Genomic DNA, 72,089 nt, shown 5'->3' with positions numbered 1-72,089 from the left:
TTAAACGAGGCCAGACGTCGGCCAAGCTCCTACCATCCGCCCTCTATTTACACGAGGCCAGACAGACAGCGGACAAGAATCGCACCCCTCCGCCGCTCCCCCATCTCCTCCTTCACAATTTTCTCCACCCTTCCGATGGCTTCCGATGAGCCGTTCTCCGGCATATTACCCGACTGGGTGGCCCGCCGAGCCCTCCAGATACGGGCGAGGCCGCTCGGTGCTTCACCAACCTCGCTTGGCCGGACGGAGCCAATTGCCGCCCCAAGCAGGCGCGTGGTTCAGCAACTCGCCGCTCTAGTTCAGCTCGATGAGGAGTGGCGAGTTGCTCCACGCCGGCACGGCGGCGAGCACGCCGGTACGGGCACCGTCGCTGCCACGTTGTACCATGCCACCAGTGTCTGCGGTGGCCGCGCCTCCCGTGTCTAAGGGCGCGCCTCCCGTGCCTGCAGCAGCACCATGCAGGCAGCGACAGAAGCCTGGGGCGGGGAGAGCGGCGAGTCGGTTGCCAGCTTCTCTATGTCCGCCGCCATCATCGAGGAGAAGTAGAACACGGGAGGCCGCCGCCACTTGGGACCCATGAAGGCCACTGTTGAGGCGACGACCACGGATTCAGGTGGTTTCTTTGCTGCTTCGTCTCTTCCGAGGACCTTCGTCGACCTTGCAAGTGTCTGACAGACATGAGGAAGACAAAGGGATCCGCGTGCGGCCATTTAGAACTAAAATAAGTCTAGATATATCCATTTCTAGGACAAGTATTTCCGGACGGAGGGAGTATTAATTATACAAGAGAGCCGGATTGGCACCTCTTAGTTCATGTAAATGTAATGAAATCCATCATGTTTATATGAAGATCCGGCTTTTTTATATGAAATCCTTCATGCTTATATGAAATCAGTCCGTGTTTGCACGAATTTCATCTGGTTGGTTAGAGTTGTAAAAATGTATGCCGCTGGCGTTTGATGTCGTCCTCCGCGGAAGGAAGCGGGAGGAAATTTGCCGGCTGCCGTTGGAGATGCTCTTTATGCTGGAAATAATAGAGTGACATCCAATCCATTTGAGTTAATTGCCTGTATGATTGTCCCTCTATAAAAAGTTAATTGCATGTACAGTGTACACGTGACTTGCAGGGTGGCTACAGCTTCGTACAGAAAGTTAAAAAGAAACAAGTCCATCCTTAATATTCTAAGTACTCTGTGGGTTCCACTGTCAGTACAGTAGCGAAAGAAGTATATATTAAATAAGTAGAGTAATATATAATATAAAAATCTAAAGTTAAAAGACAGAATTCGAACTCATGTCATCGCGTTGCGAGCATCCGGCGCTAACCAGCCCAGCACATTTTTGTTGTAGACCATGCTGGAGATATATCTCCATGTCTACTCTTATATATACTCCATTCGTTCCTAAATATTTGTCTTTTTCAGATTTCAAATGGACTACCACATACGGATGTGTATGTAGACATATTTTAGAGTGTAGATTCACTCATTTTGCTACGTATGTCTTTTCAGGAAGGGGTCAGATTTGTCCTTGATTTATTTATGAGGTATCCAGATGGCACTGCACCGCCAAGAAAAGAGGGTAACATCAAAATTATGGACTACTTTTTTGAGTATGTTGGTAAGGTCCGGTCATAGTCACTTGTTGAAATCTCTAAAAAGACAAATACTCCCTCCGTCCGGAAATACTTGTCATCAAAATGGATAAAAGGAAATGTATCTAGACGTATTTTAGTTTTAGATACATCTATTTTTATCCATTTTGATGACAAGTATTTTCGGACGGAGGGAGTAGAAAACAGAGTTGGTGATGATGGTGTGCGTGCCATCCTGCAATATAGGCCGTCGGATTTATATCTAACGGATAGGAAAGAAACTATGGCAATTTTGCAAAAATATACCCACACGTCTCTCCACGTTCGCAAATAAGGCCTTCCCTCGTTCAGCCTTTTCTCTCACAAGATAAACTACTCATACAAATGCATCTTGATGTTCCGTGCAACGCACGGGCAGCTAGCTAATTTCTTTTAAAATAGTTGCTGCGATAATTGGGTTGAAGTGATATATTTTATGTCTGCCCCGAATGATTTCAGATTCACTAGTAGTAACAAAGAAAAGGTTGCCTTGTTAATTAACAGAAAACAGGGTGAAAACTATCACATGAGGCCGGTAAAAACAAGGCACACTGGGTTCAGCGTCATCGTCACTACAGTTGTGCGCGCGCGAGAAGTCTACATATCGAGGGGGCTACCGAGCAAGGCACCGAGACACAATGTTTGAGAGAGAAACCAATTGACAGATTATGATCAGATCGAGTTGTCACCCTTCTGTTGTCATTGTTGGGGGGGAGGGAGAGAAAGACGTATTGAGAGTGTGCGCGGTAGGCACAGAGGCACAACTAGCGAGTGTGTGTGTGTGTGTGTGTGTGTTTGAAAGAGGAGTAGATAGATTATTATCAAGATCGATGTGCCACCCTACTCCTTTGGTGCCGGGTAGTGTGTGTGTGTGTGTTTGAGAGAGAATCCAGTTGATAGATTAGTATCAAGATCGAGGTGTCATCCTACTCCTTCGGTGCCGGTAGTGTGTGTGTATGTTTGAGAGAGAAGTCAGTCGATAGATTAGTATCAAGATCGAGGTGTCACCCTACTCCTTCGGTGTTGGGAAGTGTGGGTGTGTGTTGGGGGGGAGGGGCAGTGACACTCAGATATATCTACTCTTATAAAAAATAGAGTTGGTGATGATGGTGTTCCCGCAAATCCTACAATATAGGCCATCTGATTTATATCTGACGGTCAGGAAGGAAAATATGGCCATTTTGCAAAAAGATACCCACACCCATCTTCGCATTTGCAAATAAGGCATTCCCTCGTTCATCCTTTTCTCCCACGAGATAAACTTCTCATACAAATGCATCTTGATGTTCCGTGCAACGCATGGGCATCTTGCTAGTAGGGAGAAGGACTTTGTGTGACACATATCTAGTTATATTAAGGGATAGGTAGATAGCATATGTGTGAGAGACATTATTATACTTTGAGACATTAGTGGTTGCGGGTGGGCGGAACTAAAGGGGTGGGCGTGTTAGACATAGAGAGCGTGTGTGTTTCTATGTGAGAGACTTGTAGGACGGGGTAGAAAGATGAATCTAACCCTGACGGAGAGAGAGAAATACACAAAGTGCGCGTGTGTGATTCCGATGCCCACAGGGAAATGAGATATGTATGCGTGTGAGAGAGATTGCACAATTCATTCACGTATCACTATCTAGCAATCGTGGACGTGCATCGCTTGAACATAAGTCAATATCTACTTCGTATCGTGGCCAAAGGTTCAACGCTGTAAAGATTGGACACACACATATCACAATTTTTTCTATTTAAATAAACCTTTTTAGTTGTGCATGCCAAAGTTACAGTGATGTTTCTTCGAACAACCAATGTAGCTATCATGCACATGCACCATTGTTACTCTTGCATTCAAATTCATTAGTCTTGGATGATTTAAGTTTCTATTTTGAAGTAATATATGTAATATTCATATATGAATTCAACGGGTATGCAATTTATGAAATGGAGGCTATGTAATCATATGAGGTAACACTTTTAAGTAGCTAACTACAATATCCATTTCTTTTTGTGCGCCTCTACACTAACACGTCAATGCATTATGTTTAAAGTAAATAACTAATGTCAATAAATTTTCTATTTACACGAGAAATACAAAGGCTGAGCGTTTGATCCCTTTTTTGAGAACGCGCCACTACACCCGTACGATTGGCCGCGCCCGTGTGAACGTCCAAGTTATCGGCGCATCATCCCGAGTTATTGTCTTTTTTTCTGGGGTGGACTTCACACCAGTTATTAACTGCTGACGTGTGCCCCGTGTAGATAGTCTAGCATGACCTTCCCGCTAGCACGGTCCAAAATTAGTTGAAACTAGATACGAACGATCCCGCGGGCGGCAAAATCTCCCGCCTCCTTCTAAAATTTCCACCACCTTAGTATTTAGCATGCGAAATCCCCCTTTTGTCCTTGGTGCATGGAAATGAACAGTTACAATACTGCCCTCATCTACATGATAGGTCGGGGCTGCTTTGGTAACTTCCGGTTCCCCCGACTACACGACAACCCCATTTCCTCTACCCCTCCCGCAAAAACGACTAACTCCACGACACCAGAGCATCTTACATCACGCCGTCCGTACTTCATTGCCCTTTCTCCCCTCCCCTCTCGAAACCCTAGACTGCTCATCCACCGGCGTACCATAGCCCATTCACTACCAACGGCGTCCACCTCGCCAGATCTGCTTCTGCGGCCGCAACTACACCTCCCACCTCCCCTAGAAACAAGTAGACTACTCATCCACCACTATACCACTGCCCATTCAGTGTCGGCCTTGTCCACGAAGCCGGATCTGCTTCGCCGGTACTCTCGTCAACCGCCGCGCATCTGCAGTGGCTCATTCGTACTCCCCATCAGAGACGCTTCGTCCACACCCCCCGGAGATGCCCCACCGACGCCCCCGTTGATGGCCTCTGATCCTCTTGGCCGACACCTTCCTCAACCCTACCAGAGCCGCTTCGCCAACACCTTCCTCAACCCTATCGGAGCCGCTTCGCCGACACCATCGTCAACCCTACCGGAGTAGCTTCGCCTATACCATTCTCAATCCTACCGGGGCCGCTTTGCCAACTCACAAGTCCATGGCTTCAGATCCGCTTCCTCGCACCCTCATCCAACCTACTGGAGCAGCTTCTGACACCCCGTCCACGGCCGCAGATCCGCATCGTCGACACCACCCTTAACCCAACTACCGGAGCAGCTTCTGACGCCCATCCACGGCTGCAAATCCGCATCGTCGACACCATCCTTAACCCAACCACCGGAGCAGCTTCTGACGCCCCGTCCACAGCTGCAGATCCGCGTCGTCGACACCATCCTTAACCCAACCACCAGAGCAGCTTCACCTATGCCCTCGTCCACGGCCACAGATCTACTTCGCCCACACCGTAGTCCACCCTACCGGAGCCGCTCCACAAACACCCTACTCGACGGTCCTAGATCTCCTTACCGGACCCCGACAGCCAGCGCAGCGTCATCACCCTCGACGTTTCTAACCTGATTCCCACCATCTGGAGAGATGCCAAGCACCCGCCACGGCCTAGGTGCTTGTCACCTTTAAACCCGTCCAGCATCACCTGCCCGATGCACTTCGAATATACTAAGCAGTCACTGTTACCTATTATGTAGCTGGCAAAAACTACAAGGACGATGTTTCTTCCGGATCTAACAGCTTGGCCAACCAAGATCCTGGACTGAGGCATTGCTATGATCTTGTATTGTTCTGTGCCTGCCAGCGTGCTTTGCTAGGATTTTTGACCAGTAATCCCTTTGTGCAGACAATGATTTCTACTACTGGCTGCTAAATTAGATATGTAGATGTCATACATGATACTACCTCGTACCTCCATTCCAAAATATAAGTCTTTTAGAGATTCCACTATAGGCTACATACGGAGCAAAATGTGTGAATCTACACTCGAAAATGCATCTATATACATCTGTATGTGGCCCATACTGGAATCTCTACAAAGACATATATTTAGGAATAGGGGCAGTACATTACACAAAATCGTAGGTGGCATGTAGGAATTCCAGTGCACTACATTAGGCTCCCTTAGAGTGCCTACTAGTCCAGCATACAGAGTCATGGCTAGTTTATGGTACACACACAATCGTTAATTGGTAGTTTAAATATGCACAAGGGATATGCAATGTAGTATCATGTACAGATGTCTGAAATTAGCCGTGTCAACTTGCAGATAGGGTTACACAATGAAAAAGTACAAGATGTATGTGGCAATTTCATTGAACATCACAAAAAAGGAGAGGGAGCGGTGAGCCTATACAGTGTGCTATGGTACGTCACTCCTCCATTGCAATCATTGTGACATGTTATTTGTATGCCAGTTCTGTTATCCAAGTTTCTTAGGGACAGTTATTACGAGTTATCCTATGAAAATAAGCACCTGTGAATATAAGCTCCATGTAATACGCCAACCAGTTCTTTTCATTGCGTTTTCAGCTTATCTTTGGTATGATCAGTGGAAAGTCTAGATTGCATTATATATTTTTCATTTTGCTGCCCATATGGAAATTAATTTGACTTGCAAACATCACAAATTGAACCCAGTGTAGTAATTAATATGATAGGAAAACAGACCATCACTATTTGCTCAAAATGCAAATACAAAGATACCATCTACTTGGCACAATCTACTTTGGTCAATGTTTTCCATAGAGATCCCATTGCCTAATTTAAACGAAGAATGCATGACCCACATTTAAATGCAGAACAATTATTTATTGAAATTCGATGGTCCAAGTGGCTGGTTATTATCATATAGCAGCACCACCTGAAAGCATCATATAGCAGCAGCAGCAGCAGCTCATAGAAACTCATCATACAACAGCATCTGTCTGCTTTTCATCATATACCAGCAGAAGCTCATAGCAATTCATCATATAGTAGCAGCAGGAGCAGCTCATAGCAATTCATCATATAGCAGCAGCAGGAGAAGCTTGTAGCAACTCATCATATAGTAGCAGGAGTAGCTCATAGCAATTAATCATATAGCAGCAGCAGCAGCTCATAGCAACTCATCATACAGCAGCAGTATCTCATAGCAATTCATCATATAGCAGCAGCAGGAGCAGCTCATAGCAATGCATCATATAGCAGCAGCAGAAGTAGCTCATAGCAATTCATCGTATAGCGGATCAAAATGAAAATTTGGCAAAAAATCAGAGGAGATCCTCACCTTGTTGGATGAGCTCATCCTTCAACAGCACCTCAAGGCCATGGCCTGGGAGGAGGGCAGGGGGAACAAGGTGCCTTCTGCCGCAGTGTGGCATCAGCCATAGTTGTGCAGCGCCCGCCGGAGTAGTGCGTTGGATGAACCACAGTGGAGCAGCTGCTGGAGACCATGAGAATGAGGGGCGGCGCTAGAGGGAGGAGCAGCCAGGGAGATTTGCCCCTATCCGCCGGCCATGTAGCCTAGCTGGACATAGCATCATCGAGGACCAGGCCAGATGGGACCAGTGGCGATGGCTTGCTGGAGGAACCCTAGTGCTGCAGGCAGGGGATCAAGGTAGAGGGAAAGGGGAGAGGAGATGCAAGCGGGCAGGGCAATGAATGCTTGTGTGTTTGTTTTTACTTGAGGGTTAGGTGTGACACGGGCATCATTAGTTGCATTTTGGGTGTAATATAGGCAGACAATAGAGTCATTTCACTATTCCCCTTCCCTTCAATTTTTAGTGAGGTTCTACCCGAAACACCCCCCTCCAAAGTGAAATTAGTTAAGCCCAAGCCCATAACTAAAAAATGACTTCTTTACACCTTTATGGCTTATTTTGACAATATTGCCCTGAAAAGGCGGAATCGAACTGGCCCTTAACCTGCAATTCAATTGTGCGTGCAATGATGAATCACTCCTGCCTACTATCTATACATTTAGGCATCATCATACATGGCATAACCTAATACATGTGCATTCCATTGTAGAATCTAGAATATGCAATGTTTATGTTAGTTCATACGTTGCACATGATGTTTAAATGCCCCTTAAATCTGGTCACTACTAGAAAAAGGGCTATAGATGGGATTCACACTAATGGCGCACCAGACAAGCGGTGCTGCATTAGTATATACTAATGGCGCACCACCTTCTGATACACCATTAGAGTTGAAACTACTAATGGCGCACCTGGCCCAAGGTGCGCCATTAGTATCAAAAAAAATTTGAACTAGTGCGCCTGTCCAAACATACTAATGGCGCATCCAGACTCAGTGCGCCATTACTAGTTGTAACTAGTAATGGCGCACCTGTCGGAAAGTGCGCCACTAATGTTGTTTTTTATTATATTTTTTATTCCTTTTTTTGCAAAACTACTAATGGCGCACTGTTCCATCGTGCGCTATTACTAGTTTAAACTAGTAATGGCACACTGTGGAACAGTGCGCCATTAGTATGTTTTTTTTGCAAAACTACTAATGGCGCACCACTAGAAGGTGCGCCATTAGTAACCTGGATTACTAATGGCACATTTAGAGTTGGTGCGCCATTAGTAAGTGGGCAGCAACAAGATATTTTGGACAGCCTCTCCTACCCACGATCACTTTCTCCCCACTTCATTCTCTCCACCTCCTTGTCTCGGGTGCCTCCTCTTTTTCACCTCATTTCCACCATAGATTCATTCAAATTAAGTGGTTAAATTACCTTGTTTTGATAGGTAAGTAAGGGGGGAATATATATTTATGTTGTTCTCCCTACAACAATGTGCACATGCACTTTTTATGGCCTAGCTAGATCTATGTATGTTCGTGGTGTTGCATATGTTTATGGAGTTGCAAATGTGTTTGTGTTTGGAGGTGTACCGGTATTTGAAATGCGATAGTTGCCAATATTTTGCCGGAATGTTGATTCATTTCCGTTTCGGTGAGAATTTTGGCATTAAGCATTCTTTTTGGTCCTATTTTTAGGGAAAGTCATGCCAAAAAATTTCTTGGTTCTAAAATATCGTTTTGCTCTACCCCGCAGGCGACCATGGTCCGCACGATGACCGAAGGCATTGTGAATAGGTTTTTGAGGTCCGCGAAGGCCGAGATGCTTCAAAAGAACGATACGGAGATAAGATGTCCGTGTCGAAGATGCAAGCTGAAGAGCCTTATTGCGGACCCGGATTCCGGGCAGGTGCGGGACCACCTGCTCTTGCGTGGTTTCATTGATGGATATCGGTGGCAAGGTGATGAAGATGACTACGAAGTCGTCCATGGGGGCCGGGCAAGAAATGAGGAAGGGCAGCAAGACAACCACCATGGCTCGGGCGGGCGAGAAGACGAAGAATCCCCAGGAGATGATCACGACGGTGATGCTGTACACAGTCATCATGTAGAAGATGCAGGACATGATGATGAGGAAGATGCCAGAGCAGACGACGGGCATGATCATGAAGATGATGATGCCGGCGGAGCAGACGACGCTGGACCATCGACGGGCTGGGTGCAGGACCCTCATATTCAAGAGCCGCTTCTCAAGCAGACGGATAACGCAAGAGCTACCGCCCGAGAGAAAGCCAAGATGGATCAACTTGAGTTAGACGCGGTTACTCCATTGTATGAAGGATGCGGGCCCGAGGATACCCGCCTGAAAGTAACGCTCATGGCTCTGGAGATGAAGGTAAAACACAAAATGACCGACGCATGCTTCGACGAGAACATGTCATTCTGGCACGAACGTCTTCCCAAGGGGAACAAGTGCCCGACCAGTTTGGAGGAGGCGAAGAAAATCGTGTGTCCTCTGGATTTACCGCACGTGAAATACCATGTGTGCATGAACAATTGCATCATTTATCGGGACGAGCACGCGGAGTCTACCATATGTCCGGTGTGCGGCGTCACTCGATACAAGAAGAGGAAGAAAGCTCCTCGAAGAGTGGTGTGGTACTTTCCGATCACTCCTCGTCTACAGCGGTATTTCGCGGACCCTAAGGTAGCAAAGCTCCTGCGTTGGCACGCGGATAGGGAGGAGAAGAAGCGAGAAGATGACGCAAATGATCCGGAGATAGATAAAAAAGACAAGATGCTGAGTCACCCTAAGGATGTGAGCCAGTGGCAAGCGTTGACCTTCGAAGACCTAGAATTTGGGAACGATCCAAGGAATATCATGCTGGGCGCGAGCACCGATGGAGTCAATCCGTTTGGCAGCCAGAGAAGCACACATAGCACCTGGCCTGTGTTTGTGTGGATGTACAACCTTCCCCCTGGTTGTGCATGAAGAGGAAGTACATTCACATGAGTATGCTAATTGAAGGACCGAAACAACCAAGGAACGACATCAATCTGTATCTGGGGCTGCTGAAAGAGGAGCTCGACACACTGTGGAAAACGCCAGCCAATACGTGGGACGCCGCAGAGAAAGAATATTTCCATATGAGAGTCGCACTGCTCACGATGGTGCACGACTATCTCGGTTACAGATATCTCGCGGGGCAGGTAGTCCACGGATTTTCTGGATGCGTAAGGTACATGGATGACACAACGTATCTCCAGCTAGATAGAGATCCCGGGTCTTCGAAAACCGTGTTCATGGGACATCGAAGGTGGCTTCGCGACGATGACCCGTGAAGGAAACGCAAGGATCTGTTCGATGGTGAAACCGAACCCCGAAAACGCCCGTGTACGAGGAGCGGCGAGGAAATAGACAAGCTGTTGAAAAATTGGAAAGACTGCCCACTGCCGGGAAAGAAGCAAAAGGCACCAGAGCCGGGAAAGAAGCGAAAGGCGCTAGAGCCGCTGCTGAAGGTATGGAAAACAACGTCTGTTTTCTGGGACTTGCCGTACTGGAAGATCCACCGTGTGCCTCACAGCCTTGATGTCATGCATATCACGAAGAACGTGTGCGAGAGTCTGGTTGGTACCCTGCTCAACATGCCAAAGAGGACCAAAGATGGGCCAAAAGCAAGGGCAGACTTGAAATCAATGGGCATCAGGCAGGAGCTTCACGCTAATGATGATGATAATGATGATGATGATGATGATGATGATGATGATGATGATGAGGCGAAGCAGGACACAGTAAGTCGTCGCAAAGGCAAAAAGGCCAAGAAGACCGGAAATGACTACCCTCCCGTGTGCTTCACTCTAAGTCAGGAGGAGATCGAGCAGTTTTTCACCTGCCTCCTAGGAGTAAAACTTCCTTACGGTTACGCATGGAAGATAAGCAGATACCTAGACCCAGCGAAGCAGAAGTTCAGTGGGATGAAGTCTCACGACTATCATGTGTTGATGATGCAGATACTTCCAGTTGCTATCCGTGGGATCATGGACGCGCACGTCCGTGAAACGCTATTTGGCCTATGCAACTTTTTCGACGTCATCTCTCGGAAGTCGATTGGCGTGAGGCAACTCAGAAGGCTACAGGAAGAGATCATGGTGATACTATGCGAGCTTGAGATGTACTTCCCGCCCGCATTCTTCGATGTTATGGTGCATCTGCTGGTCCATATAGTGGAGGATATCATCCAACTCGGGCCGACGTTCCTGCACAGCATGATGCCGTTCGAAAGGATGAAAGGTGTCATCGAAGGATACGTTCGCAACATGTCACGTCCAGAGGGAAGTATAGCCAGGGGCTTTTTGACCGAAGAGTGCATCTCCGACTGCATGAATTATCTAGGCATCGAGAACCCCGTTGGTCTGCCCGTCAACAGGCACCTCGGCAGGCTCGCTGGATGGGGTCACCGTGAGGGTCGCCGCGAAATGCATGTCGACTTAGAGGGTCGACTCGCCGACTTTGAAAGAGCAAACCTAGTCGTGCTACAACACATAGACTGTCAGGACCCCGACTCGATGTCACATCGATCTAGCCGGTAACACCTCATATCACTTTGCGGCCTCACGCACGGTATCCCCACGGGTGTCGCCTTACCTTTGCCCGGGACCGTTTGCGCCTTTTGGCTCACGTATATGATAGTGTCGCTAGCATCCATATGATAAGGAGCCCGGGCTGACATGACTAGTCGTAAACCCAAAGTGGCACAGACTTACAGGGACAGGCATCCATGACCCAGCTTCGAACGTGTCGGTCATCAGCAAGTGGGTCCGGGCTGTAGCACTGGGCTAGCAGTACTCCGGTAAACCGGGCTGTAGCGGGCTAACAGGACTCCGGTACTCAAAGCGTGACATTTCCCCGAAGGGACAGACACAGGAACGAAGAAGGACACATGCCGGCCAGCCTAAGTGTTCCGGAGCAGTAGCAAGCTACCATGGCTCGGTGGAAACACTAGGAGACATTTCCCGGTAAGAGAGGCTACTAAAGATAAACAACTAGATGGTCAGATCCCACACATACCAAGCATTTCAATAACATACACACAATATGCTCGATATGTGCAAATACAACATGGCATCACAACATGTCTCTACGACTCAAGTAATTATTCATTAGGCTCCGAGGAGCGAGACATTACAAACATGGGTCTCACGACCCAACAATCAGAGCATACAAGTCAAAGCACAAGCGGAAGCTATCATGTCTGAGTACAGACATCTATAAATGAAAAAGGCTGAGAAGCCTGACTATCTATCAGATCCTGCCGAGGGCACAAGATCGTAGCTGAGGTATCAAGCTAAACATCGAAGTCCACGTGGAACTACTAGTGAGACTGAAGTCTCTCTGCAAAAACATAAAATAGGCAAACGTGAGTACAAATGTACCCAGCAAGACTTACATCAGAACTATCTACATATGCATCATTATCAACAAAGGGGATGGTAGGGTTTGACTGCAGCAAGCCAGCTTTGACTCGGTGGCTATCCTGAACTACGACTGCAAGTAACTCTTTTGAAGTGGCGCACACGAGTCCACATATTCACCATATCAATACACCACTATGGATCCGCTCCCGTCTCCCTACGAGAACGCCATCCATAGCACTCACGCTTATCTTGCGTATTTTAGAGTATCCACTTTCACTTGTCTATGAACTATGCAATGGGGTCCAAGTTTCCATATCCGAGGAATCCGGCTATTCGAATAGATGATGATAACCCTGCAGGGGTGTACTTCTTCACACACGCTCTCGCCACTTATCGCCCTGTACACGTCATGTACCTCGGCAACCTTCAAGCGGAAGCCGGGCGAGGGAGTCGGCCACGACCTGACTAACCGAACAAGTCTCTAGTCCAGGTTTATCGCCTATTCGGGTTCCATCCGCAAGGAGATCCGGCCGGGGTGTCGCTCACGGCCCCAAACGATCTGAGCAGGGTTCCCAAGCCCACCAACCGGGTGCCACTTGGTACACCGTGCCACGGTGCCTAGTCTGTCCCAAGCCCACCTGTACCGGGTGCCACTTGGTAGACTACTAACACTACCTACAAACACCAGAAACTAGTTGCAACTCCTGGACAGAGATCATGTTGATTAATAAGTCGAGAGGGGCACTTAAGCATTCCAATGTGTGGTAGTAGCTGGTCATGGATCACAAACACAGAACTCAGTTCCTGAGGACGGCTGCAATGAGACAACCCACCATGTACTCCTACATGGCCTCTCACCGCTACCTTTACCAAATCGTGTTCACACACTTAGCTCACACACAGTAGGACATGTTCACACGCCTCTGATTCATCCCCGATGAATCAGACCTGACTCAACTCTAAGCAGTAGCAGGCATGACAAACAAGCATGAATGAGTAGGCACATCAGGGCTCAAACAACTCCTACTCATGCTAGTGGGTTTCATCTATTTACTGTGGCAATGACAGGTCATCCAAAGGATAAAGGGGTTCAGCTACCGCAGCAAGTATCAAATATGTCGTTGTTGTCCTAATGCAGTAAAAGAGAGCAGGAGCGAGAGAGTGGGATTTTATCGAAATGAACAAGGGGGGTTTTGCTTGCCTGGCACTTCTGAAGATAACATTGAGTCTTCATCAGTGTCAACGATCACATCATCGGTATCACGTCTATCGAGAGGGGACAAATACCGGCAACAAGGAAGAAATACAATCAATGCAATGCACAATATGATGCATGCTCATGGCATGGCAATATGAATGTGTTTTGGGCTAATGCAACTAGCAACAGATTAAATGAAGTTGGTTTGAATACAAGATTCAAATTCAACTCCATATGTGATTATTTAAATGCCATTTATTTGTTTTGTCCAAAACAGAGGACAAACATTGTTCAAACATGCATGAAAATGGTACATATGGATTCCTTGAATTTTTCTGATAATTTTTCATATATAAATTATTTAATTTGGAGTTACGGTTAATTTTCTATGATTTATTGAAGTTTTAACTATTTTCTGGAATTTCCTGAATATAAATAAATCCAGAAAGCATTTAATGCGTCAGCATGACATCACCTTGACGTCAGCAGGTCAACAGGGCGCCTCCAGGTCAAACCTGACCTGTGGGACCCATATGTCAGCGTCACAGGTTAAACAGGGGGGGTTTATTTTAGTTTAATTAAGGATTAGGGCACTAGGGCCCACATGTCAGTGGCTCTGGGGTTAGATTAGGAGGTGATTAGCTTAAGCTAATCACCTGATGGCGGGGGCCCACCTGTCAGTGTCAGCAGAGGGGGTAGTTAAAATAAAATAACTAAACTAATTAACTGAGGGGGCTGGCCCCATCTGTCATCGACCCAGAGAGGGGGGGGGGTCCCGCCGTGGTCAACGTGGGTCAGACCCACCGGCGGCTTGACGTCGGCGAGGCCAGACGCGGTGGTGCGCGTCGGAAACCAACTACAGGGGCTCTTTTGGCGCGCAGGGAGCAGCTACGGGGAGAGGGTGGAGTGGCGCATCCAACGGTGGCGGTGGCGGAGGCTGGAGTGGCCGGAGCTGCCGGCGGCGAGCTCTTTTGTGGCGGCCGGAGGTCGGGGTTGGCGTTCGGGGGCACGGGAGGGGAAGCTAGTGGCGGCTACGGGCTCCTGGAGACGTGTTGAGTGCGGTGGTGTGCTCGGCTTCGAGCTGCAACGGCTCCAGCCACGGTGGTGACGAGGCACGGCGGCGGCGAGCTCTCGGGTCCGGCGGAAAGGCGGCTAGGGTACGGGAACGAGCGCGAGGAGGAGGGGGAATGGAAGAGTAGCTCACAGGGGTTGCGACGGTGGCCTCGGGGAGCTCGGGGAGGCACCGGAGCCGACTAATTTGACGAAGATGGCCGGCGGTCCCGAGGTTGAAGAAGCCGGCGGTGGCGACGTTGCAGGGGCTCCCGCGGCGCGCTTCTCGGCGAGGAGGAAGAGGTGGTCGAGGCGGATCTCCTGGGTACTTCGGGTGGCAGCGAGGAGCACGGTGGCTACGGCGAACGGCGTCGGCGACGACGGCTCCGTTCGGGCCCGAGGTGCGGAGCGAGAGGGAGAGCATGAGAAGGGGATGAGTGAGGGGGTCCAGGGGTTCGAGGCGGCGCCGAAGAGAAGGCCCGAGGCGTCGCGGTGGCGAGGGACGCAGGCAGGCAGGGAGGTGGCGTGGCGCCACGGCGCGCGCGTGCGCTGTCTCCCTCCTCTGCCTACTGGCAGAGGTAGAGGACGACTGGCACCAGGCCAGTGGGCTGGGCTGTCCACTGGGCCAGCCAGGTAAGGGCCCAGGTAAGACTCTCTCTCCTTTTTCTAATTATTTCAGTTTTTCTATTTTGCAGGTTTTGTTTTGAATTTGGTTTTGAAACCAATTCAATTTATTTTGCTTCTGACAATATTTTTGGGAGCTAAAAGAATTAAAACAATGCTCCACAAAAATATTTCAGAATTATTGGACCTATATTTATTTAACAGTAGATATAAGTCCAATTCAAATAGCTATGATTTAAATTCAAAGTCCCAAAAATAAATCCTTAAAAATGTTCAATATTTTGGTTGGGACCAGAACCCTTACCAAAAATTATCAAACATTTAAGAAGAGCCTTTTGGAGCAATGAATGAGATTTCTAGGGTTTTTGCCCCTCTTTTATTTAGGGTTTTGAGGCTTCCAATATTCCTCAATTCAAGTTTCAAAAATTTAAATATGATGCACACATGAAGCTAGGCTAGAGCAATGCCAGAAGCTAGGGATGTGACAACTCACCCCCACTAAACAAGAATCTCGTCTCGAGATTCAAGCGTAGGGTAAGGTGAAGGGAAACGCAACTAGTATAATCTTCACGATCCAGGGTGCACTTCAGTTGAACGTTGATTTGAACACCATCTTTGTCTTGTCGTCTTGCTCTGAGAAATCCTGTCAACATGACAGGGGGGGGGGGGAAGGAAGGAGACTCTAGAAGGGTCGATCTCCTCGAAGATCGAACAACTCAAGATTAACTTACGGAATGAGACATAGAACCATCTTTCGGGTTGAGACACGAGATACACATCAATAGGGGTGGAAGAAACGGATGACGAAGGTTCACTAGGTAGACAACAATTCCACACCTAAGAAGGTGGTAAACGATTGTCAACGTAGCGAGGAGTTGAGTTGCCACGATACCATAACGATACACCTTAGGGAAGGTGACTCGCAGAGATATCCCCTTAAGTGGCAAAGAGAATTACTTTTGATTCAGAGATCATTGAAACTCTTTAAACCAGCCTAAGGCAATTCTCGAGCGATCGTTTGGAGGGGGTCGGTAGAATGGCATACTCGGACTTGGATGATGTGGATTACCTTGTTGAAGACAACGTAATGGATGAATTTGCTTATCACCGGAGATGGAAGAGACCCATGGTAGAATGACACATTGGCGGTGCCAGCTGGGAACAAAATGCAAATGTTGGGAATGATTCTAGTAACTGGGGAAGAACCCAACAATAGAGAGTGAATCCACTGTTTGAGAAGTTATAGTATAACCGAGGAAGGTGAGAGCAAACCCAGTTAGTGCCGATGATAACACCTAGCGCTTGTGCGTGCTCTCAAGAACTTGAGCATTTCCATAATCATCAAGGTTTTACCAACATCCGTGTCAGGAATCCTGGCAACACAACTTGTTACCATGATAAATGATGATGGATGATGCAAACGCAAAGGAGGATAACACCTTCTCAGACTTCACCCTTGGAGGGGCCAAGGAAATAAAATCTGGATGATCGACCGAGAGACATTTAGCACTCCGCTTCTAATGTTCTCCTTGACGTGCTAGTGTAACCCATTCTTAGATATGGTTTGCTAACTAGAACATCAAGTAAAGGTCGGACTTCGGGAGCAATAGAATCCATAAGAAATAGTTATGGAGGTAAATCCTATGAAATCCTTATGGGGAGGTGGCCAACTTCCTCAAACAAGATACTACAATAATAGGTCTTCCGGCTGGGTGTGTTGGCCACGACATCCACCTTACCGGTTATCGAGGGACCAATATTATAGTTCTTGGGAAATATTCCAACCATCATATCTGCCTGAGACTCAGACCTGGTTGGTGTCAGGATATTCCAGACTCATCGAGTCTAGGAAGAAAAATGAAAGTTTGCAACACAAATCGACGAGATGACGTTGCGAGATTCTCAGGAAATGAACTACGATAGCAAGCTCCAAAACATGAGTTGGTTCTGCTACAAACATGTGAACACGTTGTTCCAGACAAGCATGCCCACATGGTAGTCTTACAATAAAACACTACCGAGTTCTGGTTGGGAGCCATCATCGAGGATATCGAAGTCTTTACGCAAGTCCATGGATTAGATCCCAAGCATAGACTTCTTTTCCTTGAACAAGTCAATCAGTGGCTTGGTGTGCTAGGAAATACATATGGAATGAAGATGATCAGTCTAACAGACCACAGAACTCTTCGCACATGCATGACTGACTTGGGATGATTCCAGAGGAGCAAAAACAAACCTTCTCGAGTTCACGACGGCAACTTACATCAAAATGCACGTGAATCAAAGGAAGTCACTCCTTTCATCAAACAAGTACTTCATGAGCTAGCATGAAGAAGATGCTTTCAAAAGTTTCCAACACTAACTTAATGTTCAACAACATCATGGAGGAGATAAGGATGTTGTCAATGGACTCAACAACAACTCATTGGAATTTCCATATCACTGGACTTCCACCATCGTGTGAACACGGTGATAGCATTGGTCAGACCCAAAAGATATAATGGTGTATGCTCGAGGGATCAACCACGAGGAAGACAACATTACGAACATCGTTGGTTCTGACTTGATTTGACTATAGCCCACACTCAAATCAAAGGATTGATAAGACGATAGGTCCAGCAACTGATCACAGGGACCAATCGATGAAGATATCATCTTTCTTCAACACACACTACACAAGAATATCCCTTTGGAACGAACTAAGTTAGGCAAGCTTTTATCTTCCAACCCTCCAAGTTGTCGTTTAGCTTAACCAACTAGCTCAGGGATATCTAACACCGATTCTTGGAGAAGGATGGTTCACAAAAAACCAACTTGATCACGAGTTCAACATAGCGGTCAGGTGACACCCTGGTAATACTTCTGAGAAGATATTCGGAAAATCACGAACCACCGATATGTTACTAAGCTCGAGAACAATCTTGCTTTTCAGGGCAAGATGATATGATCAAATGAGTGAGGACTTGACAAGATCCTAACTCATCAATCGAAGGGTGCACCGAAATAAGGACTAGGTAGCACGATCAGTCTTAGAAGGATGATTCAAAAACCAACACGCTAAGAATGAAACTATTATCCTTTAGCTACCAAGCAACGAAGTTGCTGGGAGTATTGATTTCACACAGCACAATTCATTTGTCGGTATTCCGGTTGCATCAACACGAGGGCCGAGGAATGACTAATGATGGTGAGAAGTATCACTACGTCAAAATTCATGAGAGTTGGTGCAGTTCTCATGACAATTCTGACATAAAGGGGGTAATACTCCAAGGTAGAACAGAACCAAAAGCTGGATTGGCATTTGATCTGCGGAATACAACTACTTTGACCCAATCCTAGATATGGATGAGGTACTGGAGTTTGTTTCTCCAAGTCATTCAGGACAGAATGGCTTGACGGACCACAAGAGTAATAGGCATCGATAAACGAACGCACGCATACTCTTGACTATCAATTGATAGACGAGGGTCAGAATGCAACTAAGGAGAACAACTCAAAGGAACATATAATTTTCTGAGTTGTGGATGCATAGATTAGTATGTCGAACCAAGTTCAACATATTTCTTCCGGATAACCCATGCAGAAAGGTAGAACTGGCAGAGTCACGATTTATGAATGGAGAACTCCTCAAGAGTACTCTAATTGTGATTTTTTTTGATCCAATAAACATCTGCCATAAGTAGTTCATGGTATTTGGAAGAAGAAGATACCACGGACTTCAAGGACTATCGCGAAGGTTACTAATATCCTAAAGGCACTAGCAATTACTATCAACATGAAGTAGGTAGAGTGAATCTCGGGTTCAAGAACCCAGGAGCAGAATACCTGCTACTAAGTAGCATCACGGGATGCTTTCGAGAATGATGGCCAGAATCATCACACTGGGAACACAAATCCTGGCTAATTACTAGATGATCCCCTAAGACACCTAGGGTCACAATAATATCTCCAACATATATGTCAAGGTAACGAAGTACCTCAACTCACTGATTAGTGTGGTTAATCTGGCCCAAAGGAACATTGAAACGGGAGGAAAGGATTTGCAAATGCATCAGACTACTTAGAAACCTGGGATGACTCGGACAGCATAACGGCTGTAAATGCTCAGAAAAGATTTGAGACATTCACAAAAATGGTGGCATAACCACTCAGAAGCACAATATCAAGGTTTCGAGATCAACAGTTAACATACGGAAGTAGTAGGAACTGAACTGAGGCTTAATCCAACAATCTTATAAGTCTACGGATTAGTAACACGTGATCCTGATAGAAAGAAGAGATAGCCTAGTTCTTAATCCCCGTAGAAGAGAAGATGATGACTCAGATCAGAAGGCATGAGGTATAAGGAGTAAAAAGAGCCTTACGTTCCATCCCACAATCAATTCCCTTATATAACTAAAGAATTTCTAGACTCAACTTCGACCAGTTTGGCTTGGTAATCCTACAGGCAGTCAAGCTCTGATACCAACGCTGTCAGGACCCCGACTCGATGTCACATCGATCTAGCCGGTAACACCTCATATCACTTTGCGGCCTCACGCACGGTATCCCCACGGGTGTCGCCTTACCTTTGCCCGGGACCGTTTGCGCCTTTTGGCTCACGTATATGATAGTGTCGCTAGCATCCATATGATAAGGAGCCCGGGCTGACATGACTAGTCGTAAACCCAAAGTGGCACAGACTTACAGGGACAGGCATCCATGACCCAGCTTCGAACGTGTCGGTCATCAGCAAGTGGGTCCGGGCTGTAGCACTGGGCTAGCAGGACTCCGGTAAACCGGGCTGTAGCGGGCTAACAGGACTCCGGTACTCAAAGCGTGACATTTCCCCGAAGGGACAGACACAGGAACGAAGAAGGACACATGCCGGCCAGCCTAAGTGTTCCGGAGCAGTAGCAAGCTACCATGGCTCAGTGGAAACACTAGGAGACATTTCCCGGTAAGAGAGGCTACTAAAGATAAACAACTAGATGGTCAGATCCCACACATACCAAGCATTTCAATAACATACACACAATATGCTCGATATGTGCAAATACAACATGGCATCACAACATGACTCTACGACTCAAGTAATTATTCAATAGGCTCCGAGGAGCGAGACATTACAAACATGGGTCTCATGACCCAACAATCAGAGCATACAAGTCAAAGCACAAGCGGAAGCTATCATGTCTGAGTACAGACATCTATAAATGAAAAAGGCTGAGAAGCCTGACTATCTATCAGATCCTGCCGAGGGCACAAGATCGTAGCTGAGGTATCAAGCTAAACGTCGAAGTCCACGTGGAACTACTAGTGAGACTGAAGTCTCTCTGCAAAAACATAAAATAGGCAAACGTGAGTACAAATGTACCCAGCAAGACTTACATCAGAACTATCTACATATGCATCATTATCAACAAAGGGGATGGTGGAGTTTGACTGCAGCAAGCCAGCTTTGACTCGGTGGCTATCCTGAACTACGACTGCAAGTAACTCTTTTGAGGTGGCGCACACGAGTCCACATATTCACCATATCAATACACCACTATGGATCCGCTCCCGTCTCCCTACGAGAACGCCATCCATAGCACTCACGCTTATCTTGCGTATTTTAGAGTATCCACTTTCACTTGTCTATGAACTGTACAAGGGGTCCAAGTTTCCATATCCGAGGAATCCGGCTATTCGAATAGATGATGATAACCCTGCAGGGGTGTACTTCTTCACACACGCTCTCGCCACTTACCGCCCTGTACACGTCATGTACCTCGGCAACCTTCAAGCGGAAGCCGGGCGAGGGAGTCGGCCACGACCTGACTAACCGAACAAGTCTCTAGTCCAGGTTTATCGCCTATTCGGGTTCCATCCGCAAGGAGATCCGGCCGGGGTGTCGCTCACGGCCCCAAACGATGTGTGCAGGGTTCCCAAGCCCACCAACCGGGTGCCACTTGGTACACCGTGCCACTGTGCCTAGTCTGTCCCAAGCCCACCTGTACCGGGTGCCACTTGGTAGACTACTAACACTACCTACAAACACCAGAAACTAGTTGCAACTCCTGGACAGAGATCATGTTGATTAATAAGTCGAGAGGGGCACTTAAGCATTCCAATGTGTGGTAGTAGCTGGTCATGGATCACAAACACAGAACTCAGTTCCTGAGGACGGCTGCAATGAGACAACCCACCATGTACTCCTACATGGCCTCTCACCGCTACCTTTACCAAATCGTGTTCACACACTTAGCTCACACACAGTAGGACATGTTCACACGCCTCTGATTCATCCCCGATGAATCAGACCTGACTCAACTCTAAGCAGTAGCAGGCATGACAAACAAGCATGAATGAGTAGGCACAACAGGGCTCAAACAACTCCTACTCATGCTAGTGGGTTTCATCTATTTACTGTGGCAATGACAGGTCATGCAAAGGATAAAGGGGTTCAGCTACCGCAGCAAGTATCAAATATGTCGTTGTTGTCCTAATGCAGTAAAAGAGAGCAGGAGCGAGAGAGTGGGATTTTATCGGAATGAACAAGGGGGGTTTTGCTTGCCTGGCACTTCTGAAGATAACATTGAGTCTTCATCAGTGTCAACGATCACATCATCGGTATCACGTCTATCGAGAGGGGACAAATACCGGCAACAAGGAAGAAATACAATCAATGCAATGCACAATATGATGCATGCTCATGACATGGCAATATGAATGTGTTTTGGGCTAATGAAACTAGCAACAGATTAAATGAAGTTGGTTTGAATACAAGATTCAAATTCAACTCCGTATGTGATTATTTAAATGCCATTTATTTGATTTGTCCAAAACAGAGGACAACATTGTTCTAACATGCATGAAAATGGTACAGATGGATTCCTTGAATTTTTCTGATAATTTTTCATATATAAATTATTTAATTTGGAGTTACGGTTAATTTTCTATGATTTATTGAAGTTTTAACTATTTTCTGGAATTTCCTGAATATAAATAAATAAAGAAAGCATTTAATGCGTCAGCATGACATCACCTTGACGTCAGCAGGTCAACAGGGCGCCTCCAGGTCAAACCTGACCTGTGGGACCCATATGTCAGCGTCACAGGTTAAACAGGGGGGTTTATTTTAGTTTAATTAAGGATTAGGGCACTAGGGCCCACATGTCAGTGGCTCTGGGGTTAGATTAGGTGGTGATTAGCTTAAGCTAATCACCTGATGGCGGGGGCCCACCTGTCAGTGTCAGCAGAGGGGGTAGTTAAAATAAAATAACTAAACTAATTAACTGAGGGGGCTGGCCCCATCTGTCATCGACCCAGAGAGGGGGGGGGTCCCGCCGTGGTCAACGTGGGTCAGACCCACCGGCGGCTTGACGCCGGCGAGGCCAGACGCGGTGGTGCGCGTCGGAAACCAACTACAGGGGCTCTTTTGGCGCGCAGGGAGCAGCTACGGGGAGAGGGTGGAGTGGCGCATCCAACGGTGGCGGTGGCGGAGGCTGGGGTGGCCGGAGCTGCCGGCGGCGAGCTCTTTTGCGGCGGCCGGAGCTCGGGCGAGGTCGGGGTTGGCGTTCGGGGGCACGGGAGGGGAAGCTAGTGGCGGCTACGGGCTCCTGGAGACGTGTTGAGTGCGGTGGTGTGCTCGGCTTCGAGCTGCAACGGCTCCAGCCATGGTGGTGACGAGGCACGGCGGCGGCGAGCTCTCGGGTCCGGCGGAAAGGCGGCTAGGGTACGGGAACGAGCGCGAGGAGGAGGGGGAATGGAAGAGTAGCTCACAGGGGTTGCGACGGTGGCCTCGGGGAGCTCGGGGAGGCACCGGAGCCGACGAATTTGACGAAGATGGCCGGCGGTCCCGAGGTTGAAGAAGACGGCGGTGGCGACGTTGCAGGGGCTCCCGCGGTGCGCTTCTCGGCGAGGAGGAAGAGGTGGTCGAGGCGGATCTCCTGGGTACTTCGGGTGGCAGCGAGGAGCACGGTGGCTACGGCGAACGGCGTCGGCGACAACGGCTCCGTTCGGGCCCGAGGTGCGGAGCGAGAGGGAGAGCAGGAGAAGGGGATGAGTGAGGGGGTCCAGGGGTTCGAGGCGGCGCCGAAGAGAAGGCCCGAGGCGTCGCGGTGGCGAGGGACGCAGGCAGGCAGGGAGGTGGCGTGGCGCCACGGCGCGCGCGTGCGCTGTCTCCCTCCTCTGCCTACTGGCAGAGGTAGAGGACGACTGGCACCAGGCCAGTGGGCTGGGCTGTCCACTGGGCCAGCCAGGTAAGGGCCCAGGTAAGACTCTCTCTCCTTTTTCTAATTATTTCAGTTTTTCTATTTTGCAGGTTTGTTTTGAATTTGGTTTTGAAACCAATTCAATTTATTTTGCTTCTGACAATATTTTTAGGAGCTAAAAGAATTAAAACAATGCTCCACAAAAATATTTCAGAATTATTGGACCTATATTTATTTAACAGTAGATATAAGTCCAATTCAAATAGCTATGATTTAAATTCAAAGTCCCAAAAATAAATCCTTAAAAATGTTCAATATTTTGGTTGGGACCAGAACCCTTACCAAAAATTATCAAACATTTAAGAAGAGCCTTTTGGAGCAATGAATGAGATTTCTAGGGTTTTTGCCCCTCTTTTATTTAGGGTTTTGAGGCTTCCAATATTCCTCAATTCAAGTTTCAAAAATTTAAATATGATGCACACATGAAGCTAGGCTAGAGCAATGCCAGAAGCTAGGGATGTGACATAGACGTGGTGGATCCTTGGGTGGTAGAGCACAAAACCTTTATTAAGAAGACGTACAATGACCTAGGCCAACAGAGGACGGACAGAGATATAATCAAAGAGCACAACTCATGTTTCACGCGTTGGTTCAACCAGAAGCTTCTGTCGTACCCTTTACATGAGGATTCTTCCACGGAAGAACAACTCATATTCGCCTTGTCACAGGGCGCCGAGCACAACCTGATGACCTATGAGGCGTACGATATCAACGGCTATACATTCTACACCAAGGCCAAGGACATGAAGAGCGATGGTTATCATAACTCCGGGGTAACAATGGAATCCTACACCGGTAATGACAAGGAAAGATACTACGGAAGGATCGTGGAGATCTAGGAGCTGAGCTACGCTGGAGAGAAGGCCCCGATGTTTCGTGTTAGATGGGCGAAGAGTGTCCTAAAAGAAGACCGGTATTTAACCACCATGGTTATACCCGAAGCTAAATCCAAGACCGCGGGCGCAAACGTCACCGCGAAAAATGAGCCATGGGTACTGGCTTCCCAAGTTGACCAATGCTTCTTCATTACCGACCCGTCAAAGCCCAGTCGTGTTGTCATGAGGAGAGGCTAAAGGAAGATCATCGGAATGGATGGAGTAGCCAATGAGCAAGACTTCGACAAGTACGGCGACCTGAAGATCGAACATGACGACGACCATGAAGTAGCAGCACACACCACAAGAAGAAGCAGGACCACCCTACCTAAAGGACGTCCGTTCCACAGAAGAACTCCATTTGTGAAAAAGAAGGGCAAGAAGATTGTGAACAGATAGCTAGCTAAGATCGATTGTATTTAAATCGTAGCCTTCATTTCTCGATTGTATTTCATGGGCACTTCTTGAACTATCATGAATATTTTTAAATTTCATGGAGACTCGATCTCGATCCCCCTCCATCTTGATCGCTATCCCACCTCGCTAGATCCGGTCCCCCTCGCCGCCGAGCACCCCCTGGTCCACCGGTCGCCGCCGCCAACCCCCCGCACCCTCGATTTCCCTACTCAACCGCCACCGCCGACCCCCCGCACCCCTCCCCTACTCAACCGCCGCCGCCGACCCCCCGCACCCCCCGCACCCTCCCCCGCTCCACCGGCATTACTGTTTGATGATATTTTTTAAAAAATTATTACTGTCTTATAAAAAAATATTACTGTTATGATTTAAACAAGTTTGAACATATTTAAACACAAATAAGTATCAAACAACATTTTAAATGCATAAAAAATTGTGGAGCCTGGGAATCGAACCCAGGACCTCCTGGTGTGAGAACTGGCTGCTAACCAGTCGAGCTAGTAGAGGGAACTTGATGTGGATCAAGTCAGTGGGGGAAAGAAATGCGGGAGCTGAACTTAGGGGAACACACACTCGGTCCCGGCGGTTACAGAGTGGTGGAGCCTATATGGGACAAGGAGGAGGCGGACCGTGCCGAGCAAGGCCTACCGCCCCTCTTCGATAAGTACGGTGACAAGCAGACCAGGAACTTTGTCAGGGCATGGTACAAGAAGGACCCGAAAACAAAGGAGCTTACCACGGATCCGAAGACCAGGGCGCTTGAGCATGTTCTGGTAAGGAATACACCCCCGCGTAATTAGCTCCATATGGTTACATTCTAATTAATGAAGCCAAATTTCTAAATGGTTCATATTCCTTCCGCAGGCGACTGAAAGCAGTAGCGCGGGGTCGACTAAGAGCAACGCTTGGGACACCACTCTAAATAGGACGTTGAATGTAATCAAGAACAAGGATAAGCTCAGTAAGCCGACGTCAGCTGGTCGTGTGGCCGGCAAAGGCTTGTCAACAAAATGGTCGTCATACTATAACAATGGTGGGCGAAAGGAGAAAAAGAACAGCTCGGAAAGCCAGGCGCGCGAGGTTCAAGAACTCAAGGCACAGGTGGCGCGGATTCCGGAGATTGTCCAAGAGCAAGTGCAACAACAACTCGGAGCGACGATCACCGCCATTGTGCCTACCTTGATCGAGGGGTTGAGTGTGTGGATTGCGGGTGGCCAACAGGGGCCGCCCCCGATTCCTAGCTTCACGACCAGCAACTCGTAGAATGCGATGGCGGGGCCATTGGTGTCTCCGGCGGAGGCGGCATTGGTGTCTCCGACGCCGGCACGGGAGCTTAATGCACCCGGGTGTATGCTGGCCGGCACCTCTGCAGCAAGCGGCCCCTCTGTCAACTGCACGCCCGCCGTTGGCGGTGCCTCGACATTAGCCGAGCTCGACGCCTTCATCACGGTAACTAATTAAGCCTCTCTCGGCCGAGGACTTCATCTCCTTGCCTTTGACTGGGCATCCCTGACGACCTACATGTTTTCGCAGGGCGCCGCCCACGTTCCGTGCACTCTCCTGCACTTCGTGAACAACGAGTTGGTCGATGTCGCCAAGGGAAAAATCGTTCAACCAGGCAACCCCTTGTTCCACGGTACCCAGATGCCACCCAACTTGTTTAGGGTTCAACTGGTTCGGGTGCTGCCAGGCTGCGACGAGTTGTTACCTCCGATTCAACCCGTCGGGGCCGACGATGATGACGTGATGACCCTCAGCGCTTGCCTGAGCTGGCCCCTGCTTTGGCCGAAGAGCCAGATTCGTTTGGGGGCGGGGGACACCACCCCAAAGACAACACCGCCAGTCGTGCCGGTGCCAAGTCGGCCCCATGGCAAGACCGCCGCAACGGTGCCGGACATCCCTATGCCACTGGATCCAAACATGCATATGGCACAGGATCAGAACGACGACGACGACGATACATTTGGCAATGTCTATCAGTACTTTGCCGATCATGGGTACGATGGCGACTTCATGGGGCCTCCTTCTCAAGAACCCAACCCAACAAAAGACATGCGCGATCTAGCTAGTACCGCGGAGAAGCCAAGTTGCAACAGGCGTCGTCTGCCGTTCAGCTCTCAGGAGATGCCTCCAGCTGCCGACTTCACCGAGCCTCAGATAGGCGAGGTGCGAAATATTATCAGCCCCAACACACTCAAGAAGGCGGTCTATGAGCAGAACTCGGTCCCATTATAGGAGAAGAAGAAGGCACGCAAAAGAAAGACTAACAAGGGTGCGAGCCAGCCGGCACCGAGTACGATCCGTGCTCAGGACGGGCCACCATCACCTAAGGATATCTCGAGGAGGGTGCATGTGGCGGGTAGGGCGATGCTACCGACAAATATGCTCAATGTTGCAACCGGTGCTATGCGGAGTCTGCATGATAGTGTTCTTTCTTTGGAGAAGCGGCGTCTCAGAGAGAAGGATGTGGCATACCCGGTGTTCGCGGCCAAGGTGCCAGAGGGCAAGGGCTTTGTGGATAACTCCATCGGGCGTACGATCATCCTGCGGTTTGATGACATCCACGCTATGTTGAACCTTCATCCGCTGCACTACACCTTCGTTCGACTATTTTCGCTGAGTATGGAGATGCGGATCATTCGCGACAAGACCCCGGACATCGTGATAGTCGACCCCTTGTACATGCGTGCCAAGATCTTGCGCAGCGCTGGGGACCGGCAAGTCACGAGTTCTTACCTCGAAGGCATCATTCTGGCAAACCAAGATAAGGATAACTTCCTCATGCCTTACTTTCCCGAGTAAGTCCTCCCCTCAACCGGCCCGTAACATATGAATTCTTAGATTTTGATCATTTTTCTTTTAACATTCCGTGTTTTCTGCAGTGACACACATTGCACGCTCATCCTCCTAAGCCCCAAATATTCCATGGCCATGTATTTCGACCCGGACCGTCAGTCGAACGTATACTACACAAATGTCAAGAAGGTTCTTGATGATGTTCTCCCCGGCTATGCCAAATCTGGAGGCACCTTCACTAGGCCTATTCGTAAGTACGGCAAGCACGTGTTCTCTCACAATACGATGTTCTGCTGCGTCAAGCAGCCGCCTGGCGGTCAGAAGGGTGCCTACTACGCCATCCATCACATGCGGGCGATCGTACGGGACCATCATCAACTTCTGCTACCGAGTAAACTCAAAGATTGGGCCGCGAGCGTGTCGGTAATCCAAGACGCGGACATTAGACAAGAATTCTTTCGCATCTAGTCGGAGTTTGTGGAAATCATCCATCAAGATGTCCTTCGTACCTCGGGGCAGGTCTACCTCAGAAATCAACCGTCCAACAGTGACATTGACACAATGCTACAAATGCAGGCTGACAACGCCCATTATTTCATGACTCCCACGATATACGGTGGCTTCATCCATGCTCCGGTCCCTTGAGTCGAGTCAAAAGCAGTGATGCTGTGTCTAGTTCTGAAACATCGATTGGCTCATGTTGTAATAAAACTTTAATGAACTTGTAGTATGTCTCTTTGGTTTCGAGAGTCGTTCAACTTAGATGTAATCGATGCTATTAATGTCTTGCTTTTCTCTTCTGATTGTTCTGTTGCATACTTATATATTGCTTATGTATTGTTTGTGAATTGGTACTAACGTTTCGTTTGGCTAGTGCATAGCGATGCCGTCGTATGTCGTGTACAAGGGTAAGGTTCCCGGAGTCTACGACGACTGGGAGGAGTGTCGGAGAGAGGTTCACCGATTCAGCGGTAATAGTTACAAAGGGTACACCACTAGGGCTGAGGCCGAATCTAGATACGCCCGCTATCTACCGGGAGAGGGGAGGGAGCGTTGGAGGAACCGGATGAAGACGAGTTTCATCGTGATGATGCTCATCGTGATGACCGCAGCTCTCTTCTATGTGATGGTAGTTTAGATGATCGATATCGACTTGTAATGTGAAGACAAACTCGCTACTCACGGTCTCGAGACTTGTAATATAATGTTCTATCTTTGTTCGGTCTTTTCAATTCGGAGACTAATATGATGAATTGTATTCAGACGCTAATATGATGAATTGTATTCAGAGACTAATCTTCTATTGTATTCGATGAATCTGTTGTTGATGTGTGCTGTCTATATTTTGTCCAATTATACATTTTGTAACCTGTGCAAAAAACAGAAAATTAAAAAATAAAAAAAAACCTAATATTCATACTAATGGCGCATCACATCACAGTGCGCCATTAGTATGCCAAAGGATACTAATGGCGCATCATTAAACAGTGCGCCATTAGTATGCCGAAGTTACTAATGGCGCATCTTGTTGTTGTGCGCCATTAGTATGCCAAAGCACGTGGGTATACATGGCCCCCTGGGAGGCATACTAATGGCGCACTGTTGTATATACTAATGGCACATCTGAGGTCCGCCATTAGTATACCAGATACTAATGGGACACCAGTGGTGCGCCATTAGTAAAATATACTAATGGCGTGGCACTAATGGCGCACCACTAATGCGCCATTAATGGCCAAATTAGGTGCGCCATTAGTAGGCCTTTTCCTAGTAGTGGGTCAGTCAAGTGATGGTCTTTAAGCCCCCTTCTTTGCTTCTTTTCTTGATATGTAAGATTTGCTCGCACATCTGTTCAATTGCTTGTTTGCATCAGCCAGCCATACTAGGACTGTTTGCTTTGATTACTTGATGTTCTTGACCTATAACTCTAACAGAGCTTGCCAACAATTTAAACACTAAGGGCTGCTATAGTGGGGCATTGTCTAACTCATAGGTGACATAAAGGTTTGGCTGTACACTACAGTAGGCTCTCCAAGAGTACCTGGAGATCCAGTTTGAAGGTATGCCTAGTTTTTACATAGTGCAGACATAGTAAATGCTCATTTCATTGTGTGCAAGTGCAAGAGATGCGGCATGTTTCATTATGTGGTGTTGTTTTGTTATAATCTCATCCTTTTGTGTTCACAGACTGGAAAGTATGCATATTTATCTTCCAAGGAGATGAGTAACTAGTTTGTGTCACCTTGCAGAGGGGGTGCAATGAAGATAAGATTGAGGATTTCCAAGTACAAGATGTTAGGAAGGAGCCTTGCAGGAGAAGTAGGAGCTGCACTGAGCCTCTTCAACCTGCTAAGGTAAGTCACTGTATGCAACTCAACAGTTCAATTCCTTGTTTGTTTCAGGCATAGTTAATTTTCTCTTTTCAATTGATTTATTTGTCCTCACTTAATGAGATGCCCAAATAATTATGCCTGATGTTCGGTACTTGTATCACTATTAGTTGACATAATTAAAGGTGTTACCATTTAATTACTCTGCCAAGTGTGCCTGAAGCTTTGAAGTCTATTAACCAACTATTATTGCATGAGGCTCACAATCTAGTTTATACTACGCTAATGATTGCATAGTTTTGCCTGCTGTAGTATGTTTGTATGAAACCCTCTACTGTTCATTATGCTCCCTAAGACCTTAATTGAGGTATAGAATGGCCAAGTGCTTGCTTACTTATACGCAACGTGCTGTCAAAATTTGTAACTTGTTTGTGTTTTCGATTGGGGCCCAACATCATGCTCCTATGGTGAGCTAAGAGGGATTTCTGTATGCAGGCTGCACAGACTATCTTTTTTATAATTTTTAAAATATCACCTGCTTATGCTTCATGACGTGTAACATTGTTTTTGTGAAAGTGACGTGTAAAATTATTGTTAGTCCTGTTTTGCCATGTAGTACAAAATAGTGTCTTGTTCGCTTCACTGTTGTAACTATATTTTTGCCCTAGTCATGTGTACTTACAGAAACATTTCAGGATGAAGTGACATCAACACAAAAATCTGCGAGCAGTGCGGCATGGCCGTTACCGAATGATTATGGATTGGAATTGGAATGTGCTGATGTTCTCGAGCATCAACTAGAGATGACAATTGAGACTAGACATGCAGGTATTAGATGCAGGAGTCAATAAAATGAAACAAGACACCGAGGTAACCATGAAGGAATTGGAGATTTTGCAGACTGAAATTTGTGCTATTTGAATCCGGCCAATCCTATTTTCTGAAGAGATTATAGTTCAAATGGAGTTAAGTTGATGCACATCCATGATGTATGAGCTGTATTTGCCTAGTGTATGTAATTTGCTATTTGTGTATGCTTTATTATCACCTGTGTCAAACCATAATGCCCAGTGTGTATAATCGGCTGTAATTTCTTTATTGTATAGTGTAGGATTATTCTACCTTTCTATGCCTTGATCTCTTTGTTGTATAGTGTATGCTTTTTAGAGGTGATAGTATTGAGTAGGATAATTCTTTGAATATGCTATATCGTTCAAACGGGGGCCACCTCGCCCGACCATGGCCCTTCATGGGCCATCGGATCCATGGGCCTTCTACGTCTCGCAGGATCCATGGGCTTTCTACATCTCGCAGGATCCATGGGCCTTCTACGTCTCGCAGGATCCATGGGCCTTCTACGTCTCGCAGGATCCATGGGCCTTCTACGTCAAGTAGGATCCATGGGCCGCCGACTCATTTATGGGTCTTGTACGGGCCTTTAATGGGCCATAGATGGGCCTATAATGGAAATTGTACATTTTACGGGCTGACCATAACGGGCCGTTAATAGGCCGTATTTGGTGATGCTATGAAAATGGCCCAACAGACTAACGGACCACAAACGGGCCGACTGTAACGACGGGCTGAATTTGGCCCACAAGCAGAAAATGACAGTAACGGGCCATAAGTAACTGAATGCTGCAAATGAGCCCAAGAATAAATGGGCCCTCATAAGGCCGAAAGTTAATTGGGCTGGAAACAGCCCAACGGAATAACCACGCGTTAATGGGTATAAAGGGTTACACTGTTCATTACGAGCCAGTTTCACCACAGGCCGTTAATGGGTGTAATGTAATACACTGTTCATTACGGGCCAGTTTGAGCACGGGCCGCTAATGTGCCAAGAGTTACAAAGGGCCTCATATGGGCCAAAAACGTCATGGGCCATACATGGGATAGAAGTGAAAACGGTCTGGAATCATATTGGATGGCCCAGATGACGCTACTGGACCTAATTCGCATAGGGCGTAATGGGCCTTGGGTTAGCGGGTTGTAAATGGGTTATATGCTAACAGGCCGTTAACAGGCTTTCCATGGGCCGGCCCGCCAGCTTCTAACCAAGTCAAACGGGCCGGACTTTTCACAGGAATGGGCCACTGTTGGGCCATGCCTCGAGTCGATGTATCATAGGCGCCTTCTGTCCAGTGAGTGGATGACATCTGTCCCAAGCTGACACGTGTTTCCTCCAGCCAAAGATGATTTTACACGTGGAAAATCCCCATTGGTCGGCGCTGTTAACAGGTTATCGGATCTAAAACCCGATCGGATAGCTTAACGGCGTCCGTTATGGTGGATGACACGTGTCGGTCACCCTTGACAAAAGCACTTCTGTGACGCGTGATTTATCGTCATGGAAGTGGACACTTCCGTGATGATAATTTTGCTAATGTCATGGAACACTTCTACGACAGCACAGGTATGACTATCTTGATTCTGTCATAAAATCGTCATGGGTGTACATGCATGACAAAAAACACGACCTACTATGATAAACACGTATCATCACGGAAGTGTATTTTTTTTGTAGTGCTCCCTGACGATCGACAAGACAACGAACAATGCCCCTAGGCGTGCGGGGCCCATGCCTGGAGAACCCGGCAAGCCCTGACACCCGGCGGGTCCCAACTCCGGGTTCACAGACGCTGACAACCCGGCCCTACGGCCTTGTAACGTTAACATTGTACCCCTGGTGGGTTGACCTATAAAACCCCCAGGAGCCCTCATGCACACGGGCAAGCAACTAAGCAACCATACGATAGAGACATCCATTGCTAACAACACACCACCCATATGCCAGGGGAAGGAGCAGCCCGAGCCTTGGACTGCCCTCTTTCTTCCTCAATACAGCTCGAGGAGCAACTCTATATTGTTGCATATCAACCACACTCGGCAGGACTAGGGGTGTTATCTCTCCCGAGAGCGCCGAACCTGGGTATGTCTTGCGTCCCACGCTCGCTCATGCCGACCTCGCCCCTCTGGAGCCCACCAGTGCCCTTGAGACTCCTCCTCTATTTAGCCATCCCTTGGCATCTGCCATGTGCCCAAGATGACAGTTGGCGTGCACCATGGGGAAGCTCGAGGTCCTGGCCAGGAGCATGCTTCAGACAGGGCTCCTGACCGACTCCGATGAGCCTGTCTCGCTGGCGGACGACGTCATTGACGTGCTCGCCGTCTCCTTCGCCAGGATGCACATCTCCGATGCGTTGCGGCCGATGAGTACCCCAGCGAGGTACTTGACTTTTCCGACTCCCCTCTCTTCCTCGGCGGTAGCGCTCTCGCTAGGGCAATGGACCTCCGCGTGGAGGTTTTCGTCACTGACACCAGCGCCTCTTCCTCGTCTAGCGCGGTGAGGAAGGCTACCGAAGCCAAGGCCGCAGAGGATCGGGCCGTCTCTCCCAACCCATTGCGTGCCTCGATGCAGAGCCTTCGCCTCCTCATTGGTACCGACATCGACGCCTCCAACATTTCTGATGCCCGGGCTCGGCTCAAGGAGGACCGCCAGCGCCTGCTGGACCTGACAGCGACTCTCGCCACCACGCAGCGTCACCTGGACTCCGCTCAGCTGGAGCAGAACACCGCCTACGGCTTCACACCTGCCGCAGCCGAGCCAAGCCGTGTCACTGATGTGCGAGCCCGGGGCGGCGCAATCGGCTGCGCCCTTGGCGCCATCCCGCCCGTCTATGAGACTCACGTGAAGAACATGCGCGCTGCCCAGGCGGCTGCAGTCGTCCTGGATCAGCTTGCAGGCGAAGAGCTGAGGGACCGCCTGAAGTGGGTGTACGACCTCCTCGATGTGGACAACGTGCAACAAGACCGCCTCAACCAACTCACCAAGCCGGTGGGATCCGGCTCAGCCCGCGCCGGTGGACCCAGTGATCAGCAGAACACGACGTCTTGACCACCCGGCGAGGGGCACTCTGGCCGTACCCGGACCCGGTGCAACCCCACCCTGACGACCGCCGGCGGCTTAGGTGACGAGCCGGCCCTGGAAGACTGGCACAGACCCGATCAACCCGGCCGGCGTCCAGCTTCTATCAACCCGGCCCCCCATGGCACGGTCGCCAGCCGGCTCGGCGCACGCGCCATCGACGACACCGACGCCCGCCATCGCCTCAATCGGCTCGCTATCTCCCTGGAGGTGGAGGAGAGCGGTGCCGTTAGAGCAGGCTGCTTTGGTCCACGCATTCGGGAGGAGCCCTTTCCAAAAGGGATCACGCTCCCCCGTGACACCCCCAAGTATAACGGCACCGTGAAGCCGGAGGAATGGCTCACTGACTACACCACCGCCATCGGCGTCACGGGTGGCAACCACCGACTCGCCGTGCGCTACGCACCGCTCTTGCTCCAAGGGTTGGCCCCCACCTAGATGAACAGCTTGCCGGTGGGCAGCATCAACGCGTGGGTAGATTTCGAACAGGCTTTCATCCGCAACTTCACAGAGACCTACTGGCGACCTGGACGACCAAGCTAGCTCGCCATGTGCGTGCAGGGGCGAGTGGAAACACGCCGCCACACTGGACCAAGCTCCGGAATAGCTACGAGGGTGTTCACGAAGTCCAAGCAATCCAATACTTTGTCAACGGGTGCCGGGATGACACCCTCCTCAAGCACAAGCTCCTACGCTCCGAGCCGGCCACCATGGCTACGCTCATGGTGACGGCGGATAAGTACGCCAACACCGACTCCGACATTAAGATCCAGGTGGCGCTGGATAAAGACGACAAAGTGAAGCCGATTTCCCCTCCGAAGCTGGTCGACGAAGGCAGCCGGCAGCAGCACAACCAACAGAACAACAAGCGTAAGGCCGACCAGCCGGCCCAGCACTATGACGACTGGCTCGTCGCGGCTGACCCGGCAGCCAAGTGCCGACAGACTGGCAAAATGGTGTGGCAGCCCGCCATGAGCTGTCACCTCCATGGGAGGTCCCAGTCATCGTCATTAAGGCCTTGTGCAACTGTAACGCCTACTCCCTCATTGATGCCCGCAAGTCAAACAAGCGCAAAGAGACACCACCGGCGAAGAAACAACCCGGTCGTGGAACCCAGAACTCCTCCGCCCGTTTTACAGTTAGCTGTATGCACGTATGTATCACTGCCTTTTGTAATCGCATGAAGACTATGGAGTCCCCGAACGACGCTCGGGGGCTGCCCTTTTCTGATCAAGCTATTGTGTCTCCTACATTTATGCATCACTTTCCTCTTAAACCCGACCACCGGTCCGACTCGCTCGACCCGGGGGATCGGGGGCTGCCCAGCTTGGTTGCCACCCGCCAGCTTCCTTGGTGGTTCCTGATGCGCTAAGGATGTCGCAACCCCCCACTTCACCCTAAGCCACATAACCGGCTTCAGCTGTCGGCTGGAAAGCACAAAGGGCCAAAGCACCAGCACGCCTGAAACACTAAGTCAAGGACCACCGGATTTCCCAACCCGGCCCACCACTATAAGTGGCTGCATGACCTGCTGATCGCCAATCGGCTTGGCCGGCTTGCCGCCAGCCGGCCCGGTGGGTGTTTCACTTGCGCTCAACATTTTGAAAGCCTAAGTACCGCATGCTCCTGTCAAAGAACGAACTCCTTGTCATGGAGTAGAGCATCGGCCGTCTAACTTTGTGGGGGGGAGGTCCAAGAGGGGAAGGTCGGAAGAAAACGACTCAAAAACGAAAAGCAAAAGCACAGACATCCACGAAATATACACATCACAAATTTTAAGGACATGCCTAAGCCAGAGTTCATTACACCCGAATACCCCCACTGGCTGGGTGGACCTACTACCTAACAGAAATTTTTACTAAGATATAGCAGGGCAGCCTCAGGCATCTCCAGCGCTGGGTCGCGCAGCTGACGGCTCCCCCTCGATGGCCTTCGGGTCCTCTGAGGCGCCGATATCTTCCTCCTCGGCACCCACATCGCGGTAGACGCCCGTCTCCTCGGAGCTACCCTCCGGGTTGTGCAGAAGCAGGCCGTAATCGTCGACAGGCATGACTCTGCCATCCTCCGCCCGCTCTGAATGGAACTCATCATGGAAGGTGAACCGGGCAATGTAGCTGGCTCGGGCAGTGATCCGTCCGGCCTTCGCCCACAGCTGATCCTCCGAGCCGGCTTGCTGGCCCATCAATGCCTCCAGTGAAAGGTCCGGATGCCAGGACACCGCAAACCTGAGCGCCATCTCGGCACCGGCACGAGCGGCGGAAATGCGCCACTCGTGGAGCCAGTCCAGTCCCATCTCCAACCACCGCGCCAGCCGCATGAAGTTGTTCGGCGCGACGGAGCCTGACCATAGGGCCACCATCATCGCCGCGCCGGCCTCAGAGAGCCGCCCCATCTGCTCACCCAGGACTCGCAGACAAGCCTTGGCGGCGGTCACGATCTCTGAGAAGGTCAAGGACACCTGTGGGTCTGTCGGTGTACAAAAATAGGGGCTCTCTTTTGTACCCCTTTACTTGTGCACTAGCAGTCAGAGCCGCGCCCACGTCGACACTTAACAGGGCAAAGGAGGGAAGCCACAGCCACAAGACGACCAAGGTAACGCCAAGACCAGAAACACAAAGAACATGAGGGCGAGGTGGACTCCCCCGGCAAGACCCTTGCCGGGGCGGCCTCCACAGCCCCGGCAAGAGCCTTGCCGGGGCAACTTGCCCGACGCCAGCGGAGCGCGCCACCCTTGAGCCCCGTGGTTCCAACGCCATCGACCACAATGGAACCAAGGCTTGGGAGGCGCCTCTGTGATGGCGTGCAGATCTTCATGAAGATAATGAACACGCAAGATCAGATAAGGACCATAAGACAACGATCCTCAGCAAGATCCTTGCCGACGAAATCCACAAGACCTCCGGCAAGATCCTTGCCGGGGACGACCACAGTGTCGCGGCATGACCCTTGCCGGGGCCCCGACAAGACCCTTGCCGAGGACATCAGCAGGGCCGCAGCCCGGCCCGTGCACACCAAGACCCCACCGTCATTCCCATGCAACCGCCAGCCCAGCCAGCTAGGCGCGCACCTGCGTGGCAACGTGTGGCTTCCAGACCAACTCAGCAAGCACCTGCGTGGTGGCATGCAGATCTTTGTGAAGACGCTACCACCGCGCCAGCTCAGCAGCCTGCCAGCCTACATGGCACTACACGCCGCGCTAACCCCCGATACGTGTCTAAACGAGGCAAAGCGGTGACAGTAACAGGGGCACGTCGGCAGCGCATTAAATGCGTTTGTCCGACGCCGCCAGAGGATAGACTCAGCCACCGAATGCACTTTCCACCTCCTGTGTCCCACTGTGGCGTCCCCTTTTTCATATAAAAGGAAGCCCGAGGCATACGGGAGAAGGATTCGACTTTTTGGACTATGCACGCTCCGTAGCTAGTTCAAGACCACAAGAACATTCAGATATACACCAAAGCAGGACTAGGGTATTATGCATCCTCGTGGCCTGAACCTGGGTAAACGATCTGTGTGCTAGCTCCTGGACCCGCTCTTCTCACATCCCCGCGCCCGCCGACCACAGTAGGAATTCCAGTGATACCATAGGTGTCATTCCCACCGACATCTTTGGCACGCCAGGTAGGGGGCACAACTGTGAAAATCTGGTCTAGCGGCTAGTCTAGTAGCTCTTCATCGCCATGGCTTCCAAGAAAGAAGGTGATCGAACGAGCAACATCATGTGCGGACGCAGCGAATGCTCATGCCGCGACAGGAAAGCTAAGTCACGCAAAACTTTGAGCAATTCTTTTTATGTAAGGTTGTTATCCTTGGAGATCTTTCCCTCTGTATGAGAAACCTGCACACGATGGGGCCCTTCCACTTTTGGCAACAACCTAGTTCTATTTCGAGTCTGCCAAACAGTTCGATCGGCTACGTCAAGAGCGGTAGGGTGGCCTTCCGCTGTTGGCAACGCTCTCGTCTTGTCTCGAGTCCAGCCCACAGCTCAAGCGGCCGCGCTGAGAACGATAAGGTGGTTCGCCTGGCAGCATGCACACCCGGCAGGATATTGGGGATCCGTCCTTGAGGCGCCGCGGCATGGGTTTACGCGCCGGCAAGCCTACCCAATTAACGTAGGATGGACATACAGAGAAAGATCGAATTGGAAAATAACATGCATCATTTCAGAGTACTGTAGAGTTATATTATATCAATTTTTGTTGTGGTTCTAACTAAATATATAAATTGTCTTGGTCGTGAACCTGCACCGGCGATGAGAAACAGGGTGCCTAGTCCCAGAGCTGTCCTACGATCCTCTCAATTCCGTCGATGCGGCTGATGATGGGCTTGATATGCCACCTTGGTGAGAACCTTGGTCAGGGCACCCCGGAAATCTCTCCAGGGCGAGTTCCACATCCTCCGGCAAGCTCTCCAGGGCGCGTCAAAGTAGAGGTTGGGGTACCAGTATGCCACCTTGGTGAGAACCTTGGTCAGGGCACCCCGGAAATCTGCCGTTCCTCGTTGGCTAGAGAGCTTGCCCTGTTAGAGCGAAACTGCTCCAAGGCTCCAAGAACGCCCTCGAAGAATAGGGTCAGCTTGGCGTTGGGGCTCACGTTTGGCTCTAGGATGTACCTCACATTCTACATCCCCATGGCAGCCACCTTCTCGGTGATCCTGTTGGCGACGTCGGTGAGGTGGCGGATCCAGAGGTTCTCACCCTTCACAAAATCCTCGTGGTTGGCGGCGTCGTTGTTCCGCAACTACCTATCCGTCTCCAGATTTTTGGTCAGGGTATCCTCCCGGGCATTGACCGTCGAAGGCATCTCCTCGAGGCTCTCCAGCTTCAGCTTCAGGTTGTTGACGGAGTTGTTGGCTTGGGTAAGTAGCTTGGCCTTGCTGGGGACTACGGCCTGCGCCTCCGTCAAGGCGCCGTTGAGCGTGTACTTCTCCTTCGCCATCTCCTGGGCCCTGTTCTTCAGGCCGTCCCGCTCCACCTCTAGCTCCTTCACGTTGTCGCCGTGGGCCAGGGCTTGAGCATCGAGTGCCTCTTTGTGCCTCTGCTTCAGCTCCAGGGTCCGCTGCGCGACAAGCCTCTCGACATCCTCGTCCTTGCCGCGGATTGTGGCATCAAGCGCCGCCTCACGAGTGATGAGGTCCTCCTCCTGGGAGTTCGGCTCGGCCTGGTGCTGGTGCCGGGTGGCCTTGGCCCTGGCGGCCTGTTCCCTCGCCGCCTCCTGGGCCTTCTTGATGTCGGCCTGCTTCAAGAGGAGCTCCTGCTTGCGCCCGACCAGCTGGTCTTGGGCAGCCTTCAGCTCTTCATGCTCCTGGCGGAACCAGGCCTGCGCCTCGGCGATGCGCTCCTCAAGATCCGCCTCCGCCTTTCCCGCTGCCGCCTTGCTAGACTTCGCCTTGTCTAAATGGGCGCGGTGGAGCGCATGGAGCTTCCAGAAGCTGGCGCCCATGGCCCGAAGGAGCTGCTCCTCCTGGGTACCGCCACCACCGGTGCTCGATTAATCGACAACCTCGAGCCCGACGGCGGCGAGCACCTCGTCGCTGAACACCTTCCCCTCGGCCGGCGTCCTGGTGCCCGCCGTCCCTGGAAGGTGGACGAACAGGTCATCACCCACCTTCAGGTACCTGCTCGAGGCAGAGGCAGCGGATGAGTAGGGTTGATCGTCGACCACCTCCTCCTCGGCAGCGGCCTTGCCGGCCTCCCCGGCAGGCCCCTTGTCGGCCTCCTCGGCGGTGCCCTTGCCGGCCTCCTCGGCGGCAGCCTTGCCGGTCCCTTCGATAGGCCCCTTGGCGGCGTCCTCGGCAGCGGTCTCGGCGGCCTCCTTGGTGGCGACCTTGTCGGCCTCAGCCTCGGCGTCCTTGGCAACCTCCGTGATGACGGTGTCGATGTCCTCCTAGTCCGCCAAGGGAGGATCTGGGTACTGAGAAGGGGAATGAAGCAAGGGCAATACCGAAGTTCAAAGAGAAAGATAAACAGGAACGGAAAGCAGGTGACTTACCCGTGCCGGGCTGAGAAGAAGTGACCACTCACCGCCAACACCTGTTGCCGGGACGGAGCCACCGGTGCCCAAGTCCACCTCCTCGTCCTCCGTGTGCATGGTCTCGGTGCTTGGCATCCTTGCCAGGGACGCCCCTCGGGGCGGCGTGGTATATGGGATCGGCGTGGTATATGGTACGTGGCCCTTCCTGCTGCCGTCCTCCTCCTACAGCCACGGCAAGGTCAGTGCCAAAAGATCATACCCCGGCGCACGTTGATGGGGAGTAAGTGGTGAACGCATGCTGGGGGCCGAGCCGGGGGTTAATGTCCGGGCTGATCTCCACCGACAGCGTGCGTGAAGCGCCCGCCGTGGGCTGATCGCCTGCCGATGCCCTGTCCTTCTTAGCCACTCTCCGGGCCAGCGTCTCCCTGTCCCTACGAAGATGAAAAAAAGTCACGAAAAGTGGCGCGGTTTGAAAGATCGGAGGTGAAGAAGGGCAGGCACTTACTCATCCTCCACCTTCTCTTCCGCTACCTTCCTCTTCCTCCTTGGGCTGAGAGACCCAAAATCGAAGACGACCTCCGTGTCGACATCTGCGGGAGGAGGGGAAGGGGATGGAGTCCGGCAACGCTTGGATGAAGAAGAGGCGGTCGCCTTCTTCTTTGCCACCATGGTCTTCGCCGCCTTTTTCACCATCGCGGCCCTCGTCTGGCGCACGGGCTCCCTGGGCCCCTTGCCACAGTTCGGCCCTACCGGGCCAGACCGGCTCGCCTGAGCTGGCCTGCCGCAGGACATGTCCTCTTCCTGTCGCTGGAGGGTCGTCGACCCCTTCCTCTTCCTCGGTCGACTCCTCGACCACCTCCTCAATAAGGGGGGACCCGTTGTTGGCACCGCTAGCCTCCCCAGCAGCCCCCGTCCACTGGGCGAGCTCCCTCTCCTCGGCGGCCGCGTCGGCCTCATCCTCCATGTCGCCAGCGCTGCCGGCCTCCATGGCGAGCTGTGCCTCCACCACCCTGGTGGCGATGTAGTCTAGATCCGCCTGGGTGGTGTCCTCGATGAGTAGCGGCTCGTCGTGGTCGAGGCCCTCCGACAAGTTGTCGAAGAACTCCTGCACCTTGCGTGTTGGGGGCTTGGCCCAGGACGGTTGAGGCCGTGCGCGCTGAAGACCGGCATCATGTCGGGGATGGTGGACTGGCACGTGTTGTTGCTCAGCGGGAACACACCCGGTGGCAACCCAAACAGGGGCCCCTTGACGACCTTGCCGGCCTTCGCGGCCCTGCCGGTCCTCTCCACCCTGCCGTCGCATAACACGTTAAGCTGAAAGAGCCTCTAGCAAAAATGGGCGTGTCCCATCACCGTGAAGTTATGCTTCAGGCCGGGGCGGAGCCCCATGATGTCGGCTACGTTCCTAAAGCCCCAGGTTGGCCTCCCCTTGTTGTGCAAAGGGGCGATTCGGCGGCGGATGAAGTCCGCCCCAATCATCACCAGGTTGAGCCCTGCCATGGTGAGGCGATAGATCCTGGTGCTAGAGATCGAGAGCTTTGCGTCATTGGTGTCGAGGTCACCCCAGTCCTCGCCGCGGGTCGGTGGGCTCTCACGAACCCAGCAGAACTCCGGAGGGTTCTTTTCCTCGATCCAGCACCACCGACCTCGCCACTCCTCCCACCTCTCCTTCTGGGCACCCTCCGGATACGTGCCTTTATCTTGGGCCCTCGAGAACCAGGAGATGCTCCCGGAGAGGGCGCCCCCTGGCTGGAGGCGATGGTAGATGTAGTGGTGGAAGAGCGCCGTGCTGGGAAGCATCCCGGCGAAGCCCTCGCAGAGGTCAGTAAAGAACGCCACGCACACACTACAAAAAAAAAGACACATCCGTGACATTTTGGGCCGAACGGATTTTTTTCTGTCATACTTATGACACTTCTATGACGATAATTGTGACAAAACTCAGTATCATCATAGATGTGGTGGGATCCTACTTCTATGAAAAAAATCATGAAAAAAATGGGCTTTTCGTCCTGGGCGGCCCGGAGATGTAGCTGCATGACATTCTTTGGGCCTTCCATGACAGAAAAAACCATGGTAGAAGTGAGGGCGAGCAAAATTTCTAGGAGTTCCCGGTTACGGTGGGTGGTCGGGGGCCGAGCGATGCACGTTTCTCTCGTACACGTACACGCGTGTGTGTCAGGCGTTGGGCTGTAAGTGAACGTGAGCGAGGCGTTAGCCTATACTGAACCCGAGCGATTGCATTGCAGGCTACGCGTTACAGAACCCGAGCGATCGATCGATGTCTGTTAACTGAACGCAAGGAAGTGCGTCCGGGCAAAAAAAACCATTCGCCCCCCTGACTGCTAGGACCCACCAGCTACATCTTCGCACGCAAGGAAGTGCGTCCGGGCAAAAAAACAAAATGATTCGCCCCCCTGACTGCTGGGACCCACCAGCTACATCTTCGCAGGCAAGGAAGTGCCTGACAATTGGGACCCACCTGGTCGAAGCGTACGTACCATTGTCATTTTGGTCGTGAACGTGTACGTACATATATACTGGTGGATGTAGAGGTGCGCACGTGTTGTAGTAGAGGCGCGCACGTAGCATGTACACGTACGTACAGTGGAGAGGGTGCAAGAAAGAAAATACGGCCACATACGTACATACGGGCAGGGTCTCTAACGCCTATCGCGCATACGTACATGGTTGGGTCGGAACGGAGAAACAGCGTCGTCGTCGTGTTCATGGGGAGCCAACTGGCTGGGTCGGAATGGAATGTGTGGTCGTGTTCATCGGGAGGGCTTGGACGGAACAGGCGATGGAAACGAGGCCTGGCGTACCGCACAACGGAGGAAACGGCCTTGTGTTCGACCGGCCATGTTCGAAATGGGGTCCTGTTGATCAAGAGGGGCCTGGCATACCGCAAAACGGAGGAAACGGACCTCCTACGGTCGAAACGGGGGTCCTGTTGATCGGGAGGGGTGTGGCGTACCGCAAAACGGACGAAACGGACTTGTGTTGGAGCGCTACGGTCGAAATGGGGGTCCTGTTCATTGGGAGGGGTGTGGCATACCGCAAAACGGACGAAACGGACTTGTGTTGGAGCTCTACGGTTGAAACAGGAGGGGGGGTGTGGCGTACCGCAAAACGGGACTCCACGGGATACTGTTCATCTCCACCGTCGACCTCCTCCAGCCTCCACAGGCTACCGTCGACCTCCTCCAGCCTCCACGGGCTCCTGTTCATCCAGCCTCCACCGCGCGCTACTCCACCGGCTATTGCTCAACCACCCCTCCACGGGCACCCCTCCACCGTCTACTGTTCATCCAGCCCTCCACACCACGGGGTCCTATTCAACCACCCCTCCACGACCACCCCTCCACCGTCTACTGTTCATCCAGCCCTCCACACCACGGGTTCCCGTTCATCCAGAGGCAACGCCACTGCTCACTATTCATCCACCCCCCCCCCGCAAGGCTCACTGTTCATCCCAGAGGCAGCATCGATCGGCTTCAGTTAGCAGCAGTAGCGAAGGAATCGCTCCATTGGGTTCAGTTAACAGTCATCGATCGATCGCTCGGTTCAGTAACGTGTAGCCTGCAGTGCAATCGCTCGGGTTCAGTTAGATCCCAACGCCTCACTCGGGTTCAGTTAGAGCCAACGCCTCGCACACACGCGCATACGTACGAGAGAAACGCGCATCACTCCGCCCCCAACCTCCCACCGTAACCGGCAACTCCCCAAAATTTTCCTCCCCCTCTCTTCTACCATGGTTTTTTCCGTCATGGACGGCCCAAAGAATGTCATGCAGCTGCGTCTCCGGCCCGCCGAGGACGAAAATCCCATTTTCCGTCATGATTTTTTGTCATAGAAGTAGGAGCCCACCACATCTATGATGATACCGGGTTTTTTCACAATTATCGTCATAGAAGTGTCATATGTATGATAGAAAAAAATTTCGTTCGGCCCAAAATGTCACGGATGTGTCTTTTTTTTGTAGTGTATGGACCCGAAGGTCTGAGGTAAACTACTCACACTTCATCGGAGAGGCTATGGTGTTGATGTAGAAGCCCTTCATGATCGATTCCCCCTCCGGTGGAGCGCCAGAAAAGGCCCCAAGATGGGATCTCACGGGTACAAATGGTTGCGGTGGTGGAAATAGGGTTTCGTGGTTCTCCTGGATGTTTTCAGGGTATATGAGTATACATAGGCGAAGGAAGTCGGTCAGGGGAGCCACGAGGGGCCCACGAGGGTGGGGGCGCGCCTCTGTGCCTTGTGGCCGCCTCGTTTCTTTCTTGACGTCCACTCCAAGTCTCCTGGATTGCGTTTGTTCCAAAAATAACTCTCCCGAAGGTTTCATTCTATTTGAACTCCGTTTGATATTCCTTTTCTGCGAAACACTGACATAGGCAAAAAACAACATTTTGGGCTGGGCCTCCGGTTAATAGGTTAGTCCCAAAAATAATATAAAAGCATATAGTAAAGCCCATTAAACATCCAAAAGAAGTAATATAATAGCATGGAACAATCAAAAATTATAGATACCTTGGAGACGTATCAAGGATCAAGACGTTTGACAAGCTCCCAGACATTCTTCAGCTCAAACTATCGAAGCTCTTCTTGCATAGCTTGAATCCATTCAAGTTCCATGAAGGCTTCTTTGACTTTCTTGGGTTCAGATATAGAGACAAAGGCAAAGTGACTGTAGAAGTTAACTAGTTGTGTAGCTCTTGATCGAGTGAGAGGACCAGGAGCATTGCTGCTATCAATAATCTTCTCAATCTAGACTTCATTGGCGACTCGAGGATGAGCTGGACGAAGATTTTGATCAGATTGACTATTGTCTTCATCTTCAGCATTGGCTTCAGACTGAGCATTGTCTTCATGTTGATTAGGTGCAACAATGATGATCTCATCCTCAGCCTGTTCCTCGGTGGGTATGATTTCTCCAGTACCCATCAGCCTGCTAGCTTCACCTGGTGTAGCTTCATCTAGCACATTTGGCAAGTGCTCTCTTTGTGAGCCATTAGTTTCATCGAACCGCACATCTACCGTTTCAACCACTTTGTAGTGAAAGAGGTTGAAGACTTCGTAGGTGTGCGAGTCCTTTCCGTAACCAAGGATAAAACCTGCATGTGCTTTCGGTGCGAATTTAGACGTGTGATGTGGATCCTTGATCCAGCACCTAGCACCAAAGACTTTGAAGTAAGTGACGTTCGGCTTCTTACCAATCAGAAGTTCATAAGACGTTTGCTTGAAGAACTTATGAAGATATACTCTGTTGATGATGTGGCATGCAATATCAATGGCTTCGGGCCAGAATTTTCTTGGAGTCTTGTATTCATCGAACATCGTCCGTGCCATCTCAATGAGCGTTCTGTTCTTGCGCTCCATGATGCCATTCTGCTAAGGTGTGTAAGGAGCAGAGAACTCATGTGTGATGCCCAAAGTATCAAGATCAGTGTTGAGGCCAATGTTCTTGAACTCAGTGCCATTGTCACTCCGGATGTGCTTGATCTTGATGCCATAATTCGTCATGGCCCGATTTGCAAAGCGTCTGAAGACATCCTACACTTCAGTCTTATAGAGAATTATGTGTACCCAGGTGTATCTTGAGTAATCATCAACAATAACGAAGCCATAGAGATGTGCAGTAGTAGTAAGGGTAGAGTAGTGAGTAGGGCCAAATAGGTCCACGTGAAGCAGCTCGAAGGGACGTGAGGTAGTCATGATTGTGTTCGAGGGGTGCTTGGCTCTAGTCATCTTTCCAGCTTCACAGGCACCACATAGATGATCCTTCTTGAACTTGTCGCCCTCGAGGCCAATGATGTGCTTCTTCTTCGCGAGAGTCTACAGGTTCCTCATGCCCGCATGTCCTAGCCGTTGATGCCATAGCCAGCATTCTGAAGCCTTTGCTAGAAGACATACGGCAAGCCATGGTCCTGCTGAGAAATCTACCTTATACAGATCACCTCTTCGATAGCCTTCGAAGACTAGAGATTTGTCAGATTCCATTAGCACAAAACACCGATATTTTCCAAATATAACAATCATGTTCAGATCACAGAGCATTGACACATACATTAAGTTGTATCCAAGGGATTCAACAAGCATCACTTCATCCATGTGCTGATCCTTTGAGATAGCAACTCTACCAAGACCCAATACCTTGCTTTTACCAGTGTCAGTGAATGTGATGTGACTCTTAGTAGATGGACGTAGGGTTGAATCCATAAGAAGACTTTGATCACCAGTCATGTGGTTGGTGCAGCCGCTGTCCATGATCCATTCAGTGGCTTTCGGAGTTGTACCCTACAGTGTAGTTAGCGGGACAGGCTTCACCAAGAGTATTGTGAAGCAGAAACATGTAGCGAACAAGCATATTATCAAAGTTTAGATTCTGGTTAGGCATGATAGGATGCTCGTCAAGGAACCCTGGGACGAAATACATGATAAGACCATTGGGGCATTTAATCTTGCGTCCCACAAGATGTTTTAGGTCTCCATCATTGGCGTCAGAAGATTTTGCTTTCCAACTGGAGACCTTTCCCTGCAAGAGAAGTTAATTCTTCTTAACCACCCACATCTTCAGGGGTGGCTTAGAAGCAATGAGTCTAAGTGCGACATCTGAGAACTTTGGCTTGGGAGCCCTAGCAAATAGCTTCGCAGGAGGAGAAAAGTACTCATATGAATACGCAGAAAAGTTCTTAGTTTTGTGACATCGGTTAGAGGAAACACACTCATATTCAGGAGTCTCATAACGGTTCTCCTGCAAAACGTTGGTGTTAGGGTGACCATGAGTGGTGTTCTATCTATATGAAGCCTTTGGGCCATATGCTGCTTTGGTCTGGGGTTTGTCTTCTTCCAAGGTGGTGTCATGACGACATTCACGAGGAGCTTCTCAAGACAACTTTTGGGCACCCAGATCTTCTTCTAGGGTTACCCGTTCCTGCAGTTAGTACCAATGTACCTGGCAAACACTTCACCATTATGATTCTTAATCAGTTTATAATTGGCATCAAAGGATTCATCAATGACAATTGGGTTAGCACAAGTGAAGCCAGATAAAGTGGATGGGTCCACTAAAAGATCCTTAGCAGCAACCCAGGTGGTTTTGGGATACTGCTCAGGCGTCCAATATGAACCATCAACGTTCATTTTCCTCTCGAACCCAACACCCTCTTTCCTAGGGTTTCAGTTCAGAATCTGTTTCTTAAGGACATCACACAAGGTCTGATGCCCTTTGAGGCTTTTGTACATGCCAGTCTCAAGCAATGTCTTCAACCTAGCATTCTCATCAGCAATAGTATTGGTATCCTCAATAGAGGGGTTAGTTACCACATCAACAGTTGAAGATATTGCAACATCAGAAGTAGTAGAACATCCAGCAACGGAGACAACATTATCACGCTCAAGACACTTTAAGCATGGTGGAACAAATTCTACCTGAGTGGAATTAATCTGTTGGGCGAGTTGTGAGTCGTTCTCTTTTTGAAGAACTTCATGAGACACTCTCAGTTTCTCAAGATCATGCTTCCTTTGAAGATAATCGTAGGAAAGCTTCTCATGAGAGGCTGAGAGAGTTTCATGACGAATTTCAAGTTCTTCATACTTAATGCGAAGACTTCTAATTAAGGACTGATTCGATTCATTTCCGCGTCCAATGGGTCATCGCTTTTGTCTAGCAGCTTTTGAATATGTCCCATAGTAGTTTGTTTCTCAGTTGCAATTTTAGGAAGTGTCTTATAGCTAGGTTTGGATTCACGTGAGGTTACCTTGGCACCACGTGCCATGAAGCAGCAGGTTGGATCACATGGCTCGGGTTCGGAAGTCATCGTTTTAAGAGACTCCTTGAATTCGCAGAACCACGGGTCTTGACGGGTTCGATGTCCTTCATAGACATTAGAAATCCGGTCCCATATAAGCTTCGCATTGCAGAGATGCCTGATGCGCCCGAACTCGTCATTGGATAGACAAGAGCATATGGTATCCTTAGCCGTGATATCCAGTTGAGTGTACTTTCGAATGTCGTCAGCATGCCCCATCTTGCATAGATCGGTGGGACCAATCTCCGTGACGGTCCACAACTCACTGTTCATTGCAAGGAGGCACTTCCTCATCATTGCCTTCCATTTGGGATAATCATGACCATCAAAAAAAGGACACGTAGCGGAGACCTTGATTATCCCTGCAGTCGACATATCTAAAACTCCAGGTGGTTAAACCAAATCACACAGAACAAGGGAGTACCTATTGAAAGTGCTAGTTATCGACTAGAGGGGGGGTGAATAGGCCATTTTTGCGTAAGTCTTCAAAACACGATGGCTTTGAAGACAAACAAGTAAACTAAACCTATATAGTAAGTAGAGGAATGAAAACTACACTAGGCAAGCATTAGTCAAACATACAATGTAGTGAAAGCATGAAGACTAACTGCAACTAGGTAGACAGGATCAGAATGGAAGATAATACGAAGCCAAATAGATATAAGTCTCCACACAATGAAGTCAAATGAACCAGGTAGGCGAGCAATGACTTCACGAAGACAAACTGAAAAGTAAGGAGAGTAGGGGATAGAACCAGTTGCTTGGTGAAGACAAGGATTTGGTAGACCAGTTCCAGTTGCTGTGACAATTGTATGTCTGGTTAGGGAGGCTGAGATTGAACTCAGAAGATCATGTCTTCCCCTTGAGATAAGGACACCCAGTCCTCGCCCAATCACTCTGTTAAGTCTTCAAGGTAGACTTCCAAACCTTCACAGACTTCGTTCACCGGCAATCCATAATGACTCTTGTATGCTCAGAATGCGATTCCTAACCGGCTGGAGGATTCACAATCCTCAACTGTGACAAGTCTTCAAATCACGCAGACAGAAAGACTTCAGTGATGCCTAACACTCTTTAACTCTGGGTGTTTTGGGCTTAGTCCTCGCAAGGATCTCTCTCTCAAATGCTTTAAGGTGGGTTGCTCTCAAACGACAAAAGCCGTGCACTAACTCTGAGCAGCCACCAATTTATGGTGTAGGGGTGGGCTATTTATAGCCAGGAGGCAACCCGACATGATATGTCCGAAATGACCCTGGGTCACTAAGGAACCGAAACGTGTCCAATGGTCGGATTTCAAACACACGCGGCAGCTTGGCTTGGGCTACAAGCAAAGCTGACTCATCCAACTCTGGATAAGGTTTGCTCACATTGTCTTCACTCGAAGACATAGGATTTGGTTGAGTATCACTTCAGTCACTCTGACTTTGTTCACTTGGACCCCACTTAACAGTATGGTGGTTCGTATGACTCAATAAAGAAGAATGGAAACTACAACACAACTATGTCTTCGCACTCCATAGTCTTCAAGTGAATATCTTCACATGTCATAATCCTCATCGTGAATGTCTTCACGAACCACCATTGTCTTCAATGTCTTCACACATTTTTAGGGGTCATCTCTGGTAGGTAAACCGAATCAATGAGCGACTACTACCTATGTTATCCTGTAATTCTCGCAAACACATTAGTCCCTCAACCATGTTTGTCATCAATACTCCAAAACCAACTAAGGGTGGCACTAGATGCACTTACAAGAATCCCCCCCTCCCCCAATCCACCGCCAAGGACCGACTGCTCATGATACCAATTTTTCAAGACCTAACTAGGATCTACGAGAAGAATCAGGACGAAAATTGTATTTTACTCTCTCATATCCCCTTTTGTATTGATAAATATAAGCTATATGAGTATGAGATAAGCCATCGAGGCAATCTTTTGGAGAAAGGAATGAATGATGATGACAGCCACACCCCGGTTGTAGTTATAAGGACAACTTTTCACCTGGTAAGACGATGAAAGTAAACAGTAACGATGGCTAACGGTACAGAAAAAGATCTACAGCTCACGACGAAGTGTTAGCGAGGAGTGATCCTGATCGTTAATTGCGGCGAAGCATTTTCTGAACATCTACAATTAACTGAAACATGTCGATGCCTGACAATTACGCCTACGTACACACAGCCACCTTACACCACATACATATATACATATATACAGTATTGCGACGAAGCTTCAGAGAGCTTTATTCAACAAAGGCATTCGCTGAACAGTCAGCCAACAGGCTACTGATCAGAAAGCTAGGGGTCATCTCGAGCCAGCTCTCAGTCACATTAAGCGTACTAGCACGCTTAGCACAAAGATGTGCAGGACCATTTTCCACTCTTATACATACTCCATCCGTCCCATATATAAGAACGTTTTTGACACTACATTACATATATACAGTTTTGCCGATTGGCAATGGGAGGTTGACAAAGCTATCAATCTTTGGTAGGTTGGCAAAGCTATCATGTGTGCAGTACCCGCGAAAGCAAATGGAATACAGTACAATACTATTTTTTGCCTCTCCTGTCGAAATCACTAATTAAGGAGTACTCCTTGCGGAGCACTCCAACTTCCCCAGGCTGCGACAAATGGCGCGTTGCATGTGCGCCACTTGTCGCAACATGGGAGTTTCCCTTTTTTCGTAGATCCGTTTATTCAAAACATTTATCTCTTAAACCGTGCGTCCAAATCTCGAACCGCTTTCGCCATTGGATTCCTCCCGTCGAGATCTTCAAAACTAGATCCCACGTTGATATGTTTTGATGAACTTTTTTTCACGAAAAAACCGGACAAAAAAACTGACGAAAAAACCAAACCGGAACACGGGTTTATTTTCCTTTCCGAAAGAGGCACGCCCGTGCCTCTGATGAAATCACAACTGTGCCTCTCGCGGAAGCAAAACCGTGCCTCTCGTGAAAGAAAAAAAAACAGAAAACGCGTTTTTTCCCTTTCCGAAAGAGGCACGCCCGTGCCTCTCGTGAAAGAAAAAAAAGACAGAAAACCTGTTTTTTTCGTTTCCAAGGAGGCACGGCCTTGACTCTCGCGAAAGCACAACCGTACCTCTCGCGGAAGCAAAACCGTGCCTCTCGCGAAAGGAAAAAAAAGAAAACACGTTTTTTTTTCGTTTCCAAGAGGCACGACCGTGCCTCTCGCGAAAGCACAACCGTGCCTCTCGCGAAACCAAAACCGTGACTCTCGCGAAAAAATGCGTTTTTTTGCGCAATTTTTTTTTCGAAATTTCTTTTTGTCGAAAAGCTAGGGAAGACCAGTGGAAAACCAAAGCATCAAAAAAAAGGAAAAAAAACCGTTTAAAAAGCCGAAAACTTGTGCGGAAAAATAAAAAAACAAAATCCAGAGGGAGAGCCCAGAGCGCGACAAATGGCGAATGGCTGAGAGCGCGCCAAGTGGTGCTGATCGTTGGGAGGCTCCCGAAGGATCGCTCGTTAATTAGTTGCCCCCCTCTCCTGTTCTGAACTTCTGGCGGAGTTTGCCTTGGCAAAAATAAAAAACAAAAAGCAAGTCATGGGCTTCAATGTTTCTGTAGCCATGGGCCATGGGCTCTCGAACCAATTGAACAAAATTAACCCACGGGGCCCTCTGCCAGCGATAGTTTTACCCTTGTCTTCACTGCCACACATCTTGCGTGCTGGTTCAGTCCACTGCCATTCGCCCATTCCCCACGTGAGATGCGCAGCCGCCGCCGCCGCCACGTCCGCTCGCCGGCGGCCGCGCCGCTGGACGACGACGACCTGCTCTCCGAGATCCTGCTCCGCATCTCCCCGCAGCCCTCCTCCCTCCCGCGCGCGTCCCTCGTCTGCAAGCGCTGGCGCAGCATCGTCTCCGACCCCGGCTTCTGCCGCCGCTTCCGCCTCCGCCACCGCCACAACACTCCTCTCCTCGGTTTCTTCAACAAGTACGATGATCTATCCTTCCTGCCTACTCTGGATGCCCCCAATCTCGTCCCTCTCGAGCGCTTCTCCTTGCCGTTCGACGACGTCGCCGATTACCGCTTTTCCCTTGGGTGCCGCCTGTAAGACAATAAGTTTTGGGGAACCAGCACAACCCTCTAGGGGTGGCTTATCTCATTATATATAATGGTTGTGTTACAATATGTACCATATACGTACATAGGTACAGAAGCTATACATAGTCTAACACCCTCCCTCAATCTTAGCCACTTTCTAAAGAACTGAGAAGGGTAAGATTGCGCCTACAAGCCTCAAACTGTGGCAGCGGTAAAGGCTTAGTGAAGATGTCTGCAAGTTGATCCTTAGATGAGATAAACTTGATCTGGAGTTGCTTCTGTGATACACGTTCCCGTACAAAGTGATAGTCAACTTCAATGTGTTTCATTCGGGCATGAAATACTGGATTTGCAGAAAGGTATGTAGCACCGATGTTATCACACCAAAGAATAGGAGGCTGTGGTTGAGACAAACCCAACTCCTGAAGCAAAGACTGCACCCAAATAATCTCTGCAGTAGCATTAGCCACAGCCTTGTACTCAGCTTCAGTACTGCTACGTGACACAGTAGCCTGTTTCTGAGCACTCCAGGCGATCAAATTAGAGCCAAAGAATACTGCATAACCCCCCGTGGATCGCCTGTCATCTGGGCTACCAGCCCAATCTGCATCAGAGAAGGCCGAAAGGACCCGAGAGGAAGTCGGCCGAATATGCATACCAAATGTCAGGGTGAACTGAACATAACGAAGAATGCGTTTAACAGCAGCCCAATGAGTATCTCTGGGAGCCTGAAGATACTGACAAACCCTGTTAACAGCATAAGAGATATCTGGTCTCGTGATCGTCAAGTACTGAAGTCCACCAACAATGCTCCTGTACTCTGTGGCATCCGCAGGAGACAAAAGCTCACCATCAACAGCTGTTATCTTGTCGGTAGACGACATGGGTGTGGTGGTCGGTTTGCACTTCAGCATGCCAGCTCTCTGTAACAACTCCAAGGAGTACTTCTTCTGCGTAAGGACAAGACCAGTAGCACGAGAAGTGACCTCAACTCCAAGAAAGTAGTGAAGCTTCCCAAGATCTTTGACCGCAAAATCAGCACCAAGAGAGCAGACAAGAGCATCAGCAGCATACTGAGAAGAGCTGACAAGGATAATATCATCGACATATACCAAAAGATACATAGTGACTTCTGGCTTCTGTAGAAGAAATAACGAAGTGTCAGCAGTAGACGGCACAAACCCATGAGCACGAAGGGCAGAGGCAAGGCGGGCATGCCAGGCACGAGGAGCTTGCTTCAAACCATATAGTGCTTTGGAAAGACGACAGATATAGTCAGGACGATCAGGATCAGAGAAACCAGGCGGCTGTTTCATATAAACCTCTTCCTCTAAAAATCCATGTAGAAAAGCATTCTGCACATCAAGTTGACGAAGTGACCAACCACGAGAAACAGCAATGGAGAGAAGAAGCCGAATAGTGGTAGGCTTGACGACAGGACTGAAGGTGTCCTCATAGTCAAGACCATGACGCTGCCGAAAACCGCGAGCAACAAGTCGCGCTTTGTAACGCTCAATAGATCCATCCGAATGCTTCTTCACTTTGAATACCCATTTTGAGTCAATAACATTTACCCGTGGTGGTGGAGGAACGAGAGTCCATGTCTTGTTACGAAGAAGAGCATGAAACTCCTGCTCCATAGCCTCTCGCCAATGTGGAATGCACAGGGAAGCCTGATATGAGCGAGGCTCAGAAGATGGATCCGCAACAGTAGCAGCCAAACAAGCAGCCAACCAAGCAACCGTACCATCCTTACGTTCCTTAGGTTTGAAAATGCCACTGCGACTGCGTGTATGTGGTCTGGACACAGGAACCACCGAGGTCGACGGAGCAGCCTGCAACGGGCTGGAGGACGGCAACATTGACGAGTCAGCCGGTGACGAGGAGCCAGTCACGGTAGCCTCGGACTCGGTTGGCGAAGAAGGCCGACCCACCGGCGAAACCGGCAGAGCAGACGAAGCAGCTGGCGACTCCGGCATCACAGACCGGGCCGATGGCCAGCTCGGCATAGTGGGCCGTGGCGCGGCCGGTGTCGCGGGCCGATCCGCTGATGAAGGCGACGTGAGGACCCGAGCCGCGGGCGAAGACGGCGTGACGGGCCGAGCCGCAGGCGAAGACGGCGTGACGGGCCGAGCCGCGGGCGACTCGGCGGCCGCTGGCGAAACGGACCGAGCAGTGGAGATGCTCGGCGCGACGGGCTCGTCGGGTGACCATGCATGGGCACGCGAATCGATGCCATGCAACATAGGGCGATCGACGTGCCCACCAGAAGACGACGATGATGATGGTGAATCCTCCAACAGCTCCAAACGAGCTCCACGTCCGGTTCCTGCACCATGGTTAGGTAACAGCAAAGGAGAGTATGCAACATCATCAAATTGGTCAGAAGCAACAGAGGATGAATGCAGGGATGGTGGTTCGACAGTGGACACAGGAAGGTTGGCAAAGGGAAAAACATGCTCATCAAACACGACGTCCTGAGATATATAGACACGATTAGTGGGAACATGAAGACATTTTTAACCTTTATGAAGAGAGTTATAGCCAAGAAAAACACACTTCTTAGAAAGAAACTCAAGCTTGCGCTTGTTATATGGACGAAGATGCAGCCAGCAAGCACACCCAAATACCTTGAGAAAGGTATAATCAGGTTGTTCATTAAGGAGAACCTCAATGGGAGTCTTCATGTTTAAAACACGAGTAGGAGTACGGTTGATGAGAAAGCATGCAGTGGTGAAAGCATCACTCCAAAACCGAAACGGAACAGATGCATGGGCCAAAAGAGTAAGACCAGCTTCAACAATATGACGATGCTTACGTTCGACTGAACCATTCTGCTGATGTGTATGTGGACATGCTAAACGATGAGCTATCCCAAGCGACTGAAAAAAAGAGTTGAGGTTGCGATACTCGCCCCCCAGTCTGACTGGACATGAACAATTTTGTGCTTGAGAAGACGTTCAACATGTTTTTGAAACTGAACAAAAATATCAAACACATCAGATTTGTGTTTAATAAGGTAAAGCCAGGTAAAGCAACTATAAGCATCAACAAAACTGATATAGTAATTATGACCACTGACAGAAGTCTGAGCAGGACCCCATACATCTGAAAACACAAGTTCTAAAGGATGTTTCACCTCACGACTGGACTCCGAAAAAGGAAGTTGATGACTCTTCCCCTGCTGACAAGCATCACACACTGCTACATCTTTATGACTAGACAAACTAGGAAGCTCATGATGACGCAAAATATGACGGACAATAGGTGTGGCCGGGTGACCAAGACGAGCATGCCACTGTGACGGAGAGACCCGAACTCCACTGAAAACACGAGCGACACCAGGATGCTCCAGACGGTAGAGGCCCTGGCACAACCGCCCACTAAGAAGAATGTCCCTCGTGCCCCGATCCTTAATAAAAAGATCAAAAGGGTGAAATTCACAAAGCACATTATTATCACGTGTGAGTTTAGGAACTGAAAGAAGATTACGGGTCACAGATGGAACTCGAAGAACATTGCGAAGCTGAAGACTCCTATTGGCGAGAAGAGATGCTTGACCAATATGAGAGATGTGCATACCTGCTCCATTGGCGGTGTGGATCTTGTCGGAGCCATGATAGGGTTCACGAGTGTGAAGCTTCCCCATCTCGCTGGTTAGATGCTCTGTCGCCCCAGAGTCCATGTACCAATGTGGATCGATGGAGTAGGACTGAGTGTGTCCCTGTTGCTTCTGCGGCGCGGGACGATCAGCCATGGCGACCTGACGGGCATTGTTGCGTGTATCTTTGCCGTCATTGCCAAGACCAAGGAAGCTTCACTGGAAGCGCTTATGACACTTGGAGGCCCAGTGCCCATCGCGGCCACAAAGCTGACACACACGTGGACCGCCAGCCCCCGGTAAGGTCGTAGTAGGTGGGGGGGCCGAGGCGGGCGACGGTGGCAGCCCCAAGGGAGACCGGGGTGATGAAGAAGAGCGGCCACCCTTGGTGGCGGCGTTGGCCGAGAGGGAGCCAGTGCCCCTGGTGCGGCGAGTCTCGACCCGTTGCTCAGTGAGAAGGAGCCGAGAGAAAACCTCGTGTGCCAGCATGGGTGTCGAGTTGCCCCGCTCGTTGATGATCTCGACTAAGGCATCATACTCCTCATCAAGACCATTGACAATAAACGAGTTGAACTCGGAGTCGGTGAGGGGCTGTCCAATGGAGGCCAATGTGTCGGCGAGGCCCTTGACCTTGTTGTAGAACTCAGTGGCAGTGGAGTCAAGCTTCTGACACTCTCCAAGCTGACGACGGAGTGCAGAGACACGAGCCTGGGACTGCGCTGCAAAGGTGCGCTCAAGGATGGTCCAGGCCTCATGAGACGTCTTCGCGAAGACAACAAGGCCGGCAACTGCCGGCGAGAGCGACCCCTGGATGGAGGAGAGGTTCGCCTGGTCCTGCCCCGTCCAGACGCGATGGGCCGGATTGTAGACCGGACCGTGCACGCTGTCTACCAGCGCGGGTGGGCAGGGAAGCGATCCGTCGACGTAGCCTAGCAGGTAGTGACTCCCCAAGAGCGGGAGAACCTGCGCACGCCAGAAGATGTAGTTGTCGGCGAAGAGCTTGATGGTGATGAGATGACCGAAGTGAAACGGCGGCGGCGAAGACAATCCCATCGAGGAGGCTGCCTGGGGTGCAAACACCATGGAGGCAGCCGGAGGCATCGAAGCCGATGCGGGAGGAGGCGGGACCGCAGCCAGGGCGGGCGCCGCAAAGCTCGCGGCCGGTGCGGACGCCGCAAGGCCCGCGGCCGGGGCGGACGCCGCCAACCCCACCAGCGGGGCAGTGTGATCCGCTTGCGACAGGAGCGGCGGGACGACGCCTGCGGAGTCCGCAGCGGACGGCGGCGCCGCAGTGTGGACCACGAGGTCACGCCCAAGCGAGGGCGCCGGCGGCGTGGAGAAGACGGAGCCGATGCTCCTTCTCCCGATCGGAGCCGGAACAGAGATGGCATCGAGCGGGAGGTTGAGCAGAGCCGCAAGAGAGGCCAGGAGGAAGCCCGCAGCAGTGGAACCGGTGGTGGCGGCGCTCGACATGGCGGCGGCGCGATCGGTGGCGCGGCGGCGGCGGTGAAGGCGGCGGCGGCTGCGGCGGCGGTGCGGGTATTAGGGTTTAGAAGCGGAAGCGATCGTAACCTAGCGTGATACCATGTAAGACAATAAGTTTTGGGGAACCAGCACAACCCTCTAGGGGTGGCTTATCTCATTATATATAATGGTTGTGTTACAATATGTACCATATACGTACATAGGTACAGAAGCTATACATAGTCTAACACCGCCATGGCCTCGTACTCTTCTGGCCTATGAAGCGTTTCCAGGTCGTGGTGTGGGACCCCGTCACCGGCGACCTGCACCGCATTGCCATCCCCCCGGAGTTCGAGAGGACACACGGGACGGTGCTTCGCATCGCCGGAGAGCTCCAACACTTCCAGGTGGTCTTGGTAGTGAGACATTCGGATGACGAGCAACATACACGTGTGATTGCCTGTGTTTACTCGTCAAAGGCCGGCTTATGGGGAGATCTTATCCCAACACTGCTTCCATACCACGCTCATAGGAGCAGTTATTCCACCCTGCTTTATGAGCCTGGTGCTGTGCTGGTTGGAGATTCCCTTTACTGGATGCTTTCTGGGAATGTTGATGGCATTCTTGAGTTTGATTTGGAGAAGCAGAGCCTGTCTGTGATACGAGTGCCAGTGGATATGTATGGCCTGGGCAACTACTTCTAGGTTATGAGGGCCAAGGGCGGCGGGCTGGGTTTCCTCTTCATGTCAGTGTCAGACTACACTGCCCAGTTATGGAAGAGGAAGACAGATTGTGCTGGTGTTGCTTCATGGGAGCTTGGAAGAACTATTCAACTGGACAAGCTACTTTCTCTGAAGTCGGAGGATAAAAACCCCATAGCCCTATCGATACTAGGGTTTGCTGAGCAGAATAACTTGGTGTTAATTTGGACAGTTAATGGCATCTTCATGATCCACCTCGAGTCATTGAATTTCAAGAAGCTTGCCGAAACCACCGCACGCCGTCCTCACTATCATCCATTCGAAAGTGTCTACACTGCAGGTAATAGCATGGATTACATTTCGATACAAAAAAACAAATTATTATTCAACAATTGGCTGATGAAATTATGCTCACGTCATTCCGTGTTAAGCCAACAATTTGAATTACTATCATATCATTTGTTTCTTTTGCTGCTTCATGGCCTCTTCAATGTACATCGATGATGTTCTGCAGTGTTTTGTTCTGATGTGTGTGTGGTCTCTTCTATGTAATGATTATGATTGACTAACAAAAATATATTCTGGTATTTCATTTTCTTTATGTTCTGTAGCCAGGCACTAGGCTGCAATTGGTTAGCTTCTTCTAGTTATTTTTGTGGTTTAAGTCAGAACTAGCAAACTGTCATCATCGGCTTGTTATATGAATATCCATACAATAAAACAATGCTTACCTGTGTATGTGTTCCAGAAATATACAATGATTAACAAGATTGGCAAATCCATTTATAGAATTTATTGTTTCCTACCTATTGAAGGATGATATAATTCTCAAATGCTCTGTTTGTAAAGCGTCCCTAAAGCGTCGCTTAAGCGACGCTTAAGCGTTAGAGCGCCCTCCAGGCTCAAAGCGTCCAACTCGCTTTAGACATGTGTCTAAGGCGTCCGCCTTAGACACTAAAGCATCTGAAGCGCCTGCTTAGGCATCCTGATTGGCGCTTTAAGGCAGAGAGGACGCCTTAGACTTGCCAGGCAGGGTACAGAGATTCCTGGCAGGGAAACAGGGATGGGCTCACATTTGAAACAGTTACAGGAGGGGAAAGAAAGAGAGAGAACCAAAACCAGAGCGTGCAAATATCCAGGCTTTCAGCTCTTTCCTCTCTCCTCTGGCAGCAGCTTCCTCAGATCTGCACTAGCCTTTTCTGCTCTGTTGTGTGTTATGCTATGCACAACTCCTCTGCTGTTAGGTGCTACTGCCTCTCTTATAGCAATTGGCTAGTTGCTTACTGCTTAGTGGATGGATCAGAATATATGGGCTCACTGGTGGATTAGAATCAACATATATATGTCTCACTAAATGGTGCTCTATTATACTGCCCATCAGGTTCAGAGTCTGTCTAAAGCGTCGCCTCGCTTTACGCTTTATCGCTTAAGCAGTGAGGCGCCCCCCAAGCGCCTCGCTTCGCTTTACCGCTTTATAAACATAGCTCAAATGGTAATGTTAGTGCATATCTGACGTGCCATTTTTTTCTGAAGAGGAGATACACAACAGCTGGAAGTTGACTACAAGAAAACTGGCTTGAACCCTTTGAAGCTTAAGCTTATTTATATTTATTTTGTTCAGTATGTTACCTCTGATGATATTTCTAACAGAGTTCAAATAAAAAATAACAACTTCGTTTGAAATTATGAGTAATTATTCATTTATCATTTGTAGGATTGCCCTCTATGTGGCAAATCTATTTGTACCAGGAAACACTAATAATCGGAGTTCATTTTCATCTTTTTGTGCTAAAATTTACTTAAAGATGATTTAAATCATGATCCAACATGTTACCAAGATTTATTAGTATGAGATTTTTTTTCCGATATGGCGTAGAATGAGCTTCAGGATAGCTCTAGATAACTTGTCCATTCTGACCAGTTAACAGTATGATTGTCCATGTTCTTCATTTTTACGATATTAATGAGTATACGCTGTTATGGGAATATTCAGTAAACTAGCACAATACCCATGCATTGCTACAAAGCCACCAAAAAAGTATGAGGACTTAAGACATTGGTTTAGGATATCGTTGAAAGACGTTGGTGTCATGTGGCTGTTGGGCTGTTCATGGTTAAAAATCATAGCGAAAATACAATATTACAAAGAGAGTTTTGCATGTGGCAAGCCTTGAATAATCTTAAGGAAAGTAGGTCCTTTGCTAGATTTAAAGTGATACAACATTTCGAACTGTGAAACAAAAGAGGATAGACATTAGTAAGGAGACTGCACAAGGTCGTGGATCCAGTAGCAATAGAGGTCTATCGTCACGTTGGAATTACAATTTGCAGTTTGTTCACTCTCTTATGCTATGGTGAAGAACTAGAAGTATTGGTTGGGAATAGCAACTAAAACCAAGATCACGGTTTTGAGTTGGAGTCTTATTCTGGTATTTGTTATTTGTACCTTTTACAAGTGTTGGTCTCACATGAAAGTAGTAGTGTATTTGTTTATTTGTGTTAGGTCACACATGTGAGTAAAAGTGCATTTTTTTTCTTGGAAGGCCGCTTGTCCTGCATGGGGGGTAGCTAGCAGTGCATTTGTTTATTTCTGAAATTTGCTGGTCCTGCATGTGGGTAGAAGTGCATTTGCTTATTTGTGAAGTTTGCTGGTCCTACATGTGAACTCACTGCCAACTCCAACCTTTGTAAGTAGAAGAAATAGCGGAAGAATAAAATATTTGACATAGGTGTGTTAATGTTTATCTGTTAGAGAAAGTAGAGTATTACTCTATCAAAATTGAGTTGCTTTTCTTGAATTCACAACAATGGATTTTCTAATACCTAGTTGAGACGTGCTCGTTTCTATTTATCTTTTGTTGGAATGCCGTGGCGTCGTGTGCTTAGGGTTTTGAGCCTAAACTCACGTTTCTGCTTTATTGATCGCTGGTATTGGTTACAGAGTAGGGCTCCCATTATATAGTGAGTTAGTAAATGCGAAAGCTTCAGATGTGTCATATGGATATGGTGCAGTAACAATCTAATATTCTTGATATGGAAATCAGGGGGACTGACGTGAGGATCAAGCTTTGAGCTCTTTCACCTTCTCCTTGTTGTGGTGGCGATGTTCTCTGCCCACATGACACGTTGTTTGACTTTTTATGTTTGTAGGAACACATGTTGATGTTGGACACAATGGAGCTGAGCTTTTGGTTGATATGTAAGATGATTGTCAGGTTGGACATGCTATTTGACCTGCTGGTTGAGCAGGTAAGCTTATCTCCAACTGTAGGCGGTTTTGTTAAATCTTATACTGCTAATCATCATGTTGCTTCGAGTTATTGTAGTAGTATAGTTTTGGGCAATTTTCATAGTTTCAGGCGGTTTTGTTAAACATTTTCTCAGCACGCCACTCATTGTCCGCTAAACTTGCATATATATGTAATTGACCACTAGCCACTTAAATAATTTGGTCGGTCTGACATACATTGGCCGTGCTTTATCTGGAGTTAAGTTCTTCAATTTTGGCCATCATGGATGTCTAATAGCACTTCATAATCATGACTAGATTCGTCACATAGAACTGCTTCATCCCTAATAAGATCTTTTTAGTTTCACTAGCATAATCTTTGGTGTAGTGTTGAAATTATTGCTTGATGCTGTGAAGAGTACAAAGAAAATGGCAGTCATTTTGGATCTAAGGAAATTTCAGTTAACAAGACGAGACGCATGATCCCTTGCTTCAATTTGTTAGTGTCTAGCTGGGTCTTGCATTTCTAAAAAGTATGCCTTTAGCTAGAAACCTGCCCCTTCTTTTCTCCTCCATAAGACCATGAGCCCCTCATATGCACATTGTTCTTTTAGCTTCTAGTTAGATCAAATGTAGCAAAAAACTGCTAAATTTGAGTTCGAACGTGTGATACTACGCTACAAATTATGTAGTGTTTTCTTTTTCTTATGTTGTTTTTTTCCTAGTAACTCTGAGATGATTTAACTTCCACAATGGCAAAGCTAATGCTTTTTATTCGAGTCATACAGAAGTCGTGAGAATAATTCCCAACGGATTCTCCTGAATGACTAGTAGAAAATTGTTTGGCTGATGGTATTGCTTGCTCCACAGGTCTCTTTACATTATTCTGGCGACTGAAATGCAGAAAGGGCTTGTCTGGTGTAGGACTGTAGGTATTTGCATTTTGTGTGTTGGACCAAGGAGATTGACCATCTATGTAGCATATGCACTGATCAGCTGTGAAATGGACTTGTAAGAATTAATCTCTTAATTTGGCAAGTCCTGTCTATTATCTGATCCTTGTGGACATTCGTCAACCGGCATGGATGGTGAAAGGTACATTGACTTGCTTCGGTTAATGAGTACTTGACTTGTGTTTCATTCAATTTGTTTTGCTTTACTTTTCACACAAGCATGTTGTGGCAGGCTCCCTTGCCAATCGATCTTGCTTGCATTTCAGTGTGTATGCATGCGTGCAAGCGTTTGGTTATCTTACGTGTATAGTATCAGGCAGGTGGATGTTCTACCTCCGATATCTGCTCATGATGTCCCATGTTGTGTGTGTTTTTGTTTAATTTCTATCGGGTTTGAAGTTGAGTATTTATAATCTTAGCACTACTAGTATTTGCTAACGCATAAAGAGGTCAATCGGTGCTACTTGGCTCTCATTGAGATGCTGCGGATGCTAGGATGAATTTTGTAAATTTGGGGTTTTTATGAGTTTAGTCATAAAATGTCTGTTTACTGTGATCAGGACAGGGATAGGTAAATCAAAGCCAGAACAGCATTTACACATCGATGTATCTACACAAGCTGCGACACCAGTTGCCTCTGCACCAGCAGAATCACACATTTGAGCATATAGCTGAGATAATTCAAAGAGTGGTTACTCAGTTGCTCGCCAGATCAAAGTCTTTGATTTCGATGTGTGCAGACATTCACAGGTTATGCCCATAAACCAAACATATTCTATTGATCATCAGCTGCCATCTGTCCTACGGTATGGATCATCAGTTGCCCCTTTTCATGGTGAGATTGTCAGTGCCATGTAGCACTATTGTAGTAATATTTTTTTACCGCATATTAGAAAGTCTATTCCAAACAATTACTCCCTCCGTTCCTAAATATAGGTCTTTCTAGAGATTTAAACAAATGACTACATACGAAGCAAAATGATGAATCTACACTTTAAAAAATGTCTATATACATCCGTATATGATAGCCCATTTAAAATCTTTAAAAAGACTTATATTTAGGAACGGAGAGAGTATGTGATAAGACTTTGTTACTTCATTACCATCAAGTAACACTTCTGTCTGGTTTTACCAAACAACAAAACTAGGCGGTTCATCGACCTATTTATAATCAACTTTCTATGAAAATATTCCCTATGAAGCTGCACGGAGGGTTTTACTTTGTGGGCTTTTGGGCTTCCCATCAAGTGTTGCTTTCAAGTTGACGGGTTATTTTACTGGGTTCAGGCACATACGTATATGTGTAGATACCGGGCCAGAAAAATTGTCCCTGCATACACACATGCTCAGGCGCACGCACACACCTGAAAAAAAAGTACCCCCGTCCGAAAATACTTGTCATCAAAATAGATAAAAAATGATGCATCTAGAACTAATATACATCTAGATACATCCCCTTCTATTTATTTTGATGACAAGTATTTCCGGACGGATGGAGAACTAATTAGGTCCTAGAGTACTCGCGCAGAGGGTGATTTGTATGGATTGGTTATTCCAAAGGTTTTTAAGTAGTGTGAGCTGGGATGCATATGAAATAATATTTTTTTTCATGAGAATATGAAATAATAATAAAAAACTAATTGATCGAACATTCAATGATTTGCTTTTTTTTAACACTTCAATGATTTGCTGAGAGGTAAGATCAACTCCAACGGGGCGACCCATTTCGTCTGCGGGCGTCCGTTTGGGTCGGCGTGGACAGAAAAGTCAGCCCAACGCGCGGACCCAAACAGAGGCTCGTCCGTTTTTTGTCCGCTTGCTGACTCATTCTCGGTTCATTTTTGAGCCAGATTTGCGTCGGTGTGGACATGAAACGGACGCGCGCGCGACCGCCTACTCCTTTCCCTGGCCCGCTGGTCGGTGGCACATTGGCCATCCTCTCCCATTCCAACAGGAAACCCTCGCCCGCCTCCTTTGTCGCCGAAGCCGGCGCCCATTTTTCTGGTGCCTCTGCTGGCGCCGCAACATCCCCTCTACAATGCTGCCACCTCCGACGTAGCCCGCCACAGCCGTCTTGCCACCAGGGAACCGAAAGCACCCCACCCCTGTGTAACGCCTCGAATTCAATGCGCCAGGTGTCTCCCAGTTATTCGTCGTTGTTGCCATGTCATTTGCTTGCGTGTTGCATTTTGTCATGTCATCATCTGGATTGCATCTGCATGTTTTTGAAAATTTGCATCCGTCCGGATCCTTCCAGTTCTCTCTGCTGTCCATTCTGAGCCCAACCCCATTCGTGCGCGCCTACGGCACCCCTTAGTCCTTGGTTTTGTGATCCGCCGAAAAAGTTCTCGGAATGGGTCGAGATTTGCCGAGTGACCTTGGTATATCACCGGTAGACCGCCCATCAAATTTTGTTTCATTTGGAGGTCGTTTGATGCCCCAACGGTTAACCGAGTTAACCGAAATCCTCTTTTCTCTTGCAGCCCAACACCCTTTCACACAGCCCACCTAGCCCATCTAACTCCCCTCCATGCTCTCCGTCGTTCGATCACGATCGTGTGGGCGAAAACCGCACCCTATTTAGACTCTCCTAGCTCCCTCTACCTATAAATTAGTCCCCTCCCTCGAAATTTCAGGCAAACCCTAGATCAAACCCTCCCTCTCGCCCGCCGGACATGTCCCCCCGCCGCCGGACTCGTCCACCCCCGCCTCCACGTTGCCCGCTCCAATCAGGAGCCGCCATGTCGCCCTCCCTGCGCCTCCCACAGTGCGGCCCGCCGCAACCCGCAACCGGCCCGCGGGGCCCATCTCGCCACTGCCGCTCCCCGCGGGCGCTGCCCCGTGCCCTTCGCGTCGACCCGCGGCTCACCGCCCCGCCGGGTCCCGCCTGCCGCCGCCGCCGCCCCGCCTCAGCGCCGACCGCTGCCCGATCTCCGCCGCCTCGCCGGCCCTCGCTTCTCGCCGGGATCCGCGGCCCCGCGCCGTCCCCGACCTACTCTGCCATCCCGCGCCCCTCGCCGGCCTCCCCCTCGCCGGAGCTCTCGCCGGCGCCGGATCCGGGGAGGTGGATGAGATCCACTACTCCCCCGATCCAAATTCCCCGCTGCGCCCGGATCTCCTCGTCCCGCTCCGTCCCGTCCAGTTTTTCGCGAGGGTAAAATTCTTCCAGGTCCCTAATTTTCAGCGTTCTGGTGCCCTGTTCAACATGCCATAACTCTCTGACCGTAGATTCGTTTTGCATGCATAATATATCAAAATGTTCATTGTGAGATTCTCTACATTTCATTCCATTGTGACATGCTTGTTTGATTCCATCTTGATGCCCTAATCATCGTTGCAAGAGTGCTATATGATGGTTACTGCTGGAATCTGCTGATTGTTAACATCATTTGTGCATCTTGTGAATGTCACAACTTTGTCTCTGTTGATGCTTTGATGATGATCTTGATATGCACATGTTCTGCTCTTTGTGCTCTACATGTTGGTGTGCTTTGCATTCATGTTAGGGTGCATCTTAATATATTAATCCATGTCGCAAAAGTGCATGTTGCTATTAACTACTGAAAACTGTTATAACTTGTTGTTTTGTCATTTTCGTTGCATTTTGTGTGTGCATCCTATGAGCATGATGTCTGTTTTAGGAGCATGTTTATGCCATATTTACAGGGGTGCAATCCATGTATTTTTATATGCTCTGTAGTGAGTGCATCAAGCTTGTGAAGTGAGCCACTTGCTGTTAACTTTCTGTCAATGTTGAAACTGCTATATCATGTTGACATGTTTGCTTGATTCTACCAATTAATCCATGCATAATCTGGAGATGCTTAGTTGAGATGTTTTGTTGCCTATGATATGCTCTATCATTCCATGCCTCTTGATGCCCTATATATGTCCTGTAGCATATGTTTTTATTGCTATGAACATGCTTATATAATGTTCCAGATTCCTGTTAACTTCATGATGCTATGTTGTGAGCTTGTTATTGAGTGATCCGTGCCTCTTCTGGAGATGCTCCAATTACATGAATTGTAGTATTCTATGAGTATTTTGTTCACATGCCAGGTTTGCTAATTTTGAAGATCATATGCCTCTGTTCCATGCTTGCAAATAGACCCGGGCATGGACAGCCCGGCCTGACGAACCGGGCCGGGCCGAGCCGGGCTTGACGTTCGGGCCGGGCTCGGGCCTTGTTTTGCAGCCCGGAAGATAGTTCAGGCCGGGCTCGGGCTTCACTTTTCATGTATTTCGGGCCGGGCTTTCGGGCTTCGGGTCGGGCTTGCACGTGCGTACACTGAAAAATAGCGTTCGAGCCGGGCTTTCGGGCTTCGGGCTTCATTTCGGGCCGGGCTTGGGCTTGAAGACAAGGAGTATTTCGGGCTTCGGGCCGGGCTCGGGCTTGAGAAATGAAGGTCGGGCTTTTACAAGCCCGGCCCGAAACCCGGCCCGGCCCGGCGTTTGCCCATGTTTACTTGCAAATATGCTATCATAATGTTGCTGTTTTACATTTGCTGAAACTGTTTCAACTTTCAGTCTTGTCATGTTGGTTCCCACTAATCCATGAGCCTTTTGTATATGATGCTATGATGCTATTTTCTCTTTGTTATGTGTACTTTGATGCCATGCCCTTGGTTGCTATGTATACTTGCTGTAGCTTGTCTCTTTCTTGCTCTCAAGTTGCCATCACATTAACTCTGCTCATGCTTATGCTATTGTGTTATAAAGTTGCATTTTGCATTGATCATATTGGTTTAATCTTGATGCCTATGAACCTAAACCTTTAATGATATTTGAAGTATGTTATCTTTACATGAAGTGCATGTCAAATTTGTGCTCATAAGTTTCCTGTGGCATGTTGTTTTGATGTTTGCAAAGTGCCTACTTGCTGTTTTGGGCAGATTGTTGTTATAACTTGTTTGGAATGTATGTGTTGCACCGTTGCTCCGTTTTGAGCATGCTCTATATGAAACTTGCTTAGAGTTGCATGTAGTTTCATCTTATCATGTTGCATCCATGTTTTGAGAGTGTTTGCTTGATGTTTGAATGTATTTTGCATCAATGTCATGTTTGACTTGTTTTGCTCATATCTTTTAGGCCGTAGCTCCGAATTAAATGAACTTTATATGAAACTTGACTAGAATTTCGTGTAAGTCATCTTGATGCATCTTAACTTGCTGTTTAACAACTTGAACATAAGGTTTATTCAGATCTGTACTAATTTCGAAATTTGCATATGAGGACTTACCGGATTTGTTATATGTTGTTTCCGGCCTCATTTAAACTTGCTTGCATATGTTGTTCTTGTATGCATCATATCTTGCCATGAGTAGCATCATATAGCCTTTGTCATGCATCATACTTGGTTGAGCACCATGTCATGTTTATGTATTGTGTGTTTATCATGTTGTTTGCTTCTTTCCGGTTGTGCTTTTTCTCGGTAGTTTCTGTTTCGTTGCGACCGTGAGGATTCGTTTGACTACGCGTAGTTCGTCTTCGTCCATTCGTCTTCTTCATGGACTCGTTCTTCTTCCTAGCGGGATTTCAGCCAAGATGACCATCACCCTGAATCTCACTACTATTATTGCTATGCTAGTTGCTTCGTTCTATCGCTATGTCGCGCTACATACCTCTTGTTGATCAAGCCTCCTAGATTGTCATGTCTGTCTCTAACCTTTTCACCCTTTCTAGCAAACCGTTGCTTGGCTACATTACCGCTTTGATCAGCCCCTCTTATAGCGTTGTTAGTTGCAGGTGAAGTCGAAGATTGCTCCATGATGGACAGGATTATATTGGGATATCACAATATCTCTTATTTAATTAATGCATTTATATACTTAGTAAATGGTGGAAGTCTCGGCCTTATGCCTGGTGTTTTGTTCCTTTCTTGCCACCTTAGTTTTCGTCATACCGGTGTTATGTTCCTTGATTTTGCGTTCCTTACGCTGCCGGGTGTATGGGACCCCCTTGACGATTCGCTTTGAATAAAACTCCTCCAACAAGGCCCAACCTTGGGTTTAACATTTGCCACCTAAGCCTTTTTCCCTTGGGTTTTCGAAGCCCGAGGGTCATCTTATCCCCCTCCCTCCGGGCCAGTGCTCCTCTGAGTGTTGGTCCACACTAGAGCACCGTGCGGGACCATCCCTTGGCAACTTGGGTTATGTTGGTACTTGTACGCTTAGCTTATCCGGTGTGCCCTGAGAACGAGATATGTGCAGCTCCTATCAGGATTTGTCGGCACAGTCGGGTGGTCTTGCTGGTCTTGTTTTACCATTGTCGAAATGTCTTGTAACCGGGATTCCGAAACTGATCGGGTCTTCCCGGGAGAAGGAATATCCTTCGTTGGTCGTGAGAGCTTATAATGGGCTAAGTTGGGACACCCCTGCAGGGTATAAACTTTCGAAAGCCATGCCCGCGGTTATGTGGCAGATGGGAATTTGTTAATGTCCGGTTGTAGAGAACTTGACACCAGATTCGAATTAAAATGCCCAACCGTGTATGTAATCGTGATGGTCTCTTTTCGAGTGGGTCGAGAAATGAACACGGTTTGTGTTATGTTTGAACGCAAGTAGTTTCAGGATCACCCCTTGATCACTTCTAACTTCTCAATGTTGCGTTGCTTCTCTTCTCGCTCTTATTTGCGTATGTTAGCCACCATATATGCTTAGTCATTGCTGCAACCTCACCACTTATCCTTTTCATACCCATTAAGCTTTGCTAGTCTTGATACCCATGGTAATGGGATTGCTGAGTCCTCATGGCTCACAGATTACTACAACAAAAGTTGCAGGTACAGGTTATGCGATGATCATGACGCGAGAGTGATGCTTGCTTGTTTTAAGTTCTTCTTCTACTTCGTCGTTCAGGGGATAGGTTCCTGGTCGGCAGCCTGGGCTAGCAGGGTGGATGTCGTTTGAGTTTCTGTTTGTGTTTCATCCGTAGTTGGATGATGCTCTTATGTATGATGTTGTTGTATTCGTGTGGCTTTGTATGCCTCTTGTATGTATCCCCAACTATTATGTAATGGTACGATGTAATGATATCCACCATGCAAAAGTGTCTCCAATATGTGCTTCTATCCTTGGTGGGACCTTCAAGTTCCTTTAGGATAGGGTCACATATGGGGCGTGACACCCTGCTTCCCTGACACAGCCACGACTGCGGCCAAGAAGCCGCCTCGCTGCCCCGGCCAGATCCTCACCGGCACACTCGTCAGACAACGACACGCTCGTCGGATGCCGACACGCTCGTCGGACGCCGACACGCTCGTCGGACGCCGGCAGGGCAGCTAACTGGACGCCGACTCCCTTCGCCGGTTGTCTCCTTCGTCGACGCTTGCCAGTTGTTCGACAGTTTGCCAAGGTATAAATTGGACTCCGCCGACGGGTTCTTTTTTCACAATTTCCTTTGCGACTCCGACGATTCCTCGTCCGATGATGAGGAGGAGATCTTGACTGCCGTGTTGGTCCATCACCACCTCAATAGCCAGCGCCCGACGTTTCGTGGCTCCATTCCGGGCCACCTTCCGACATTGAATCGCAACCGAGAGAGCAGACATTTCCTTCTTTGGAAGGACTACTTTGACACAACAAACCCGTTGTTCAAACATCATAAATTCCGCCGCCATTTTCGTAAGAGTAGGCATCTTTTCAACCGTATTAGAGAGGGGGTGGTCGGCTATGATGACTATTTCGAGTGCAAAGAGGATGCCGTTGGAAAGATTGGTTTCTCCTCTTATAAAAAATGCACCGCCGCCATCTGAATGCTTGCATACGGAGTGCCCGGTGATCTCATTGACGAGTACGTTCGTATGAGCGAGTCTACATGCCTAGACTCTCTGTATAAGTTCTGCAAGGTTGTTATTGCTGTGTTTGGTCCAGGGTACTTGAAAGAGCCGACTCCTGAAGATACAGCCCATTTGTTGGCGATGAATGCCAGCATGGGCTTCCCAAGGATGCTTGCCAGCATAGACTGCATGCACTGGGAGTGGAAGAACTGCCCTTCAGCTTGGCAAGGGCAATATAAGGGCCATGTCAGGGCTTGCACTGTCATACTTGAGGCCGCGGCGTCTCAAGATATCTAGATCTGGCACTTTTTCTTTGGCATGGCCAGATCACACAATGATATCAACGTGCTTTAGCGCTCGCCGGTGTTTGCTAGGCTTGCTGAAGGCAACAACCCATCGGTGAACTTTACTATCAACGGCCACAACTACGACAAAGGATACTACCTGGGTGATGACATCTATCCACAGTGGACCACTATTGTGAAGACAATCCCCAACCCTGTCCGAGAGAAGAGGAAAAGATTTGCCCAAGAGCAAGAGAGTGCTAGGAAGGACGTCGAGCGTGCCTTTGGTGTTTTGCAATCTCGATGGGGCATCGTTCGGTATCCTGGTAATACTTGGAGCACGCAGAAACTGTGAGAGGTGATGACTGCTTGTGTGATCATGCACAATATGATCGTAGAAGATGAGTGCCCGAAACGGCTCTACGATCAAGGGTTTCAGTTTCAGGGTGAGAATATTGTGCCTGAGCATGGAGGAGCGACAACGTTTGAACAGTTCACATAATTTCATCATGACATGCGTGATTGGGAAACTCTCATGCAACTGCAAACTGATTTGGTTGAGCATATGTAGACTCATGTTGGCAACCAATATATGTATCTATTTTATTCGGCTTGCAAAACTATGTGAGACAATTTTACTTTTATCCGGGTTGTAAAACTATGCTATTTTAGTTGGTTCAAACTATGCTATTTATTTGGTTTGTGGACTATATATTTGCTTGTGAAATAATGCGGAAGTTGTGTGAAATAATGCAAAATTTATGCTATTTGTTGAAAAAGGGCGGTCAGCCAACCACGCCGGCACATATGCGTCGGTGCGTTGGACGCACTGCCGACTCAAATCTGAAACGAGACGGACGGCGGGCAAGCGGCCGGTCCAAACGGACAAAAAACAAACAAAAACGCCGTTCGATTTGGGTCAGGGCGTTAGAGTTGCTCTAAATGCATCAGAGGCACACAAACTTATTTGGCCTGTGATGGTTTGGTCCAAATTTTGCAAAACTCACTCCATCACCCAGAAGCTTGCTATCCGGCAAAAAAAAGCCCAAAGCCAGCTGGCACTGGCCATGTGCAGAATCAGCCACATACGCACCTGCTCTGCCCCCAGATCACTTCATTGCAACAAAACAGGGTACAAGCAAGCAAGCACATAACAAACCGAGTATCATCTTCCAAGCAAAAGCACACGTCACACATGACACACATGCATATGTTTTCTTGCCGAAGCCTCGAAGGCTCTCGTGCACGTGTGCTCCTTTTCTCTTGGGACCTTTTCCAAAAAAAGAAATATCAACAAATCTGCATGTGCTGCTTCAGTCGGAGGTGCATGTTCATCACACGCCAGCATGCCCGCACTAGCCACCAGCTTGGACCGGCCCACCCGCGCTTAGCAGCCTTGGTTGACCTACGCACGGCGCCGCATTTTTTATAAAGATACGAAAAGATACGGTGGCGAAAATCACTGTTTAAACCCTTTATTAATTATAGCATAATTTGATCCTAATTAGAAACCTTTTTCAGGATTTAACCCTTTTGATGACGCTATTCACCATGGCGTTTGTGTTGCATGGAAGACGGCATGGTTCGAATTAGGATCAAATCACGCTAATCTTTGATTAAAGGGTTGAAATAGTGATTTTCGCCTTAAAAAATACTAAGGGGAGAGGATAGTTTGGAGGTAATTAAGAAAAATATCATTGTACTCACCCTCAAGATTACTAACCAACTCTTTTGTCGCAATTTAGACCGTATCCATTAACTTGTGTGATGTGATTTATAAGGTGGTGCCGCAAAGGTGCTTGCTAATGGGTTCAAAGTCTTATTATTGGAGGTCAATTCTATGGAACGGTCTGTTTTTGTCTCGGGCAGACTTATTAATAAAATTATTCTGATTTTTGAGTGCTTATACACTAATAAAGCAAAGAAGAACATGTGTTATGCATTGAAAATTGATGACCGTTTGGATAGGGATTATCTGAAGGCTATCATGACGAAACTGAGTTTTTGTTCTGCTTGGATTTCATCGGTGATGATGTGTGTCTTTTCTAGTTCTCAGTTCTCAGTTCTCTTCAATGATGATCAGTTTCAGAATTTTATAAACGGACTAGAGGAATTCGTCGGGATCCACTCTTTTCGTATCTCTTCCTGCATTTGCTGTTGAGGGACTACCATGTTTGTTGAAAGACTCTAATTTTACAAATAAAAAGTTAAAAACACAAACATTAAAATCATGGAGTTGATAATTAAACCATAACTATGACCGGGCGGCCGCCGCTCCTACCGTACACCTTCTGCTACGGTTTCTTCCACATTCAGCCGGCATTGTCGTCGGTCTATCTCGTCTCCTGTGGTCTTAGGGCCATGGAGGATTGGTGGATCTCGGCCCTTGCCGGCGAAAGGGCTCCGTTTTCTGATGCTTTTTTGAGTTTTGTTAGAGTTTGTGTCTTACTCAGAGATGCGAGGCGGAGGCGGCTCTTTGCAGATGGAATAACGTCCTCCCCGCCTAGGCCCCG

The 72,089-nt window shown here is 48.9% G+C and overlaps 1 pseudogene; it reads left to right on the top strand.

The window, feature by feature from the left end:
• Positions 1-51,226: 51,226 nt before the first annotated feature.
• LOC123138881 (putative F-box protein At3g16210) lies at positions 51,227-60,533 on the top strand (annotated as a pseudogene).
• The last annotated feature ends 11,556 nt before the right edge of the window (positions 60,534-72,089 follow it).

This window comes from Triticum aestivum, chromosome 6B (genome assembly GCF_018294505.1).
Source record: "Triticum aestivum cultivar Chinese Spring chromosome 6B, IWGSC CS RefSeq v2.1, whole genome shotgun sequence".
In the NCBI taxonomy this organism is placed as follows: Eukaryota; Viridiplantae; Streptophyta; class Magnoliopsida; order Poales; family Poaceae; genus Triticum; species Triticum aestivum.
The sequence above is the reverse complement of the archived record's forward strand: the minus strand, read 5'-3'. Positions and strand labels throughout refer to the sequence as shown.